General features: G+C 42.3%; 6 protein-coding genes across 11 annotated transcripts; 1 reads left to right on the forward strand and 5 right to left on the reverse strand.

The window, feature by feature from the left end:
- Positions 1-2,388: 2,388 nt before the first annotated feature.
- On the forward strand, positions 2,389-6,461 carry LOC133892539 (zinc finger CCCH domain-containing protein 53-like). 3 transcript variants are annotated; one of them, XM_062333386.1, is made up of 9 exons: positions 2,393-3,748; positions 3,823-4,008; positions 4,104-4,289; positions 4,420-4,499; positions 4,585-4,833; positions 4,933-5,044; positions 5,208-5,405; positions 5,487-5,573; positions 5,717-6,461. In XM_062333386.1, the coding sequence occupies exons 1-8, from the start codon at positions 2,772-2,774 to the stop codon at positions 5,524-5,526; spliced, it is 2,028 nt and encodes a 675-aa protein (XP_062189370.1). In that variant the 5' UTR covers positions 2,393-2,771; the 3' UTR covers positions 5,527-5,573; positions 5,717-6,461. The 3 variants fall into 3 exon arrangements, with proteins under 3 accessions (XP_062189371.1, XP_062189370.1, XP_062189368.1); XM_062333384.1 differs by having other exon boundaries at positions 2,400-3,748; positions 5,184-5,405; XM_062333387.1 differs by lacking the exons at positions 5,487-5,573; positions 5,717-6,461 and having other exon boundaries at positions 2,389-3,748; positions 4,933-5,015; positions 5,184-5,339.
- Positions 6,462-13,932: 7,471 nt separating this feature from the next.
- On the reverse strand, positions 13,933-15,365 carry LOC133893273 (uncharacterized). Its single transcript, XM_062334261.1, has 3 exons — positions 15,271-15,365; positions 15,070-15,151; positions 13,933-14,960 (listed from the first exon to the last, which is right to left on the reverse strand). Exons 1-3 carry the CDS (start codon positions 15,280-15,282, stop codon positions 14,167-14,169), a joined length of 888 nt encoding a protein of 295 aa, XP_062190245.1. The 5' UTR covers positions 15,283-15,365; the 3' UTR covers positions 13,933-14,166.
- Positions 15,366-26,384: 11,019 nt separating this feature from the next.
- Positions 26,385-31,049, reverse strand: LOC133891929 (probable galacturonosyltransferase 7). Of its 4 annotated transcripts, XM_062332643.1 has the most exons (10): positions 30,859-31,049; positions 30,619-30,650; positions 30,420-30,491; positions 29,976-30,072; positions 29,576-29,637; positions 28,801-29,099; positions 28,309-28,512; positions 28,158-28,230; positions 27,528-28,070; positions 26,385-27,179 (listed from the first exon to the last, which is right to left on the reverse strand). In XM_062332643.1, the coding sequence occupies exons 1-10, from the start codon at positions 30,968-30,970 to the stop codon at positions 26,898-26,900; spliced, it is 1,776 nt and encodes a 591-aa protein (XP_062188627.1). In that variant the 5' UTR covers positions 30,971-31,049; the 3' UTR covers positions 26,385-26,897. The 4 variants fall into 4 exon arrangements, with proteins under 4 accessions (XP_062188627.1, XP_062188626.1, XP_062188629.1 ...); XM_062332642.1 differs by having other exon boundaries at positions 28,158-28,512; XM_062332645.1 differs by lacking the exons at positions 29,576-29,637; positions 30,859-31,049 and adding an exon at positions 30,736-30,765 and having other exon boundaries at positions 28,158-28,512.
- Positions 31,050-31,456: 407 nt separating this feature from the next.
- On the reverse strand, positions 31,457-40,743 carry LOC133892804 (uncharacterized). The gene is made up of 20 exons (XM_062333758.1): positions 40,585-40,743; positions 40,364-40,476; positions 39,558-39,633; positions 39,313-39,455; positions 38,519-38,605; positions 38,103-38,186; positions 37,342-37,549; positions 36,809-36,894; positions 36,109-36,340; positions 35,877-35,997; positions 34,962-35,098; positions 34,523-34,631; positions 33,801-33,843; positions 33,487-33,658; positions 33,292-33,362; positions 33,095-33,188; positions 32,727-32,942; positions 32,438-32,644; positions 31,885-32,232; positions 31,457-31,800 (listed from the first exon to the last, which is right to left on the reverse strand). Exons 1-20 carry the CDS (start codon positions 40,600-40,602, stop codon positions 31,675-31,677), a joined length of 2,691 nt encoding a protein of 896 aa, XP_062189742.1. The 5' UTR covers positions 40,603-40,743; the 3' UTR covers positions 31,457-31,674.
- A 2,918-nt stretch (positions 40,744-43,661) lies between these two features.
- LOC133893248 (mediator of RNA polymerase II transcription subunit 33A-like) lies at positions 43,662-51,900 on the reverse strand. Its single transcript, XM_062334226.1, has 12 exons — positions 51,503-51,900; positions 51,304-51,417; positions 50,291-50,644; positions 49,321-49,637; positions 48,987-49,078; positions 48,577-48,904; positions 48,122-48,329; positions 47,804-47,918; positions 46,968-47,141; positions 45,477-46,152; positions 45,166-45,372; positions 43,662-45,020 (listed from the first exon to the last, which is right to left on the reverse strand). Exons 1-12 carry the CDS (start codon positions 51,796-51,798, stop codon positions 43,930-43,932), a joined length of 3,972 nt encoding a protein of 1,323 aa, XP_062190210.1. The 5' UTR covers positions 51,799-51,900; the 3' UTR covers positions 43,662-43,929.
- Positions 51,901-55,545: 3,645 nt separating this feature from the next.
- LOC133892897 (probable calcium-binding protein CML32) lies at positions 55,546-56,666 on the reverse strand. Its single transcript, XM_062333887.1, has one exon. It carries the CDS (start codon positions 56,447-56,449, stop codon positions 55,856-55,858), a length of 594 nt encoding a protein of 197 aa, XP_062189871.1. The 5' UTR covers positions 56,450-56,666; the 3' UTR covers positions 55,546-55,855.
- Positions 56,667-64,373: the final 7,707 nt, after the last annotated feature.

Below are 64,373 nucleotides of genomic sequence, written 5' to 3' on the forward strand. Positions count from 1 at the left end.
TTAATGTTATCTCGTTCGTTCATTCTTTTCATTTAATATTTATATATTGTTAATTATATATAAATTATAATATTTTTGTTTATTTCATAATTTTTTATATTTTAATATGAATTTTAACATAAATAAACTGTAGGAAGCTAGCGGACTTTTTTTTTCTTGCGACGGAGGGAGGCCAGAAAGGACAAGCGGAGCGGGAAGGAGTAGGTGCGCCCGTGTGGGTCCTGGTCAGCACCCGAGATTGCGGCCGTTTCCCAAAATCATCGCATCTACCGGTCACCGCAGATTCTCACAGCATCCATTTCATTTCCAAGAAACTCAGATTGGAACACATGAATTTCATGATAATAATCTGTGAATAATTTGATGAAAAAAGTATCGAGCAAGTTTAAAGAGGATGTATGTGTCCATAGAACAAAGTAAGGGTCGCCATCTTGCCGGTACTTTGGAGGAGATGCGCCTGACACAAATTTCACCAAGCATTTCAAGTGCTAGAGACAGATTTTTTGTCCCCAATGTCGTTGTTCTTCTGAGATTATGAGCGAGCCTCCACTTGATAGTTCCTTGTTTATCTGGCACAGATCCTTATTAGCCTTTGTCTATAAAAGAAAAACATGTACCGGGAAAGTTCAAATATCTGGTCGAGTACGGTGAAAGATAGCATAAAAGTGTGGTAAGGAGGCACCGTTAATTTTCTGGTCATGTGCAATTCAAGACTAAGGATTTGTATTTGGTTGCATTCTATTTCAAGCATTTTGTATATATGATTATGAATACCTGGTCCTCCTAGACGACCATAATTCAAAATAGATGCAATTAGGGACACTGTTTTATGTTTTTTGTTAAGTATACTATATTTTACTGTAATCAGTGTTCACCTATATGCTAGATATAAATAGACGGTTATCACATGACTAACGTCTTAGGTTATCTAGATAATAACTAGACATCAAGACGATTTTGTACTATAATAGTAAAAATATAAATAAATATATTTTTAAATGAGATTTAAGTATGATTCCTAAAGACAGAAATATAACTTTAATCATCTATTGCTAAATATTTCATCCATCAATAATCGTAATACTAATTTGAATTATTTATATGACTAGAAAAGAATATGGCAAGTGTTAGTAAAAGTATAGCACACAAGGAGAGCAGGACACATAGAAGAAGTAGCAATAGTAGAGGCATCAGAGCAGAGCACATAAGCCGTACTAGGAAGAATGGAGGAGCAAGTACAGGGGCTGTTAAACAGGGGACCATAGACGACAGAGAGGAGTTGCGGAGCGAAGGGGTGAGGGTGACGGTGTGGGGGTGAGGTGGCTACAACCGGTGCCGCGAGCAACGACGATTGTGAACAGATAACAAGAGGAGAGACAAATACAAAAGATAGGGAATATTTTCGGTCATTTGTGCGGGGAATAGTTTGGTGGGGCCGAACTTTCCGCCCACGTGGCCAAAACCTTTCCTCTAACATGGCCAAAACATTTCCTCCTGTGACACCGCCAGACGCCAATACACTGCATTGTCAACACGACTAACTAGTCACTCGTGTTACCGCCTAGTCGCATCCTAAAATCGTCTAGCACTACTAATTAGATTATTTTTTTACCTAAGTTGATTGTCTAAGACGATCTAGAGATACATCTATCCCTAAACTAGACGTCGAAACTTTGACTTAGGTTATAGTAACTGTCTAGACGTGCTGGACAACCATAATGATCGTGGACACTATTTTCCGTCCCTGCCTACAACTTACCGAATGTCGAACTATTACAAACTGGCCAACGATATCTTTTACAATGCCCTGACCTATAGGAGGTTCATTAAAAATACCAAAATACATTTGAGCGCTTTATGAAATGCCGATGGGCTGTTTAGGTCTCGTGCTTGAGATGTGGAGTATCATCTGCTCCGCTCGCTGCGTCGCGTAGCCTTTTGCCTATGAGTTCTTTTCAACTCACGATAAGCGGTCCTAAATCACTTAGATGATACTTTATACGAATCAAAGAAATATGGATGTAAGAAAGTTATATCAAAATATATACTATTCAAAGTATATATTTTATTATTTCTCAAGTATGTATCATGCGCTCGTAATGGAAGTGGAAATCAGGGATGAACCATTTAGTAGTATTGACTGAGGAAGAATCCAACATAAAACACACGATTTTGTTTTCGCAAGGAACAGTGAGAAAGAGAGGGGAAATGATCGAGCTTTCTGAAAAGAAAGGGACTACACGGTGACAGAGGCCTGAATTGAGTTTTATAAGATGGGGGCCACGGAGATCTAGATGCATCCCGGGTCCTCCTCAGCCAAGAAAAACAAAACGAAATGCACTCGAAATGCTCAAAGAGCAGACCAAATTCCGACGAATTTGCCCAAAACGCCCCGAGAAAACGAAATTCGCATCACCGGTGGCTCCTCCCCGGGGCCCCAGCCCGAGAAAGCAGAAGGCAACACAGTAAAGAAGCTTATCGATAGATAGCGATGCAGCGCGAGGTGCGCGCACTACGCTCCGCTCCTCGTAGCATAGACAGTACAGCTTGCCCGCCGCCGCGACCTCTGGGCTTTGGGAAATGGAGCAACCGCTCACTGCCTCAGTGGCGCCACACCAAGTGAAGTCTTGTGCTTGAGCACTTACTTGAGCTTACTCTGTCTGCAGTACAGCGGAGAGGTTGGTGCAAGAACGCAGCGGGGGAGAGAAGAGGAGGAAGGACGGGAAGAAGAAGGAGATCGTGTGCTTGTTTGCTGTAGAGTAGAGTTGGCCATGGACGCCTACGAGGCCACCAAGGTGGTCTTCTCGCGGATCCAGGCGCTGGACCCGGACCATGCCGCAAAGATCATGGGGTTCTTGCTCATCCAGGACCACGGCGATAAGGAGATGATACGCCTCGCCTTTGGCCCCGTGGCACTGCTCCACACCGTCATGGCCAAGGCGCGCAAGGAGCTCGGCCTGCTCCCGGCGTCCCGCCCGGGGACGCCGACCTCCGTGGCCGCGGCCGCGCACTCGCCGTTCCTGCTGTCGCGGCAGAACTCTGGCCGCTTCGGCACCGCGCCGTCGCCGCTCTCGGTGTCATCGCCCTCGTCGTGGGCGCCGCCGCCGGTGTTTTTGAGGAGCAACAGCGTGAGCAATGGCGCGGCGGAGGATATGGTCGGCGTCGGGGAGGAGCTGTTGAGCCCGGCGAACGGAAACGGGCCCCTGTCGCCGTTCTTTGGCGCGCCCGGAGGGGACCCACTCCTCGACGAGCTCCAGCTGCAGGAGCAGCTCGCGTTCCTCAACGACGGCGGCGCGGGTGCCGGCCACCAGCTGCCCCTGTTCGACGGCAGCGAGTGCCGAAGCCCCGGCGCCGGCGACGGTGGGTTCTTCCCGTACGGTCTCGGGTGGGCCAACGGCGGCCACGGACACCGTCGAAGCTCGTCGGTGAGCGACCTCTGCCTCGGCGCTGCCGACGGCCTCGGCTGGAAGCCGTGCCTGTACTACGCCCGCGGGTACTGCAAGAACGGCAGCGCTTGCCGGTTCGTGCACGGCGGGCTCCCCGACGACGCCGCTGCTCTCACCGGCGCCAAGATGGACCCCTCCTCCATGGAGCACCAGTGCCAAGACATCCTTCTCCGCTCCAAGTCCCAGCGCCTTGCCGCCGCCGCCTTCCCCTACTCCCCCACCGGCTCGCTCCCTTGCTCCCCATCCGCGACCAGCAAGTGCCTCAGCTTGCTCTTGCAGCAGCAGCAGAACGAGAGCCAGAGGTGCCACCCTTTGTTACCATCGCCGAGCTCCCAATCACTCTCGCGCGTACTTACGATCTTCGCGATTCTTGCAGGACGGCGGCCGCCGCCGCCGCCGCAGCTCTGATGCTGGGCGGGGACGAAGCGCACAAGTTCATGGGCCGACCGCGGCTGGACCGCGCCGACTTGGTGAGCATGATGAACCCTGGCTCGCGGCAGATTTACCTCACCTTCCCGGCTGATAGCACGTTCCGCGAGGAGGACGTCTCCAACTACTTCAGGTATTCTTCTACCAGTGCGCTGCTCCAGTTGCAAATCATGCCGGAATCATAGGCATGGTCTCTGACGCGTGTGCCGACTCTCTGATGAACTGAAGCATCTACGGCCCCGTCCACGACGTGCGCATCCCGTACCAGCAGAAGCGCATGTTCGGGTTCGTCACCTTCGTCTACCCGGACACGGTGAAGCTGATCCTGGCCAAGGGCAACCCCCACTTCATCTGTGACGCGCGCGTGCTCGTCAAGCCCTACAAGGAGAAGGGCAAGGTCCCCGACAAGTACAGGCAAGCGCAGCTGCTCGTCCACGCCATTTTCCTTGTGCTTCCGGCAACTACAGCAGCCACCGCGTTGCTCTAGGCTTGTCGCTCTGCACTCTGCAGCATCATGACCAATTACTCTGCTGTTACTCTGCAGGAAGCAGCAGCTGCAAAGCGAGAGGGTTGATTTCTCCAACGGGTTAGATGCCAGAGACCCCTTCGATCTGCACCAGCTCGGTAAGGCATTGCAGCTTCAGTTGCAATTTCAATGCTTGGTTCATGATTAGTGCTCAGATTGAGTGCGTTATATGGATGGTGTCAGGTGCGAGGATGCTGCAGCACTCGAACAGCGTGAACGAGATGCTGCTGAGGAGGAAGTTGGAGGAGCAGCAGCAGCAGCAGCAGGCGGCCGAGCTGCAGCAGGCGATGGAGCTCCAGAGCCGACGCCTTATGAATTTGCAGTTGCTAGACCAGAAGTCGCGTTCTGGTGCCCAGCAGAGCCCCATCGGCATGCCCTTCAGCCCCACTCAGGCTGTCGCCTCCCCTACCGTTGAGTCGCCGCCTGATTCCGGTAGGAGACTAGTTGGGCAGACGGTGCCATTTTACCTGTTTGCACGGGTGAATTGTTGGTTATGTTTCCCGTGCTGATTTGCTTGATTGATTTTAATAGGGGAGCAAGGCAAGGGCACCAGCTTCCTTCTTCCTCAGAGGAGGGTGGTCAATGGAGCCGATAAGGAGGAATCTGCCGGAGAGGCGAGCCCAAACGCAGACAGTGACCAAAGGTGGAACTTAAATGCTAAACAAGTCATTATCCCCAGCATTGGTTGCGTCCATCACAGTTAGCTTTCATCCAGCAATGCAGAGAAGCAAACATTTCACTAAACTGATCGTTTGGCTCTCTTAACACATTGTGATCTGCAGTGCGGAGCATAACCTACCTGACAGCCCGTTCGCATCGCCAACCAAGTCCGCAGCGTTTGCTCATGATCCTTTCACACCCACCGAGTCGGAGATATCAGCAGCATCGACTGGTTGCAACGCATCCTTTGTTGGCATCAACAATGGTGGCAGCATCACTAACCATCTCAGGCCCTCTGCACTTGATATACCGTCACCGAAGTCATACTTCTTCCCCATGTCCAGGTATGCAATATTGTATGGCAAATTGCACAGTTCTATCTGGATACCATGATTTGCTGAAATGCATCATACAATCTCATGCAGTCTATCCTCCGATCACGGCGCTGGCACGATCGGGATGTAAAGTTGTCCTAATGGGAGTGAGTTTGACACCACTGCCTAAAAATCATAGTAAGCACTTCATCCTCTTGCCTTTATAGAGCCCGTCGATCTCAAGCTCTCAGCACCGTGCTTCCAAAATGATATGCTTTTCGGCTGTGGAATAATGTTGTCTGACTTTGTTTTCCTCATTTTGGCACTTTTCGCTCTTGCAGGAATACTAGAAGCAAAGAAAGAAGATAGTGGAATATAGGAAAGGAATGGAGAAGTTGCAGCATAGTGTTAGTTCAGTTCCTTTTTTAAAAACTTTCGAGTTGATAGCTTTTATCAAACCATAGTAGGAGAAGATGCCATGGCCACAAGCTGAGCAGCAGCAACCTATTAATTGGTGCTCTCCTATTACTGCTATATGCATTACTACTAATTACTACCACTAGTTACTAGTACTTACAATTACCACCCACCAGCATTTGATGTAATAGTACATACCTAGCTGATGATATGCAACTCCTACAACAGCCACTAGTTCATACACTTGATAGCACTAGGTGTGATGTTTACCGATAGAGCAACACTAGTACCAACCACAAGATACATGCAACTCTACTGCTTGCTGGCTGTATCCATGCAAGACAGTACACAGATGTGACAGGCTTGGCTTGGAGGAGGCAGCTAGTGTGGTTACCTGTCAGTGTATGTAAAAATCTCACAAGATGAACAAACGAGTCTAGTGTAGGTGTCAAGGAAGGACCATTGCTGTGCTGCTGATGAACCATGTTTGCTGTGCCAATAGGGAGGAGAGGTGTCAGCGTTCATGGTCCCCTTTCAGCAAATGCAGCTCACTACAAATGATGTTATTTTACTATTTTCTGTGTCAAATGAATCTACTGTAGTGGACAGTGCTATACAAAGAAAGAAAGCGAAAGATATGGAAATAAATTGCCCTTTGTTTTCTCCCTTTTTTTTATGTCTCCGTCTCCCAAATCTGCTGAATTCTTTCTTGTTCATCCTTGAGATTTGGTTGCAGAGGAGTGATGTACCGGTACTGCTGTTTCAACTATTATCAGCTATTGCTTTGAGAAATGTGGCGAAAGAAATTGGGAGTAGTTTGTGCTTTTCTCCGTGGCTGGCAACGCATAGACCAACCAACCAACCCTGGGAGTAAAAGTGATGCTTTTGGGACATGCTTTTGGTGTGGCGATGCAGTAAATCAATCACAAATGTCCACATCTGAAAATCAATGTAATAGATCTGATTACGACAGGAAAACTAAAATAACGAAAGTTCTCATAAGAAGATATCTGCACAATTATTTCCTGAAAATCACTAATCATGATCTCAGCGGACGACCCCAGTGATCACTAATCAGAGGTGACAAGGAAAGGAGGCTCTCTGCCGGATAATGCTCCGGTCCGTGCATCGCTCTCCGGAGAGATGGACGCATCGCCGCCGGATTGATGGCTGGGAGGGCCTCCACCTGTTGAGCTTTGTATCTTAATGCCGGGAGGCGGAAAGTGCAGGACGCTTTCCTCCGCGATTTAGGCTACTAACCGCAGAAAATACAAGACTAGTTTTCTTTAAGATATGCCATGCTACCTTGCTTTGCAGCGGTGTCTACCCTATTTCTTTTCTTATCACACCGCATCTTTCCGCCGGTTCACAGCTCATGTGTCTTTATCACTCGAAAGATCATAATTTATAAAAAAATAAAAAAGATAAACACTGAGTAATGAAACTTTTCAAGTTGATTGTCTAAATGCAAGAGAATTTAAGATCTCATCACATAAACGTGTGAATGCGAATTTTATGCCTCTAGTAACAAGAAAAATAACCTCACAAGTTGCTAAAATTTCAGACAAAAATCAAAATGAAAATAAAATTCGAAAACTGAAAAACTTGTAAGGGAACCAATAAATGAAAATTATAAGTAGGTGAGCACAATAATATGAATAAAAATAAACTTCAATACAGCAGAGGTCAGTCTTATTTTAGGTAGATTAAAAAAATTTCTTCATAAAACTCTCACCTAATACATAGACTAAGCACTCATTTTCCTCTACTTTAAAATCTTAGCACAAGGCTCTTATATGGATGACACAGGAGACTCAAAATAGCTGGTTCATCTTCTTCCATAGTTATACCCCTCTATTTATAAGCCTGGAAAACTTGATCATAAGTATCTAGCTTTTTCTCAAAATACTTCTATCTTATAGTACACTTTTACCTATCATCGATGTTATTTTGGTCTATTTTCTTTTCTATTCATCGTGTACTTGTGGCACCTTCACGACTTAGGTTCACCTCGACGCAAGCTTTGTGATGATGTCACGCACTCCTCTAGTCCTCTCACGGTTTTGAGGCCAAATCGTGAAACTTGTGCCTTCACGACTTAGCTTCTCAAAGCGTGACTCTCTGTATTTACACTTTAAGCAAGTATTTTGATGTCAACTCATGTACTTCGTCTTGCGATCCTGACCATCGGTAAGTCTCTCTCGCTCCTGATCCCTCAGGCCGCATTGTTACTTGCACCGACATCTTATTCGTTTGACTTTGTTAGCACGCCGTCCATCTCATCCGTTTTACATATTTTGTTTGACCTCCACGTGTTCAGCTACGATTATCCTTGAGTCTAACCGACCTCCTTGATCGTTTTGCACTAAGCACTTAATTTGACCCCGATCATCCCACCGTCGAACGCCAAGTTACATACATCACCTATACATTATAAGATAAGCAAACACATATATCTAACTCTAACTACAGTTAGTTCATAATTAATATGATCAAATAAAATTTCAAATCAATTCAAATCACGTCAAAACTTATAAAAAAATTATCCAATCAAATAAATACTAATATCAATCATCTTAAATAAACAAATACATATTTGAATTTTGTTTATCAGAACCAGCTCCGAGGGAGAAACACGCTGGAATTTAATATCAGGCACGAGCGAGCACTGTGCTCGAACGCAGGCCGGCTGATAGTAACTTTTTCGCACCTCTTAAATTTCAAATACCTAATTTAAGAGGCGCGCTCCGACAATTCTTTCTCGTTGGCGGTTCCCAACAAGGTTGGTTAGGGGGGAGGGCTTCCTTCACACTGGACTTAGAAGAGGCCGACGGAGGGAAGCTGACCTCGCGGAGGAGATGGACACATAGGCGGAGTGACGAGGTGTGGATGCCACTGGCCACAGACGGCGAAGGATAGCTAGTGGGCTAATGTTGGAGTCAGAGAGGCAAGAATATCGGGTTAGCGCGGCGATAGGGTAGGAGCGCCGTCAGAGACGTTGCAGGTAGATGGGGCTAGGGTGAGTATCGGAGGAAGACGTCACCACGTGAGAGATGGCCAGATGTGAAAGATAACGCATCAGCTGTTGAATCAACATCGAGTGGTAGGAACAATTGATTGAAATGGATGCTATTTTCAGACGCATGAAATATAGCTTCCGCCTAACTTTTTGGTCTCTGACGCAACAACTACCGTAACTTTTCTCTCATTCCGGGGCAGTGGCATGCATACAATGCAGCTATTCTGATGTGAAATTTTCTGACCCGAATTGGACATGTTGCACGCGGACGGAGTAGCTGATCTGAATGTCAATTCTGCCAACGCTGCAGGTTCATGTTGCAGTGCAGGCCGGTAGTGTCAATGATGCTAGCCGTGTCGAGAACGTATGCAAAAAAGCATGGACTTCACCATCACCACAGGTTGCAGAGAGTATATATGGTTATCCGAGCATTTCAGTAGCTGCATGGTCGTGTCAATGGCGATGAACGGCCTTTTCCTTCCCCTGACCTGATGTTTTCAGCGCTGGCGGACGACGTACGTGGGTGACAGATCGCAACATGCATGATACGTACCTCCACCAATCGATCTATTCGTCATTAATCTGGTCGGTGAAATTGGTAGAGGAGGGATCGTATCATATCCGATCCTCTGGTTCGGTCACGTACGTACAGCTGCACAGGTACAACTACAGATGGAGGCTGAGAATCCAAATTAAAATGTGCTTTAATTTATTTACTATGAGTGATCATAAAACTATTATTTTGGTTTGATGATTTATTAAATTGTATGGACATGTTTATGTACCGGAAGTATGATTATGATTAATTAAAGTTGTAAAGAAAAATAGAGTTAATGTTTTATCTCTAAAGTCAGAAAAATTGTAAGCGTCGGCTGATCTGACGCTTAGGAAGACTTTATGCTAAAGCATTCAACTCAGAGGCAAAAATTGAAAGATATGCCTGATTGTTCGGCGCTAGGTAGCAGTACACATGAGTACTAATTTGTCCATAGAGCTTGTAAAAGTGTGTCTAATGCTGTTCTATACGCCGGATGGTCCGGCGATCAGCAACATATACGTCAGATGCTTCGTTGGACGTTTTGTTGCAAAAAGTTGCAAAAAGGTTGAGATGCACGCGTCGGATGACCCGGTGATGAATTGATGTGCACGCCGTACTAATATTTTTAGAGAAGATGCAAAATGCCTGGTCTGATGGGTTGAGCACGCCAGATGATCTGGTGCTCAAGAGGGTGAACACTGGATCATCCGATATTCGTGTTTTTCTGTGTGATGTCTCTTTGGACAGAGATTTTAATTTTGGCTAATCTATAATGGTGTTGGAGAAGCATGTTTGCTTGTACTATGTTATACAGGTGATGAATGTAACTTGGCAACCGATAGCGGGATGATTAGAGTTCAGCGGGTTGTTTGTTGTCGGACGATCGAGGAGGTCGGGCGGAGTTAAGGGTGATCCTAACTGTGCATGTGGAAGTCAAGGAATGCATGTGAAGTTGGATGAAGACAGCGTGTTGACAAAGTCAAGGAAAGAGGATGCTGGTGTAAGTGACAAGATGGCCCGAGGGATCGAGAGCGGTATAGACTTGCCGGTGGTCAACATCGCAAGATGGAGCACATGTGTCGACATCGGGATGCTTACTTAAGGCTTAAGCAAATGGCAGTGAGTCACATTTTGATAAGCATGTAATGTAGTTTCGTGGTTTGGTCTCAAAACCGTTGACAGATGGAGTGCATATGGCTTTATCGCGAAGCTTACATCAAGACGAAACTAAGTAATGAAGAAACCATAGCTGTTCGATAGACGAAGCTAAAAGTAGACCGAAATGCCTCAGTGGTAGGTACGAGGCTAAGTTATCTCACTATGCCTATAAATAGAAAGGTAAGGCTGTGTAGGAGGCTTGAGCCAGCCATTTGAACCTTGAGAGATATATTTTAGAGGGGAGAAAATGAGAGCTTAGCTTTTGTAATAGATGAGAGATTTTTGTGTAGAAAACATCTTGTAATGTGCCGAAAAGAGAGTTACCCTCTGAAAGAAATGAAGAGATTATTTCTTTCGATATTTGTGTTTATCTCCTACCGGTCTCTTTCTATTAACTCTCTAGTTTTATTATGAGTTTTTCTCATTTTGGTTGTGTTTTTGTTCCGGTTGTTGAGCTAAAATTTTCTCAGGTCTAAAAATAATCCTTCTTGTTATTAGAGGTATAAAATTCACATACATATGTATATACTTAGATCTTAAATTATCTCGCATTTAGATCATCAAATTAGAGAATTTCTTCTATCGATGGTCTTGTATTTGATTTGAAGGTTTTTTCCTCAAGTTATAATTTTTTATGACGATGACTTATGGGTTGAGTTTAATTAGAATCTAGCGTACATATATAATTATGAGAGCCATGATTTTCTTTGTGTTCTTTTGATTGCAATTTATTTATCTTCAGATTTAATTTGCTTTCGATTGAGGTTTTGAGTGCGTTGGTGAAACGAAAGAGCAGGTTATTCGATTCCAAAAAAATCAATAAGATATCTATTTACTCCCCTTTATTCGTTATTTTCGGTCTACATGGGAGGTACCGCAGCGACGAGAAAACGAGCCGAGGCGGCAGGAGAGGCCACCGCCGACTATGCACGTTGGCGATATTTATCCGGGACCAGGTTGTTGGATTAGCAAGTTGCAGCAACCATGCATGCACGCAGGCAGTAACGCAGGTTGCAGGCATAGATCCGTTCCCCCGCCCAAGTCAGCCGCCGGCCATTAAACAAGGAGGAGATTGAAGGTGCTCCAAGCCCAAGCCAGAAGGTCACCAACTCCATCTTCGTCCACGCACCCATGCATGTCCGTCCGTTGCTTGCCGGAGGACACTTCTGGGCTTCAAGTTTGTGGACCGGTCATCACGAATTGTCCTCTCCTGCTGGGCTTAGGGAATTTGAAAGGCAAGCCGGAAGATTTTGGAGTTTTTTATTTTTATATTTTCTAACATTAATATTTAAATAAATATACTTCCGATAAAAAGATTTATAAACTCCTACCACCCTCTTATAAATCAGTTAGGCTTTTACCGCCTCTTGAGAGAATATTAAGCATATATGCTACTGTGGCAGCATATTACCACTCCATTATATAGTGGTTAGACCTTTACCGCCTCATCAAAGACGTTACCATGTGAACAATATTGTGTCATAAGTAGTATCCACATCTATATTTTCGCTCTCATCTTCTCTGTATAAAACAGTGGTCTTCTGTTACTCTAAAAATACTATAAATTTTATACGTGTTTCATAATCTATGTGCAATACATTTTAATTAGATTCACTCAAAAAACCTGCGTAGAATTTAAACTAAAATTAACCAAAATGAGCTACTTTTATAAATTTTAATAATTTTTAGGATCTCAAATAATTTTTTAAAAATCTAGAAAAATTCACTAATATTCTTCTTATGTGATAGACTAATTTCTAAAATTATTTTCAGCCTTAGGTTATATGGTGAAAAGTGAGTTTCCTTGTAATGCTCTATTTATATGCATTTTTATTATTTCATGTGATATTATTATTTTTATTCAATTTGAATTCAAACATATATATTTCTTGATTGCGCCCAAAGTACTGTTCATAGCTCTATTTCCTCGTCTCATCTTCTCTATATAAAATAGTGATCTTTGACAGAAGGAGCTACATGAGGAGTTACAGAAGAAGTACAAGTTTTGAGTTTCTTTCAGCAAGGTTTTCAAGGGCAAAGAGAAGGCCCCTGACAAGATATATGGAAAGAGGAGGACTACAAGTTCCTCAGCTAGTACATATTGATTCAATCAAGTAAGTCACTTACATCTTACATAATGTTGTTCTTTAAACAATGAAACCTGAGATATTGAAGTATCAAGTAGTTTCGTTTATTTCTCATTGCATCAAGTCTTACATCCTAGCTATCATCTAAACCATACCAAGTATAAATACAAACACCATTATATTAAGGTAGTTTAGACTCCTTTACATTCCATACATCTTCATGTGCACTTCTTTCAGAGCAGTCAGTTGCAACCCTATGTCATGTAAAGCTTTTACTTTGTATGCTACATCTGCATTCTCGTTCATTACTTTCTTGCTCTGCTAGCAGTAGAGTGTTGTCATTTTATATTTAAAGCTGAGTCATGTGACCAACTACTCTATGACACACCTGGTCGGTGGAGAATGTAATAACCAAATTCACAAAATTAGAAATAATTTTAGAAATTAGTCCATCACATAAGAAAAATATTAGTGAATTTTACCAGATTTTTGGAGCAACAGAAATTCTCTGTTTTGTACAAAGAAGATGAGAGGAGAAAATAGAGCTATAAACTGTACTTCTGGCGAAGTCAAGAGGTGTATATGATTGAATTCAAATTGAATAAAAATAATAATATCACATAAATGATAAAAATACATATAAATAGAGTATTACAAAGAAACTCACTTTTTCACCATATAACCTAGGGCTAAAAATAATTTTAGAAATTAGTCTATCATATAAGAAGAATATTAGTGAGCTTTCCTAGATTTTTAGAAATTTATTTGAGGCCCTAAAAATTATGAAAAGTTATAAAAGTATTTCTTTTTAGATAATTTAAATTTAAATTCTACACAGACTTTTTAGATGAATCCAATTAAAATAAGTTCTATACAGAGTATAAAACACATATAAAAAGTTCTATCATTTTTAGAGTAACAAAAGACCATTTTTCGCAAAGAAAATATAACTGTGAATAGTAATTCTTGCATAGTACTGATCACATGGTGATGAGGTGGCAATGCCCTATTCATCCCATCAGGAGTAGTAAGGGGCGGTAAGGTGTTACCACAATAACATTGGTGCTTACCGTGTAGATGTTTATTTTTGTAATTTTTTTCATCATGAGTCTATTTATTTAAATGTTAATGTTGAAAAATATAAAAAAAAACTCGAAGATTTTGCTCCGACTTCTGGTAAGGTTTGTTCCGCGGCGAATTGGCAAAACAAATTTCAAGACGAATAGTCCATCTGTGTAGTTGGGCCTTCCGTGTTAAACATTGTACTGAATTCTCGAATGGGCCAGCAAGAAACTACATCAGTCTATTTGTCTGTTCATTTTAAAAAACTTGTCTTTGTCTCAAATAAATAAATAAATAAAAACTTGTCTGCTTATTTACGCAAAACTTTTTGATACCGAAAATCAGAAAATGCATACATTGTTCATGGACACAAACACATCCGATGAACAGAAGACTGTGAGACTGTGAATGTAAATTAAAAAAACTAATTACCACGACAAAAAAAACCCTTCTTATTTGCATGAAGAAATTTACTTTCAGAGGGCTAAGATTCAAGCACAGTTAAAATCTTCACATGATGGCACACGCGCTGGGAGGGTACTCTTCGTAGCTGAACTTGCTCTCACGGACCATCCGGCAGCCATTGCATCCTCTGCACGCCGACGGCCCGGGGCAGCACATGGGCTGCGGCGCCGGCGGTGCCCAACCGTACATGCCGCCGGCGCCGCCGTGGCACGACCTGCACCCTCCGCAGTACGACGGGCCCCCGCACGGCGCCCATTTCGGAGCTGCACCCCAGGGCGGTTGCGGGTGCTGGTGGTGGCCCGGGGCGGGCAGCTGCGGCGGCGCCATCCCTTCGCACGGCCACTGAGGTTGAGGCGGGTGCTGTGGGTGGACGCCCAAGTGCCCCGGGTCGCTGCACGGCCACGGGTAGCAGATGACGCACATGTTCGTGAACTGCAGGTTCACCGTTGTGGCCGACGACGACGGCACCGCGGCGGCGGCCGTGGCCTTCGCGTCATCCTTGGGCTTCTCCTTTTCGTCACTTTTCTTGTCTTCTGCAGGTTTCTTATCGCCGGACTTCTTGTCGTCCGCCGGTTTCTTGTCGTCAGTCTTCTTCTCGTCGGACTTCTTCTCGTCGGACTTCTTCTCTTCCGGCTTCTTCTCCTCCGGCTTCTTCTCCTCGTCCGGTTTCTTGGCCTCGGGCTTCTTCTCTTCATGAGGCTTGTAGACCTTGATGTCCTTGATCACCTCGCAGGCCTTGCACCTTAGCTTCCTGGACAGCTTCTCTGGGTCGAAAGGCCCCGTGATTGCGATTATGTTCTTCTTGTCGTAGTAATCAATCTTCCTGATGTTCTCCTTCGCTGATGTTGCATGCCAATCGGAAAATAGAAAGGAAAACATAATGAGACGACTTCCAACGGACTGAAATTAAATTGGTGGATTGGCACGATCAAGCTATTGACTACGTACGCTGGAGTTTGCAGAGGACTTTCTGAATCTTCTTGTAGCATTTCTCGCACTCAAGGTCCACTTCAATGATCAAAATGTATTCCTGATAATCAATTAATGCAGAAGAAAGCTGAAGTTTCAGAAACGTTGTATAATGTATATGCAATTTGTTTCATGGAAAAGCAATTCGCTAATTAGAAACCATGGAAAGCCACAACTCACCTTCGTTGTCATGGCGTGCTGGAGCAGTGGAGCGGATACACTTCGACTCGTCTGCAGAGAAGCTGGCAACGAACAGAAATATATGGGCGTCTCAGTCCGAACCTTCCAAGAGAGAACAAAAAATTAATTCATATAGCTAGTTGGTAAGGAAGAATCTCTCGTCACATTGACGAGCTCGTAACCCATCTCTTACTCGAGCATGATAAGATTCCAAACACCAACCTTGCGTGCCATGATTGGAGCAAAGAGTCCTCGAAGTCCAGAACATTTGGTCTGTCAGTGACACTAGTGGTATCCAAAACGTGGCGGTTGGTTCAGATACTGCTGCTATTGGAAAACCGGCGAACCTGCTCAACCACCGAGCGCACGCAGGCTCTGAATCTGCCCGCCCAAATTATAGATCCAAATTTCTCATTTTATTTATCCCTCTGGAAACTTTTAGGCTCTGAAATTATGCACATTGCTTCGGAGATTTATTACTTGTTTCCATGAATTGTTTGAGACTTTGTGGTGTTCCCCTGGTTGGTATTTCAAATACCGTCCACCCTCGGCACATCTTTAGTTTTGTCTTGTATCTTGATGTTTGTATTGTCAAAGAGGGAGAAAATATGTCCAAAGATATTATGCATAAATATTCAAGAAAGGGAAAGAATTGTATTTATCTGGAAATAAAAGGGGGAAAATAGAAAATGTACAATCATCAAGGAGGAGCATGTGTTTTTGGGGTTTTGAGTTTTTTTTTCTCTTTTGAGGTTTTTGACTCGTCTTTGTCTCTTTTAGTGTTTTTGCAACATTTATTATGTCAAGTGACATATTTTGCTCTTTCTTGTGTTTTTGTCACTTGGATAAGCTTATCTTATTTTAAGTTCTTTAAACCAAAATTTTTGTGACTTGAGGGTTATTAATGCACTTATCAAGAGAGAAATTGAGAAACTAAGTTGAAACGTGCCTTAGTTTACTTGTGATGAGTGATTAACATTGATATTTATTTGGTTTGATTATTTTTGGTTTTGCATAAACTTTGATGTGATTTGAATTGATTTGAGATTTTATTTGAGCATATTGATTATGAATTAACTGTAGTTGAAATTGGAGATATGCGTTTGCTTGTCCTATGGTGTGCAAATGATGGATGTAACTTAAAGGTCGATGACGGGATGATCGGGGCTAAGATGAGTGCTTAGTGCCGGATGATCAAGGAGACTGGGCAGAGTCAGGGGTGATTCTAGCTAAATACGTGGAGGTCAAGCAAAGCATGGAAAGCGGATGGAGACGTCGTGTTAACAAAGTCAAATGAAGGGGATGTCAGTGTAAGTGACAAGGCGGCCTGAGGGACCGGGAGCGAGAGAGACTTGCCGACAGTCAGGATCACAAGATAAAGTACATGCGTCGATATCAGAGTACTTGCTTAAAGTGTAAGAAAGTGAGGAGTCACACTTTGAGAAGCGTGCTAGGGTTTTATGGTTTGGTCTCAAAATCGTGGGAGGATTGAAGGAGTATGTGGCATCATCGTGAAGCTTGCATTGAGACAAAGCTAAGTCATGAAGGCATCGCGGCCATCCGATGAATCGAAAAGAAAATAAACCAAAATAATATCAATGGTAGGTAGGAGTGTACTACAAGGGAGGAATATTTTGAGAAAAAACTTAGAAACGTAGTGGTCAAGTTTTCTAGTCTTATAAATAGAGAGGTCGACTACGGGGGGAGATGAACCTGCCATTTGAGCCCCTTGTGTCATCCATATGAGAGTCTCGTGCTAAGATTTTCGAGGAGAGGAAAATGAGTGTTTAGTCTATGTATTAGGTGAAAGCTTTGTGAGAAAAAATCTTTATAATCTGTCTAAAATAGAGTTGACCTCTGCTACAATGAAATTTATTTTTCTTCATGTTATTATGCTCACCTCCTTCTAGTTTCCCTTCATTAGTTACCTTGCAAGTTTGCAAGTTTTTCGGTTTTTGGACTTAATTTTTGTTTTGATTTTTGGGTGAAATGTCAGCACCTTATGATGTCATTCTTCTTATTACTAGAGGTATAAAATTCACATACACATGCTTATGTGATGCGATTTTGAATTCTCTTGTCTCTAGGCAGTTAACTTGGATAATTTCGTTTCTCGGTGTTCATCTTTCCTTATTTTTTTGCAAGTTGTGATCTTTCGAGTGCTAAGATACATGGATTAATCTTAAATGGAACCTATGGCTCCCTCAACTCCGCAACCGCTCCTCCCGCAGCTACAAAACCCGGATCCGACCCCCGGCCAAGCTTCCTCTCGCTTCTTCGCGCCCAAGCCCCTAAATTCCGTCGGTTTTCCCACACACGAGAGCTCCCACGAAGTCATCATAGTTCCACTACACCCCTTCACCGTCATCGTGTTGTCTCGTGCCTCCCCGACGCTATTCAGGCTCAAGACACTGTTCGCTGACCGCAACTAGACGTTCGCGACCTCGCACCGTCGAGTTTCGCCATCGAAGCAGAGCCCTAGCCACCACCGAGCCTCCGTCGCCGCCCTTCATCGTCGTCGAGCTACTCCGTCGCACACCGATGCCAACACGTGCCTTAAACGGAATCCCCGACGCTCGGTGAAGCTTTTCCGCCGCTTGCTGGAGACCTTTGACACCGGCGGCGCCACCCGAGCCCGGTGCTGGAGCCCGTGCCGCCGTTCGCGCCGCTTGAAGGAAGAAGAAAGCCAATAAACCACCCGATTCTTGATCAAGCCCAAGATTAGAACGTTCGCGTACCTCTTCGCTAGCCAATAGGGTCGTGCCACGTGTCCACTTTGATGACTGGGTTTATATGATCCAAGTTAGCGTGTCATGTGGATGTTTTTGTCCTACGTGGCAATCCACGTCACCTACCCTAGCCCAGTCAGACTGCTTACGCATTAATTAGGTTTTTTAATTCAAAAATAAATCCTTTAATCTCCGAAATTAGGTGATCTTGCATTTAGCCCCTTAGACTTTACTGTTTTCACAATTATGCCCCTATTAGTACTGTTATTTTACTTTTAGCCCTCTGAACTTTTACTTATTTACAAATAGGTCTCTAAATTTTACAAATAAGTCTCTAGAACTTTTTGTTTTTACAGGTTAGCCTTTGTTCTTTTTCAAAAAAGCTATTGTAGCTTAAAACCCTCATAACTTTTTTATACGAGCTCTGTTTTAGGCGATTCTTGTGCTCACACGATCGTAGCAGCGAGTACTATCCGTTAGTAGGCTTTTCCTAGAGCGTTTCTTCTTTTTAGTGTAATATTCTTAGATATTTATACTTGTTTGTTTCTGGTGTGCGCGATTGTAATAGGAGACGAGCAGTTCGTGATTCTATAGGACCGAACTTTTGAAGAGTTTTAGCAACCCGCTACTGAAAAGCAAGTGTCCTTGATCACATAAATCCTATTATAGAAAATTGTGTCTTTTACTTTCTAATAAATGCTTTGTTCACATGAATTCCATGTTTAGGGTTTATTAGTATTTTCTACGATTATCCTTATCACCTGTGTTGTAGTTGGATATCAAGGGTAAAAATACTTAGTTGTGCTGTCAAGTCGAGTGGGATAAATATTAATTTGATTAATACTCTATGCAACATGAATCAGTTTAGGTAATCTTTTTTAGCATCATGAAATATAGGGATCTAGACATGTTGGTGTTGTTGGTATGACTGCTATGTGCACATTGAATGATGTGCGAGTACCTGCTTGAGGTCCTAAGGATCGGTTTATGGACATGTAATCCGGCATAACAACGTAACCACGAGGCCTATATAGGTACGATCTGGCCAATTAATTAGCCATCCCTCTGGTTTTGTGAGCACCACTGGATGGTTGAATGGCATAAGAGGGGGCTTCTGCAACGGTGGAACCGCTGTTAGCGGTGAAACCTTAGTGGGTGCTTGCAGTTCGGTGGGAGCTTTGTAATGGTCTTATAGTGATCTCTCGGTGCACACCTTGGAAGTATTTAAGGTATCGACAGGTAACAGTAAAAGAGTTTATCATGACTCGTGAGTAAAGTGTACAGACTCTACACGGTATAAAACTGATCGATCAGTCGTGCTCACGGTCAAGAGCGGGTTTGAACTTCTTCATGATTAGTGGGAATCTTGGATGGTTGATTTTGGGTAGTCGGGTAGGGGTACTTCGATGAGTTGATAGCTGGATATGGGATATCTGGTGAGTCTGATAGTCGATGGAATCTGATGAGCTATTCTCTTAATGATGGTGTCATTACACCTAGTAAATAGGATAGCTAAGTTCTTTTTGAGTCATAGAATATGATGATATAGATACGTTAAACCCGAGTTAAGCCTTTGTTGTCCTAAGTCTTCATATCATATTTTTTCCACATTTGTTGAGTACTCCATGTACTCACGCATACCTTTTCTCAACCTCTTAATACCGCTCAGAAGGTGTGAAATCCGAGGACATCCCGGTCGATGGAGCTGAGTTTTAGACAAAGGAAGATCTTGACTTGAAGACCATGTTCTAGGCTGGCGCTCCCTGTACAATACTTGTGGATGGATGGAGGGTCCGTTACCGTTGGAAGTTATCTTAGTGTTTTCTTTAAGACATGCTGGTACATTTGTATTAAATCTTATTGTTATGTAATGACACTGTTGTGTTATCACTTATAAATTTACCGTATATATAAAACTTGATTCTTGCATACATGCGGAATGCATCTGGTTTGTTCTTTTAAAACTAAGTGTGACAAAAGAAATTTCTCTTTTTGATTTCTCCCTCTAGAGAGTATTGGTGTCTGAAAATTTTCACCTGATTGTGTCCATCTATATCCCATATCCACGATTTTTGATGCGATTTTATCATGTCCCAGCCACCAGCAAACGGCGAGCTCTCGTGGTCGGGGGTGGTCGGTATTTGAATTTTTTTTTATGAAAATAACAAAAATAATACATAAAATGAAACAATTTCAAAAATATTACCTAGTCGTCAAACGGTTTAGCAAAAATAGGGTTTTTTGCCTTACGGTTGGGCGTATGGCGACAAAAGGTGACCGGATATTTTTAATATTTTGCTACAGTAGCAGGATATTTCGACAAATTGGCTGGCGACTACTCCTCGGATGAACAGTAACTTGCCTGTTTTCTGATTTTTTTTCGCACCTTCTCTATTTGAACAGTGGGTTGCCGTGCTTCAAAATTTATGAAACTTTTTCAGCAGGTCATATAATTCGAGATGAATCCATTTTAAAAGGATTCATCATAATACCCTTCGTAGGTTTCAAAATAAAAAAAAAACTCCAAAGATGGCTACTTTTAAAACTTCTAGTAATTTTTAAAGCCTAAATTTTTTTTCAAAAAATTTGAATTTTTTTACTAATATTCATTTATATGCATTTTTATCCTTTCATGTGATATGCTTTTTTAATTCAATTTGAATTCAAACATGAATAATTTCTAAAATTATTTCCAAAAAAATTGAATTCAAACAAATTAATCATGTTTGAATTTGTTTGAATTCAAATTGAATTAAAAAGAGCATATCACATGAAATGATAAAAATGCATATAAATAGAGCATTGCAAAGGAACTTACTTTTTCACCAAATAACCTAGTGTTGAAAATAATTTTAGAAATTATTATGCCACATGAGAGGAATATTAATGATTTTTTTCCAAATTTTTGGAAATTTTTTTTAGGCTTTAAAAATTACTAGAAGTTCTGAAAGTAGCCATATTTAGAGTTTTTTATTTTGAAACTTACATAGAGTATTTTGGTGAATCATTTTAAAATAGATCCATCATGAATTATAGGACCTACTGAAAAAATTTCATGAATTTTGGAGCATGACAACCCACTGTTCAAATAGAGAAAGTGTGAACCAGAAAAATTTGGAAAACAGACGAGTTACTGTTCATCCGAGGAGTAGTCACGGGTTTATCGAAATCTACTGTTAGCAAAGATACTAAAAATATCCGGTCACCTTTTTTCGCCATACAGCTTGGCGAAAATAGGGTTTCGCGCTAAGGGTGAAAACTTATTTTTGCCAAACCGTTTGACGACTAGGTAATTTTTTGGAATTTTTTTATTTTCTGTATTATTTTTATAATTTCCATAAAAAACTAATATCTGAAAAAACTCTTCGGTATTTCCCGTGCCGCAGCAATTTCTGATCGACTTAGAGTGTTAAATTAAATTTTTGTAGCGTGGTTCAGCACCTGAGCGCTCTGTTTCTCATCTCCAAGAGTTTTTGACCGGGATTTTTTTGCGTTTGTGCCACCGGAACACGGGGATTCTTCCGCGGTCAGAGTTTGGTCTCCGACCCCGACCACCTCTCCGTCTTCGTTTCTTCTTCTTGGTCACTGCTGAGAAGTTTAGTGCAGGATAAAGATAGCTTGGAGAAAGAGAAGCAGCAGCTTGCAGGTATAAGGACAAATAGCCTGGCTGAACTGAAATAAATCTAGCAGCAGTTTCTGAATTAACCAACTGCACCTTGGTCCTTACTGAAGCATTTGGAGGACGCATAGGCTCCGAACTCTTGTCACACTCTGAATGTCAGGACATGAAAACTATCTGTGGCATTTGGAGAGTTTGGAGTGGACAAACGAAAGTATACTGAATTCTTATCATACTGTAGCTTGGTGTCAGTGCATGGAACTTTACTGGCACGTTGTGTTGTCGATTGATCCGCGTCGCGGTAGTGACGAGCATGGACAATCAAGATGACATTATGTGATAAATTTAACCAAGCGGCACCACCAACAATTAAACTAGCTGGCCTGCACGCACGCACGCACCTAACGAATAAACTTATAAGCATGTTACAAGGCTCCAAAAACAGCTCAACAGCAGCCAGTCAAAGGAGCAGAGCAGAGCTGCTTACACAACCGGTGCAGCTTCATATATTGGTCACGAACAGCTTCCACGTCTGTCCATGTGTGCTTTCAGAGCCTGACCACATGTCGAAATGACAGCCAGTTGGACAGGCACGCGATTTCATAATGCAGACGATGCTGAACCATGCATGCAATCGAGCAGGCTGATCACCGACGCCGGCATGCACTGGTGTGCTCGTCTCTTTTTTATTAGTCAGTACAAGTTAACCATTCGGATGGAAGGATCGACGTGCTCCATGTAGAGCCATCACCAGCAACCACCACGACGCATCGAGTATGTATGCACATGATACTAGACCGCGAGGGAGGGAGTGGGGAAAACGAAGAAGAATAGTCGCCGAGCATCTTGTGAGCTGGTCGTTCTCTGCTTCCTTCAACCGGCAGCGCAGGATGGCGCCAACTCCACAGACGATCTCCGTCCCAGGCAAGCAGCGAGAAGCTGCGACGCATTCTCAAGTTACGGCCGACTACCGATCAAGTTCACAAATGCGTTTGGTGTTAAAAACCGGCCGCCAACGGTTACCGGAAAATCACGATTATCGTAAAAATTGGATAAAATTTAACGAGAATTCGAATAAATTTATTTGATCAAATTTACAAATTTGGTGAGAGTTCGGATCGAATCGACGAATTGGTAATGTTCTGTTTGCATCGGTTATCAACCGCATTTGACGATTTACCGATCGATTTTAACGATTACCAAACTAACAAAAATTCGAATCAATTGGTGGAAAATCGACCGCATTACAGCTATAACCGACCGCTTTGTTCGAATTTCGATGAAATTGAAGGAAAATAAAAAAACAGAAAAAATGGGGAAAAACCTGGCATGAGATTTGCTATGTTTGTTTAATTAGAAAAAAAAATTAGCATGACATTTGCTATATTTTGAAAATTTCTAAGGACATAAATAGATACTAATAGCAATACGAGCAATAATTATTTCATCGAATATATACATACATTACATAAGTAGTTCAAATGTTTTAGTTGATCATGTAGATTATCTAAAAATATAGGTTCAATATGATCAAGGAGATAGGACTTGCCTTCTCCGGAGTTTTCCTCGAAGTATTGAACGAAATCAGGATCCTCCTCGCTTCTGATGTTTCCTGCGCAGAACTCGCAGAAGTCGTGCTTTTCTGCAATTACGACTATGATCAACAACGAACTATACTAGAGAAGAATCAAATAACATCAAATGAAAAACCAAATGAGCCCAAATGGATGCCACAGTGTGACAGATGAGTAGATCTCGATTTTAGATGAATTTCGACGAAAGAATCGTCGAAATCGGAGCCAGAACGGAGAAGTTACGGCTCCCAGAAGATTTAATCTAAAATTTAATCAGAAAATTATGAAATGATACTATTCATATGTGGGACCCACGGGTGGGACCCACTGAACAGTGACCTAGTGGGAACTGTGTGAACAATAACTAGTGGGCCGATTTGGGCTTAACCCAGGCCTAGATGGGCTGGGCTTAGGCTTGGATGGGCCAGGCTGAATAGTGTTAGGCCCGCACAGTGCAGGCTCGCTCGGGCTTTAGGTTGGTTGGCTAACGGGCTGCGGAGCTGGGCTGGCCCATGGGGCGCGGCCTGTTGGCGGTTGGGCCGGCCACTGAGCGGTTTCACGATGGGAAGTCGACGCTGGGCTTGTACGCAGTACGGCGGATGCGGCGGGGAGCACGTCGACGGCGGCCGACTGCGAGAGCGCTACCAGATGGCAGCCGAAGAGGGGCAGCGACGCGGCCAAAATTGGGCAGCACCTCCCCTGTACTGGGAGGTGACAACCTGCACACAAAAAAGGGCCTAATGCCTCTAGGCATCACGGCACGATGGTCGGCCACACACATACAGCACCAGCATGCCGACGGTGATCCAAAACACGGCGGAGGAAGTCGAACACACAACGGCGCTCGGCAACCAGCCAAGAGAGAGCACGGGGGTGACTACGCGCTATCTAGAAGGGGTGCTAGGGGCTCGGGGTGCTCACTGTGCTCATGGACGATGAGAAGCGGGACGGCGGCCGGCGACGAGTTGATGTGTTGACGGCGGAGCGGCTAGGCTTCGGCTCGGATGGCCTCCCGTTGAGCTTCCGGTCGAATGGACAGTGGCACAAGGACGACAGTGTGACCCTGGAGCTCCTCGGCGGCTTGTGGATGGCTGATTGGCGACGGCGGAGGTGCGTTGGCGTGAATGGCGACGTCGGCGCGGTGGCGTGGATGGAGAAATAGGGAAAGGGAGAGAGAGACCGGGCACCCTATTTATAGAGGGAAGGGAGAGGCGGAGAGAGGTGGTGCGGGTTGCTGGCGTCACGGGACGTTAGCGGTGAGGTGGCGGCCGACGCCCACCTTGTTTCCCAGAGCATGGGCATGCTCTGCACTGGCCAAGCGCAAGTGGGGCGCAAAAGTCGCGCGTGGGAGGAGAGAGAGCACGCGCGAGAAAGAGAGAGATAGAGAGAGAGCGGAGAACGGGGGAGTCAGTCGAGAGATTTTCCCGAAGGGGAGCGGCGGCCGGCGTGGCGTGAGGTGGAGGAGGGAGAAAGGGGAGGACGGCGCGGGACGGACGTCGGATCAGTGACACGTGAACGGTCGAGGACGCGCGAGCCGTCCAGCACGAGCGCGCATGGGCTGGCCAGCGCGGTTGTGGGTTGGGCGCGGCGTGCGGGAGGGAGAAAAAGAAAGGAGCCAGGCTAAGAAAAAGAGAGGAGAAAAAGGAAACCGGCCTGGGAGAAAATAGAAGGAGAAAAAGAAAAAGAAAGAGATAAAGAAAAAGGTTTTGGAATAATTTAAAATGGAGGATTTGAATTTGGTTTTGACTTTGGATTAGGATCAACTCAAATAAACATATTTGATTTATGAATTGGACTTGGATCTCGAGACTTTTGAAGATGATTTGAATTCAAGAATTTGAATTTGAATTGGATTTGAGCTGAACAGAATCTAAGAGTAGATTTGAAATTGAGAGACATTCAATTTCAAACCACCACACAAAGAACCATAAGAATCTTAAACCAAAGCATATGAACCAACCTAATGCAGAGATTATTTTGAAATTGACTCTAGTGCTATTTTAACACTTATTCAACTTAGCATATCTAATGTACATGAACATATATATACTTGTATATATACATCCATATATATATATCCACATACTTATCTTCTTAACCTTAGTTAGCTTAATAAATTCTAAAAAGTTTTAATTTGGAGCTAAATTTGTAACTAATAAACATGTTTAAATTCAGGATGTTACACTACTCTTTTAGGTTTTACTGGTGATGAGGAGCTCGTGTTTGGTTACTTCACGCCTGCTAATATAGATGACGGAAATGAGTAGTGCAAACTACTCGTGTGCCGTGCTTTTGGGTGGAGCCTAAGGGCATATGACTTCATCTAATTTTTAGTGTTGATAGATGTTACTTTTTTGCTGCGCAGTTTCTCTAATATTTTGTTGTAAATAATTGAATACTTAAGAACTTGTAATATAATTTAATTACTCGCTCTTTTTTACGCTTTGTTGTGATGCTATGTGTTAGAAAGTCATGTGTTCCTATCTTGAACACAAAACACGGTTGGGACTACCGAGATGTTATTCCAGTTAATCATCGTGGTCGTGATTAAATAAATTATCGTCTTGATGGCGAATTAGAATACTATTTGAATGATTCCTCATACAAGCTTTTGTACATAAAGACATATAAAATGATTTTGAATGAAACTTATGAGTCATATAATATCTGTGGAGTCATATTATCTAGAAACTTTCCTTCTTAAATAGTCCCTTTAGTGTTTTTGTTTTTATTGAGATTTTGAGTTGTGTTGAGGGATCAAATAGAAGAAGATTATCAATTTTGAAAAAAATTATTGAGACGTCTATTTACCTTCTTTGGTTATCAATCCCGGTGCTACAATTGTGTTTCGGGTCTCAGAAGATGATGGCGCCTTCTTGTACTACGGAGGTGAACTTGCGATCACTAGAGGTTGCACGTTCTGAATTTGTACAATGAACAGCTACGAAAAGGTCTAACACAAGGGTGGAACCGGTACAAGGACATGGGTGTACACCATGTACAGATATGTACACCAATATTTTTTGCCAAAACAATCACAATTAGTTGGTTTTGACTGAAGAGAAGTTAGCATTACCCCAGATGTAAGACCAGGTGTCCATGTTTTCACTGAGATTGAGAGAAAACGAGGCCTTTTCAAGCTCCGTAAACTGGCAGAAATGTCAATAGGTTCGGACTTCGGAGAACAACCTTTTCAGGATTGTAATTTTTATAAATAATCAATACGCTACAACTAAGAACAAAAGTATGACTAACGAATACATACGTGTACCCTTATTGGCAGAGAGGAAAATGGAAACAAAAAAATCAACATCTACGAGCGTAATACACCGGTTCCAGTAAATGTGCTAAGACTCCCAAAATAAAATCCTATCTAATAATCTGGACAATATTGTTGACAGTTTACTTGAAGCATAATTCTCGTCCTCCTTGCTTGCTGCTGCATAGTCATCGGACTTGTGCAATCAAGAATGTTAATTCGTTGAACAGAGATGTGCTGCATGTACCCACTCCTTTCAACATTGGTAGCCACCAACTGCGCCACTTTTCCTGTTCGACAGAAGTGTTTGTTGTTCTAGTGCAATGTGCTTCTGTGCATAGCTTTTGGGGTTGACAGGCATCCAATCAGCCGATACTTAACTTTAGTGAGGCCGGTAAATGTAGCAATCTATTTGTCAATCTTTCTGATTTTCAGGTTCATCTGTGTCATGGATTTACGTTGCACTCGTCCATAAATCGATCTCCTTGAATGAAAAACCTCTTCCAGTACTTCTTGTAGTCCGGTATACCTAGTTCAAGCCAAGGTTTCATATTACCATTGTAATGCAATGATGCAGATCTCCGAGCAACATCTTCATCAATTCCATAATCATATCCAAGTCCGGCCAGAGTCAACTTTTCATCAAGGGGATAGATGAGATGCTGGAAAGATAGCAAGCTTAGAGGAAATGCTGCTGCTCGCAGAGATCCCTCACCCTTGAATTTGAACTGTAACAAAACAAGAATGATATAAATAATGCACGGCGCTAACCATATGAAGCAACATGTACTAAAAAAGGCTATCATTTTTACAGTTATACCAGAGAAAATTCAAACACTGCCAAAGAAAGCAATTTGAAGTCTAGAATAGACAAAGTAGTGAAAAAGAAAAGAATGCAGCATGCTAAATATTTCATGCAACCTGTAGCTCACACGACATGTGCACTGTGCAATAGTTCTTCCAAGCCTGTTAACTTGCAAAAAAAAGAAAGGCAGACCACCCAATGTGAACGTCCCCTTTTTATAATATGCTGTAGCATGAAATTAAGTAACTAGCTGGCCTAGAACAATACAAACCTTTTTCATGAGTAGCAGGTAATTCTCCATAACATTATGTTCCCTCCATTTATCCAAATTAATTAAATTCACCCCCGACATCCATGCACATGACTTAGGATCATATGCTGTTTTACCCAAGAGATTTCTCGCTTGACCCAGTTTCAGACCACAAAATTCAACTGCACCATTTACGTTGTCCCCCATATCAATATTCCACAAGAAAGACAGATCACGTTGAACAACTACATCATCATCCAACACAACCACCTTGTTTAGATATTTGAATATTTCTGGAATAAGGAAATGCGAGTGGCTGAACAGTGGCAGGTATGCCACTCTTGTGCTCTCAGTAGGCTGCTTAATGCTCCTAATGAGAACACGAAACTCCTCTGGCAAATACAGCTGCCGCATACTATACTTTGGCAGTTTCTCCAAAGTAACGGCTTCATAGTTTATGACATGTAGTGCTGCTTTTTTGTATGAATTCCTGGCAAACCAGTGTTTCATGGAGTAGAAGTTCTGAGCATCAGTTAGGATATGAAAAACAAGGTTGCCTGGCTCCTGCAAAAAGACCAATAAGAACACTAGAGGGGTGCACAGCCCAGAAGATAGTGCACGAATTAACATTGTAGATATCAGCCAAAATACCTTAGAACTGCTCACAGTTGAGTTTATCACGACAGAAGACGCAATGATGTTCTTAGACAATATAACATAATGCCTATATTTCAGATTATTAAACTTGGGAGGAGAATCATCTGAATCCAACGAAGGTGATTTGAAATATTCTAATGTCAACCTCATAGAAAGACAATGATGACTTTTCGGTAATGTCTGGGCACCAAGATTGTAGAGGAATCCACTCTGCTTCATATGAAAACGAGCTTCATCCTCAGTCATATCAAGTATCTGGCGAAGCTTCCTGTCAACATTGATACAATCCACGGTGCAAGATTTGGCTCTCGCTATTGTTTGCTCCATCAGCTCTATCCTCTTGTTGATACTGAAATCAGAAGACAACTATCATTCAAATTATCTAAGTGGTAACTCCTATATATGATTGCAAAAATTATGCATAGGTTGAATTTAAATCCCTCGACTCTTTAAGGCATATATATTCCCCTAAGAAGCATCCAGAAAAAGAACTTTTTAATTTATAGGACGTCCAAATTCAGTCTAATGCATAAAATACGGTATCAGTAACGCAATCATTATACAATGCTGCTTTATGACTGATCACAGCGAATTATGTAAGGAAAAGAAAGCTGAAGCATTAAAATTTAATTCTCACAAGGATGGCAGATCAGCATCAACTGTTGATACACTAAGAACCCTCTCATGGTCTTGTATGTTTTGCTTCATTTCCTGAGTAAGAGCATCCTGTCCTTGAAGTTTTGCAATGCTTGGATAGTATGAGCGCACCACAAAGAGTTGGTCTTTTAGCCTTTTTACTATAGAATCCTTCATTATCTCTTTATGTTCTATGGACCAGAGACAATAGCTCCCAAATTCAAGTTGACAAGCTTTCGTCTTTTCCAATTCATCAGCTTTTGCACCTTTTTGTTGCCCCTTTATATCTTTGCTAACCTCCTAAAAGGATATATGTGCAATATCGATTATTATATCACCATAGCTCTGTCTGATGCAAAGGACAGGAGGAACAGGAAAGAACACTGACAGAAAAATTAAGTTATGCATTGAAAAAATATTGCGATGCACTATATTCAAGATTGTCGTAACATTAGCTTAATTAGTTCAACTAGAATGACGTGAAATTATTCGAAATGTCGTATCATGTAACCTATGGTCTTCAAGGTGTTTGAGCTGGGAAAAAGAAAATCTGACATGTGGTATTTTTAGTGTTATAGTTGCTGCCAGCCTGCCACTATAAGTTTCTGTTGTGCTGGGGAAATAATTTTTTAAAGTACAGTTTCATATAGCCAAAGCAGGGAACTAGACTTCCATTTACACGCCAGAAAATGTCTTAAAGTAAGCAAATTTCGAAATCACATGAAGTAGCAGTTCCAGAATAACACAATACAACTTTCAATGCTAAAGATCCGTACTCTTGTGTCTCGAGTTGATTCTGCCACAACCTTCGATGGTTTATCTTTTGGTGCTGGAAGAACTGCATATGTCACCAACTGTTGCGTCAGATGTAAAGGAAAGAAAAATAAAATAACTACAGCATAGTGCCATTGTGCCTCATGTAACCCCGAAGACCAGTTAGAGCATGTTTGGATAGGGGGGACTGGGATCCAAATTACTAGGTTTTTGTTTAAACTTCACCTATATCCTAGAATTTCATAGAGCAATTCTCCCTATCCAAACACGCCCTTAAAGTTACAGCCCATGAATTATGTTCTAGCATTAGCAGCAATGGCATTTACGTCTAGAAAGCCTAACCAGACAACTTAGGTTGAATTCAACAGTGTTGCGATTTTGGCCTTTTAATGCTACACATACCTTTTGGTTTAGCACCACCAATGGAAGAGTTGCGATCGATTTGCTTATGCTGATGACCGATTCCAGCACTACCTTTGGGGATCTTGTTCGGAGCATCCTGAGGAAAATGCAACTGTTATGAACTACAGATGCAATCTTCACAATCCTTGAACCACTTTTTGGGATATATTATACTTCATGAACGTCAAAAGGAAAAATGGTGAATCAACCTTTTGAACAGATAAAGGACATTATCCCCACAGAGCTAACACACAAGGAATACCGCACAAAACATTGCCTCTTATTGCAAATACGTGAGCCTTGGACAAGTTTAAAAAATGCCGGCCACCCTTAAACAGGTGATAACGAATGAGCATTGTGGCACCCCCAATAAAGTTGCCATTCCGAACCAAACAAAATTACAAATCAATCACCATCACTGGATAGGAGTAACAGCCATCAGACCTGTCTCACTCCACTGACAGCACCACGACCATCCCTCTTCTCCACGTGATCGAACGAAGGCAGAACGACCTCCTGAATCCAACGCAGCAAAATACAATAAGAAAAGTTAGCGGAAATCACAGAGCCGTCTCCGCTTCCACATCCGAATCCATCAACATCAGCAATGGGTACAGAAATAGAGGGGCAAACAGTGCTCTACTTGTCGGTGGCGCTCCTCCGTCGTCACGTACCCTGCACCACGAACCAATCGGAAAGTAAGCCAACCGAAATCCCCAGGATGAAGCGGTTAATTTGCAAAGCCGCGTGGTAATCGAACAGCCGCTAGGCCTCCAGATCCAACCGAAGAGGCAGGTGATCCGAGCACAAAGGCCACAACGCGCGCTCCCGCTCCCGCATTTGAGAGGAAGCGTGGGAGCGGAGGGGGAGGGGTGCTACATACCGGAGGGGGAGCGGTCGAAGAGGAAGGCGAGGGGCACGAGGAGGGAGCAGAGGACGAGCGCCAGCACCGCCACGCGCGGGCCCCTCCGCCTCTGCGCCGCCACCGCCTTCATGGTATCCTCCTCCTCCGGTCCCCGGCGCCCGTCTGCTGATCATCGCACCGCGGCAAGACGTGTTGGAAGCAGTTGCGGGGCTCGGGTGACGGGTCACATTTATTTGATCGCTGGCGGAAGTGCGGGTCGGTGCCGGCTGATTGCTTGCCGGAAACCTGACAGGCAGATGCGTATAACTCGGAAGTAAACTTTCTTTCATCCTACGAATACAGACTCATACAGTCAAAGTTTACTTGTTAGTATTATAAAATTATCTTCATACAAATAATTAACGTATTAATTTCAATAAATATAACTCTACTTAGACTATATATATATACAAACAATCACACGCTAACTGTGCCTGAAAACTAGCCAAGCATTGGAGTGGGGCGTCGGGCATGCAATCTTTTTCTTCAGCGAAACACCCAATGAAAAAGAGCGGTGTGAAACAGTAACTAGAACCTTGGGTAAAAGTTCCAGGATTCCTGATACTCATATACGAGATGAGGCAGAAAGGTAATTCATAGCATAGGGTCCAAACAAAACAAGCGTTGCTACATCTTCCGGCGACTCCCCAAAACGTGCACATGCACACCAGCCAAGAAAACATAGTACAAAGTAACCACAAGCATATATATACATGCATCCACGTACGAGAGACCGGCATCCCCTCCCTAGGACGCCAAGCTCTTAGAAAAAGGACGTAGCAACCCCTCAGTTTGTTACATGATCATGTAATGCCCGTTTTTCTTATAAATTGAAAAGTCGGATTCGAGACTGTTCAATATCTCGAAAACAGATTCTCTCTTGGATCCCTTGAAGTGCTTGGCGACATCCTCTAATGATACCTGAAACAATTTGAATCGTCAACACAGGAACGACTTGGGTTTCCAGACAACTCAGCTTCAGAAAACAATGTCTTGGTGTCTTACCCCGTCGCGGCTGGCAACCAGCTCTAGTATAGATTCTTCGGTACCACAAGTTGTGTCCGTAGATTCTGCTCCATGCTCCTGTATCTTTTGTAATTTCATTGCCGATTCTTCAGCAGAAACCATGCCGTCAGTTTGGCCTCGCTTTGCTGAAGGGTTTATATCACAAGCATCTGCCACTAGGACACAATCCCCCGGATTACCATTTTCGCCAGCTTCACTTGCATGGGAGAAGGATATTGATGACTCTGGTTTTCTAGGAGCGCCATTAGTAGGAACGTTACCAAAAATTTGCTCCGACAATCCATGCCCCTCAATCATCAGGAATGTCTTGATCATGTCGTAACTTACCTGCAGTTATCATGTAGCATTCTTCCAAGTAAATTAGACCTTCATGACTGCTTTGGATGAACATACAATGAACTACCGAACAATGCTTAATAAGAGTGTTGCGTCAAAAAGATGCTTAATAAGAGTGGTTCATTTGCTTTTCTGAAGCAACAATATACTTAATCACAAACAGAAATGGGCTAATTATGCACTGAGGAAGAATTACATTTTCAGGGAGCTCATCTTTGATTGGCTTCAACTTGTCACGTGATCCAACCTTTGAGATTGCAAGACGGATCCCTGAGGCTATCTCAGGTGTCAGTCCAACCTCCCTGCAAAACCTACTCCAGTCCATCTCATATCCATCACGAGCAGCATCAAGTATGTATGTAATAACAGTTTGCTCTTTTATTGGAACAGCTCTGCGAAAATACTAGAATACACACTAGCATATAAAGCTGTGAACTTCAATATAAGGTCAGTGGCAAACTAAAACGAAAACAACAATAACTCACTGCAATTTTCTGGAATGAATACTCATGTTTCTGCCACAATTCCCATGCGCACAATTTTGCATCACCCAAGCTCCCAGGAAGATTGTTGTTGAGTACAGGTTTCGGCACGGCAGCTACATTTTCTACAGTTGACGAATTATCCAAGGCTAGATTCAACTCTTTTGACAATTGTGAGATATTTTGGATGAAAATGCCACTGAAACGCGAGATAAAATGCTGAAAACAAAAGGTCAGATGTATCATTATACGAGTATAAGAGGGGAAACAATGATCTCATTATCATGTCTCAAAATTGGAGGCACTGCAGAAATGCATAGTATTCGAACACAGGACAGTTTGCTGAGTATAATTAGTTTTCGAAGCAATACTTGGTTGACACCATCAATATTAGCAAGTCTAGCTCCAGTAGAAGGCCTCATCTTTGCAAAGTATCTTAATGTCTGATCACCACATATAGCATATCTGTGACAAAGGGATCACAAAATTTTAATTAGCAACATGTTCCAACTTCCAATAGCTAGCCTATATTCCTATACTTATTTTTGTCATTTGAATTTTAACTCACGGAGCGGTTCCAATATTTTGAGCGAGTTTCATCCTGACGTTCAAGAGCTTTTGATAGAGTTTCAATTCATCCTGGAAGAAATATAATGAGACAAAAACACTACAAAATTAGCTAAAATTTATACAGGTTAAATCAAGTCCACACGGCAGAGGGTGGGGGGGGGGGCTTCAAATTTTAGCTTCCTAAGGAACTTACCTCAGAAAAAATTTCAGACTCTAATGTAGCCACACGATTTAAACGACTTTCTTTGTGCTGCGAACTACCATGCTCCTCTAGATCAATCATCTCTGCAGTCAGTTGTAAAACCAGTGGCGTTCCATCCATTTTATCAGCAGTAGAGAGAAACTCTACCCCTTTTGGACTGACACTGAATACATAGATGCACAGAGTGAGTGGTTGATCTAAACATTTATGCAAAGTTTACATAAAGACTAAATTCGAAAGGTGTTAGAGAAAGAGAATAGATAGAATGACTAACAGAAAACAAAGGGAAAACCTCAACACAGCACCTGACAGATCTAAATGTATCGCGGACAGTCTCCTTCAAATAATCTGGACATTGATAAAACAAAGAAAGGATGAGTGGATGCCAGGATGACAGAAGTATCTCTGACACCTGATCCAAAGTCAGCAGTTCAAAAAAAAGGTGAAAAGTCAGTAGCTGAGATGTTTCTAAATAAGAACGATCGGTGGTAAATTAAATGTGGTCATTAATATGCACCATATATAATACTACAGAAATCAAACACTGAAAATGCAAGTAAATCAGAGGAAAATTCATTAATGTGCTATACATAGAAAGGTTGCTAGCCCGGTCACATACTTTCTTAACTTCACAGGTTACAATACAACATGAGAAATCAACAAGTTATACAGGCAGAGCTTGCTCTATCGACAAATGAAGATACCCATAAAAGGATAAATTCCTAAGAGTCAAATTAATGCACCTATTACGGCCATATATTCAGTGATTGAGGGCTATTCAGGACAAATAAAATCTACTGTGGATACGAAATATGCCATTTGCTTGTATGTCATAATAAGATTTGGGGGCTCAAAGCTAACCAAAACATTACTTTAACTCACAAGAATCTTTTCATAATGCAATCTTTTCCCCTAGAAAAATGACAGCAATAGAATTGGCTGTACGCATCCAGAATTGGTAATTTTGAAGAGGTGCTGCTTTCTACAGCTCACAAGAATGAATGAACAGAGAGGTCCGTAGTAGTACCGTGTGCTATAAGGAGACCACCAAGCGCTTTCCACCAGTTTGGTGAATAGTCTTTACCTCGTCCATGCATTTGAAGTTTATCATAACTGTTGTCGACAATCTTCTTGGCCTACAAAATGACAAAATATTTGCTATGCAACATCTTCCTTTCCAGAAAAGCAATTTAGTGACCAAGGTTAAGTTCTAAGAAAAATACTGTTCAATCTAGCACTTTGATCTTATAGTAAAAAAGATCGTGAAAGACTTGTACAATCTGTATGCCAAGACTGCAGTGAAGATAACAATACATTCCACTGAAATGAATAACTAGCAGTGATCCAGTCCCATGGTTGTTCCAGGTAATAAAATTATCAGTACATAAATGATCTCATCCAATCAAGTGTGAATAGCCAATATATAACTGTAGAAAATTGTGAAGTAAAAAGGATAGAAAACTTACCCTTGATCCACGGAGAACATCAACAGGCAAATTAAGGCCCCAGCGTCCTCCACAAGACTTGATGCAGGACAGCAACATGAAGGATTCTTTTGACAAATCCCTCTCATTTTTTACTGCTGTGCAGTTATCACAATTACCTGTAGATCAAGAGATCTGTCATAATCTTTGTGTCGCTGCATGGCAATTCCACCAGTTGGGATAATGTTGTTTTAAAGAAAGTTAAGATAATATTTCATGATACTTCCTAACCAAATGAAATAAACTACTAGAAGAATAGACAAACGAAACCTCAATTATGTCAGATGGACAATATTCACAGATTAGTCCAAACGACTCCCTCTGTTTACAAATATCTAACAACTTTGATTCCACCATTCACCAAAAAAAAAATCGACTAGGGGGAGAGACGTCCACCCTGGCATTAATATGTAGAGGTGAGAATCGAACCCTTGTTGGCTGGGTGACAACCACCCCCACTAGCCAATAAATGTCAGGGAGATTCTTTGATTCCACCATTCAAACTTTGACCGATTAATTTTTCACAAATGTATGTACAAATAGTGACAAGTATGTGATATTCTTAGAACATTTTTTATGGCAAAACTAACAATACCTTTTCATTTTACTTAATTAAAAAATTGAAACTTTTTGTTAGTCAAAGTTGTCAATTATTTGTAAACGGACAGAATAATTCTTTTTTTTTGCGAAAGGGGTAGTGGTTATATTAATAATTGCACATTAGTACATCCCCTTTTACATTCATGACCTTGAGAAAGAAGGAAATTGCAAAGAAATACATCAAGGTCCTATTCATCATCTTCATCGGAGTATGCACCCGCCGCCATGCAAAAGCAGAACCACGTAGAGCGACGGAGAGAGTAATTCTTAAACTTTTAAATAACCGAGAAACCATACCACAGTCACTGTTGCGCTCTTCACCAAAATACTGCAACAAGAGTCTCCTACGGCATGTACAAAGGAGGCAATATTTTTGTGCTGCCATGAAGGAATCCATGATTGCTTTTCTCTGAGTTCCCTGTTGATGAATTAAAACATTCATAAGAGGGGGAAAAGGAAGCAAAAGGCAGAAGCACCAAGCTACAGAGATATTGTGAACAAACATCCAACATGCACGTCATTTACATACATTTTTTGCTTCAGCACAATAGAAGTCAGCTTTTGTAAAATCACTTCTTTGGTAGTATAGCCAGCAGACTGAAGGCAGTCCATCTCTTCCACAACGCCCGCTTTCCTGGTAATAGGATTCTAGGCTTTTCGGGCACCCATAGTGTATTACGCATCTAACATCAGGCTTATCAATACCCATTCCAAAAGCAATAGTTGCTACCATCACAAGAACTTCGTCCCTAATGAATGATCTGCAAATGATAACCGTAACCAATGATCAATCATAATGCTGCCACCATCGTTTGTAAAAAGTTGGATGCAGAAATCACATAACTGACTAACCTTATGTCCCTAAACCTTTGTTATCTGTCTAAACGTTTCTTTCCTCCATTTAACTGCTTATATGATCAATGTGTATCTAACACAAAAACAACTTTTGGCAAATATTTTACATAGAATGTTGAGACTAGACCAAATCACAGCACTTAGGAGTGCAGTGATATGGTCAAGCCTATCTAACAGGCCAACAAAAATAATTCGACAAAATCATTCTTAAGAGAGAATGCCGATAATGGGTTCAAAACATCATTTTGAGCATTGGTTAAAACTCAAAATAATAAAGTCAGAGGATTTGGGTTGCTAAAGAAAAATGATAGTAAAAAGCAGAACATAATGAACAGCCACCCAAAAGACAAGTAGACATTGAATAGATGACAAACCTATGGGATTCCTCTCTAGCTCTGCTGCCCATTTGACCATGGTAAATGCCAGACTTGATTCCGGCAGTAACCAATGCCTCATGTACCTGGGGGGGAAATGATTACATATATCTAATACACTATCCCCAAATTAATACGGTGATACTGTAGTATGTACTAAAAGCAGGTTATATGAAATCAACACAGAAGCCCAAAAATATCAAATTATTCCAGAAACCTGCCAAAAAACTGTCAAAATCTTACTTCTAAATTATAGTTGACTTTAGCACATCTATCCATATAAAATGTGGATAGAATCTGAAATCTCTCACATTGACCATAAAAAAAGAAAGAAAATACATGTTACTCGAAAGATCAAAACAAAGCTATAACTAATTCACATTGCAAGTCTTATTTTCATCATGAATTTGACGTGCACCCATCTAATTTGAAAAATGCTCAACTCCTATTTGTATGGGGAAACAATCATTCTCTGCATATTAAGGCATCAGGATATGCAAGTTCAAAATGTATAATTCTGAAAATTCACAAACCTGTTCTGTGTCCCGGATGGTCGTACAGTATATTATTGTTGACTCACCCTCAGTACTCCTCTTTGAAACATCTTTCACAAGTTCACTGATAAATGATGTAGATCGGTTGCATGATTTCACACCGTAGAAAAGGTTAGGACGATCAAACGATCCAACCACAATGTGAGGATTGTGTAGAGTCAAGGAATTAGAAATATCTCCGCGTACCCTACAAAATTAGAAAGTGGTATCCGAACTTTGGTACAGAGAGGAAAAGGATGAATACATAGTAGAAAACCAATAAAAAAAAGGAGCAACAATGTGGTGGGAGGTCATTACAATGACAAGGTTATTTATAGGTAATAATACACAAATACCTACAATGTTTTCCCTGTTTGTAAACTCTACGACACCCATAAAAGTCATATTTCAGTGACAATGTGACAATGAAACATCACAGCTCCTGAAAGTAGTGATCTTTGCACACCCAGACACGATGAAACCAACTAACACCTGTCAACCCCCGACTTTAAATCCCTTGAACTCACTCAATATGTTTCATCAATGCCTTGATGATATCTGAACAACCAAACAACTAATAACCTCTAAGGGCATCGTCTAATACTGATTATTATTTTTCTTTAGGAAATTTTGTTGTTCCAAAGCTGATATTTTTCACCCGTCCCTTTAAGCAAAGAAAATATATACTAGCATTAGATATCACCAAAAGAAGGACAAAGAACGAACAAGCAAGGAAAGAAGTGATAGTGCAACATCCATACCTTTCTGTAGCTGTTGCAGTTAATGCAACAAAGGGGACACCCACAAGAAGGTCACGCAATGAATGCAACTGCTTGTACTCCATCCTGCATACAAGATGGATTGAATTGTGGGAATCGATTGGAGAGGGGGCGAAAATGCTGATCAGTTCCCACAAACTTGGTAGCAAAGAATGGGGGAGGGGGGCTATTTTGACAACCACGCCCATAAAGGTGCAATTGTATCAGCTCAAAATATGGATATTTAAGCAAATATAGCACATCCCTCTGTTACATAGTAACTACCACGAATACTTTTTTCATCAGTACATACAGGATTTTCAAATTGAATACATAGATTACTTATGAAACTCAAATGACCAAGTGCCAAAACTTTTTTATGAGGCAGTGCTTCATGCAACAGAAGAAAAAAAAACAACCTGAAATCATGGCCCCATTCTGATATGCAATGTGCTTCATCAACGGCCAACAAGCAGATCCCAGCAGCCTGCAAGTTGCTCCAAAATCTGGACAGAAACATGAAAAAGGTACATCAACAGAATAAAAAGGTACATGTCTTTTTTTGGAACAGTAGGGGAGGACGTTACTGAATATTATACATAATATACAGTCTACAACACCAACAGATACTAAGATTATACAAGGCCACGACACTATTATATTAATATCTATCTACCCGGAAAGGAGTTCATCTTCTAATTGTATTGCAGCCAATCCAGAAGGCGAGGCAAGAAATTTCTTTGAAGCCCTTTCCTTGAGCAAATCTATATCTGCTGTTAGCATTCCTTTTCATCGATGTTTATTTGGAGGCACTTTATCAAAGATACACCTACTCCTCTGGAGCCAGATATGCCAGCAGCCCAGCAGCCCAAAGTAACGAGCTCTTTAAAATAAATCTTCGTTACACCCCATACATCTCTATTGGTAGCTACATCTCTGTTACTTTGAGGAAATAAGGTTGACAAGAGGAATAATTTGGAGCATCCATATAATGACATAATATGTACAGGCCTTCAATTTTCAGACCAACTATGCGGAATCTTCTCGATTAGCCCTGCATACTTAAAAAGGCATATGCTGCTCAAGTTTTGCAAAAGCTTATTGTGGCCTCACCCTCACAAGAACATGTCAAGCACTACAAACTTTGACAGTAAAAACCCACCATGTGCTTACATATCATCTAAATTATTTTTAAAATATCATAGAATTTCACCTTGAAGGAAGTGAGATAGCTTTCTCTGGTGTCATGTACAGCACATCAAACATGCCCTTTTCAGCCTCCCTGCTGGCAGAGCTATTCGTTTGGGTGCTGCCAAGGTACTCAGATTTCACACCTTTTTGTTTTAAACTCATGACCTGTTTTAAGCAAATGAAATCCGTAGCAAGATTTTCAGTCAAAAAGGAAAATCCACAATGAGCAAAGCACTGAGGATAGTATAGTTAACATTTTAAACTTACCTGGTCTTGCATCAGGGACAGAAGAGGACTTACAACAACAGCTGTCTTCTTTGTAACCAGTGGAGGGATTTGATAGCTGCCAGAAAAGGGATGCCATGCTCAAATTGTAATTTTACTATAAAAGAGGAAATAATCAAGTTGTGGTTGATTGACAAATGAATAGGGCAAAATAGGAACCCATTTCGTTCCTTTGAGGGAAGGGAACTGGGGTCGGCTGCAAACCTTTAACAGGAACAAAATTTCTATGTTCATAAATAACAAATTAGCAAACTATAAGTGTTTTGCTTTGACGCCCTACAGCTAACCCACTGCTCATAGAAATAACTCGATAGGATGGTCAGCTGTAAAAGCCTTACAAACGCCAACAAATATGAAACAGAGAAAAGGTGCTCTATAGTGCTTGCTGAGATATTATATCTGCTGGTATCAATGGAATGCTCAAATTCTCACGATTTCCTGAGCGGTATTAGCCCCTAACTGACCTGATGATACGTTGGCAGAGAAATCAATGTTACACTTAATAAATCTAAAAGACCACAATTCTACCGCCAAATACCTACATTTTTTCATGCATTCATTGCTACCCGTCAATCACACAATCCCGGAAAATATCCCAGGCAACCAAAAAAACCCAACCGCAAATCGGTATTCCTCATTACCCACCAAATGCAACACCCCAACTTAGACTTTACCACAGAAGCGCTGTCACTCGCACACCTCCACATAGCAAACCTCCACACGTCACGCGCAAGGCAACCCAATTCCTCACCAACAACACAGAAACCAAGCTATGACGGCCGCGTTACCAGATGGACTTGCCGCTGCCGGTGGCCATGACGACCAGGCAATCCCGTCCATCCAGGACCTTCTGTATGATCTCCCTCTGGTACGGCCGGAACGCCGAGTACCCGAAATAGCCCTGCACAGGAACAAACGCCCGAGTTTAGACCAGCGCCGGGGGTTAGGGTTTTCGCGAAACCCGTGGCGGTGCTAGGGTTTGGGGGCGGGTGGTAGGAGCAATGCTCGCCTTCAGAGCCGGCTCCATTCTGGCAGGGGGCTCCGCCGGGATGGTTGCACGGGAGCGGAATGGTTGAGGCTTCGAAAGGAAGGAGGCGAGGGGAGTTGGTGACGATCGGATGGGTGGTGGCGGTGGCGGCCGGTGAAGGTGGGGGGGTTTCGGGGGATGGGGAGGGGAAAGGGCGGTTTTTTGTCGATGTTCCCGCCAAATCTTTTCGGATAAATATAGGATAAGTCATCGCCAGCAAATAACTGTATAATCCACTATATACTTCCTCCATTTTTCTATGGGAGCTATGTGAAAATAAAATATTGTTTCATCTCCTAGCAACCGTCCTGGATCTCACCGATTTCTTCTATGTGTCATGTTAGCTGGCAAACAAATAAATTTTTAATCAATTGGAATCGACGCGTCTAGTTACGCCCCTCCAGCTTTTTAAGTGTGGACATCATGGGCTGCAATATGGTTCAGTGCACCATTCTTAAACCCTTTCTCTCTGCTCAGAGTATGTTTGGTTAAGAGTAAAGTAGAATGGGATAGTACTGTTTCTGTTTTTAAAAGGGATAATCTTTTTTTAATAGATAGGATGAGCCTATTTTTTATTTTGTTGGAGGGATGAGGACAAAAATCATTAACTAATTATATCTTTTAATTTTAAATAATAATTATTAATAATATACTAATCAATATGCACTAACGTGTATTTGCCATAGTCATTACTAATTAATTCTAATCATACTCTAATTAGCTCATTAATTATTACTAATTAGCACATTAACCGCTATAAATTCTAATCCCATAGTAATATATGCTAATAAGTAATATAAATATATTAATATCACTAATCATTTTAGTAATAAACATGATTAGTAAAGTTGGATGGTTTCGTCCCACTGATTTGAAGAGATACCTTTATACAGTATATTAAGAGAATATTATTTAGAAAGAATGATCTCATTCCTACTGGCTATTAAAAAAATAAAGATCTTCCCTTCCATTTTACTCCGTCCTTTTAAGCAAACACCCACTTAAAACTCACTCCAAGCACCCGCTCTAAAAGTCCTAATGGGACCTTTAGAACTTCAGCCTCGACAGGATAGCTTCCGTCAAATGCCACTACCAATCCTTAAACATTGAGCATTTTGCTTCTTTCGTTGTTTTTTTCCCTGGTAAAGCCTCCTTTGGATGTAGGATTTTTATAGGAATTTTGAAGAAATTTTTTAGGATTTTTTTTTTCTATAGGAGTCATTTGGAACAAATGAATGGGCTTGTCAAATTACTATAAAAATCCTTTGGAATAGCTTCTTTCATAAGAATTTTAGAGGAATTGTAACATAAAATCTAACCTCATGAAAAATTTTCGTTGTGTCTACCTTTCTCGTCTGATACCTATATTTTTCCTGTGCTCCATCAAAACGGTCATTCTTGTCCTTTTACTGTGTTTTTCCATTCCATATGATTCAAGGTGCTACGGCATTCCAATTCTACGTTTTTACTATTCCTTTATTTTGAGAATCCTGTGTTCTAAAGATACCTAAATTGAGCACTTTCTTAATATCCAAGAGCTAGGTAGGAGTTTTTCTTCAATTTTATTTTGTTATAGCATCTCTAAAACCTCTCTATTCAACTATCTATAGCTAAATTTAAGAACTTATAGACCAAAATCATTAACCTCCTGTCTCACTCCTAATCTTTACCAACCCCTATTCCACCCCTTTCACTCTCTATTTCTCATGAGCGCCCACCACTCCATATCAATCTAACAGCCGTGGACCCACCCACCCTCTCGTGCCCACACCCGGCCGCTTTGCCATCCCGTGTCCGACCCAGCAACAGCTCTCCTTCAACTTTTCCCCACCTAGCCACAACCTCCTCCATCATCCCTCACCGAGCTTCCTTTTGACCACTCCATGCTGCAGCTCATCGATCACCCTCGCCGGATTTGAAGCTACGCCACTGCTGCCTCCATTGCCGCCTCCTCCCATCTCCACATCGAACCACCACCAGCGTTGCTCCACCGACCAGAGCTCCACCATAATGAGCTTCTACATGGTCATAGGGTGCTTTGGCGCGCGTCAATTTCGTCCCGTCCCGACGCTAGCCCGTCGTGCAACGGGAGCCCCTCTGTTAGTTAGCTCTGTGTGTGGTTAGCTCCGCCCTAATCTCCGTGGGTGTATGACGGGTTGGATCCATTCGTCAGCGACACATAAGAGAAAATATAGAAAATAGGATATCCATAGTCTGTTGGAGATGAAGGAGATTTAAGGAGAAAATGTTATTAAAAGATCTTCTTATATAAGAATGTAGGAGTGAGTTTTAGATAGTATTTTAGAGATACTCTTATGTACCAAACAAGCAAATCTCATGAATAAACTTTGTACTTGGTCGAGCAACGTCCCAAACTTCTTAATGGATGTAATCACGAAAGATTGTAATCCTGTCAATGGTTAATATATCTCTTTGTGAATTGCACTAAGAAATTGAGCACTTCGCTTAGGACGAACATAGCTTAGGATCGCGAAACAGCTGCAGCTTCGAAATAAGCGATTGTCATCAGCTCCTTGTTAGAGTTTCTTGGGCATAATAACTAGTGAGGTTCAAAAGTCAAAATTACAAAATACTTTTCTCCTAGCGTGCTTACGATCGATAGTGGAGGTTGCTATGGATCAGCGCCGATTTCCTTAAATTTAGGTGGTACATGGTTGTAGACTTGTAGTAGTACACATTATGTAGTCCCATGTTAGGGACTCACGTAAATTTTTTCGATTTTTTTTTTTATCAAAACTTCAAAATCAAAATTTTCTCGTTAACTTTTTCTCAACTTTTTGAGCAAAACTTTCTTGTGCAATTTTTTTTCAAAACTTTGTTGAACCAAAATTTTCTCATGCAAACTATATTTTAAAAAAAAGACGGAGAGAAAAAATTCCACAAAAGGAAAGAGCAAGAGGCTGTCGGAAAATTGACAAGGTTTGCTCGCACGCCCCTTAAATAGCAGGGCTCCATGTTAACACAGGTTGACAACAACACGAATGCCTTGCAACAACTTCACGTCTTCACCGCAGCCAATGATGCTAAAGTCTTCGAGGGGCCGAGAAAAATACAGATTATCAGTACAACTTCTCATATGTTACACGTTAGTGCTCAAGTTATTCTACACATTGTAGGTCGCAGACTCTTTGAGTATTTGGATTCCTGAAAACCCTGATGGGTTCAGGCTACTACATAATACAATTGTCCTGATGGCTCACAACTTCATTTCTGGAACCAGAGCTCACATCACTAACCTCAAACCATCAAAACTCCGACGACGACGACTACCATATCAGGTGGGAGCAAAATGTCCAGAAGGCAAAATCACAGCAAGGTCTCGACTACAACAGAGATTGCTTGCGGTCCTCCTCGCTCAAGAAGAGATAGAGCAAGGTCATGTTCATGCCAACTCCGAAGTCCAGCAGCTATCTTCTTTAGCGTGTCTAGTTTAATGTCCCGCAACCATGATGGAACAAACTTCACCACCAGGAACACAAAGCACGACACATATGCCTTCCAGGTACCTGGGTCGCAGCCCAGAAGAATGTGCCCATCCAACACACCAGCAATGAAATCCATGTGCGTTCTCACCACTCTCGGTCTCCTAGATAGGAAAGACAATTTCATGACAGGAGAAGTCCTATCCGCTCCCCAGAGCAGGCTGCCACAGAAGAAGAGCATGTTGGCCAGGGCATAACCTTGGAGTGTGCTAGAAACTGGCCCAGGGTCTTTCAAACTCTGTTCCCTGGCTGATAGCAGTAGTGTTGGCAAGGTCTCCTCATACAACACCTGGACCACAAGAGGTCCACCTGCAATGCATAGGAGCCCTCCACCAAGCATCGCAACCTGATGTGCCATAGATGCTGCACAAGATAGTGGTGTCCGGCCTGATTTCAATTGCGGAGGCCCCTTAAAAGACCATCCGTTTGCAAGTTTGTGGGCCCACTCGATCACTTGCTTGAGGATCACCTCACTGACAAAGTAAGTGTCGTGGAATGTTCGACATGTTCTCAGGTAGATGAAACCAGGGGCCATCGGAAGCCTAAGACCTTGGTTCGTGATTGAGTCCCCCAGTAAAGCCCCGACTCCACGGTTTGCAGTTATGTCAGAACCACTGGATGATGACTGCAGAAAGGATGAGAAGCAACTTTGGATGAGCTGCACAACTGCATCTTTGTCTCCGCCGAATGGAGAACGCATACAAGAGAGGGTGATGAAGTCATGCCATCTTCGCACTTTCTGTGTCCACAAGGCCCCAATGATGGGCATGCTCGGCCAGGAACTTCCCCCTGCACAGTTTTCTAGTGCCTGGCCAATGACCCCTTGAATGTACTCCAAACTCCTATCTAACTTAAATGTAATTGTCAAGCTGACAAGTGCAGCCATTGGTAAAGGAAGCATTGGCGGGACACCACCTGCAAGAATACAATTTAAGCTTTATACGACAACATAAGTGGAATAAAGGTATTAAAACATGAAATGTTGGTGTTGGAGCATATCAACAATACATTTGAACTAAGGCAACTAAGTTGATGCGCAAAAACAGGATGCAGATCATACGTGGATAGCAGCTGTGAATCTGAACACCAGCAGATGCAAGAATTTCTTTTATTTCAGCTTCAATGGAATGAAGAGCAGCACCGGGGCTAGGCCATTCAGTTCCATTCATTGGGACAGGTTTCCAGATTCCTCGTGTAATTTCTGCTGAGAAGTAGCTAACAATTGCAGCAAGAGAAGCAGGCAAAAAGTCCACGAGATCCCTTAAACCTGCAGTACAACAGCACATTAACAAATATAAATGAGATTAACTACCCCCGTAATATTTGGGGAGTCAATGTAACGCATTCAAATGAAAAACAAAGATTCCTCACTTGTAGTCAAGTCTCGGCTTGAAAGCCGCCCATGAGCACATGCCGTAAGAACAGCTTCAAGAACAAAAGGAACAGCTTCTAAAAATTCCCATGCAGGAACTGTGGGCCTTTGGTAAGAATCATCTGGTGCACTTACAGAGGAACCACTGACACTACTGCTAGAAGTGGATGAAACATTACCAGATAATATCCCACCTTTATTCATTTTTCGGCAAATCATACTCAAAATTTTGTTTGCAACTTGATGGACAGGGTTTTTGTTGCAAAGACCAGAAAGGGTAGAGGCTATGCAAGCTTGATTCTGGAAATGCCAAGACCTTAACTTAGGGAAAGAATCAATATAAACAGGTTGAGTATGAACCTCGTTAACTGAGCCCTTATTGTTGCAAGAATCCCTATTAGCGGCAGACGAATTTGACAACTCAACACGGTTATTGCGCATCAACAACAGATAGTCCAGAGTAAGTTCCAGCCTTACCGAGCCTCCGCGACCAGCAAGACAGTACTCTTGAGGAGGTTTATAAAACTTCCACAAGCGAAGAAGACAAAGAAATGCACAAGAGAATACTGTATAAACAGACGTTTCACCAAGTATGGTAGACTTGTGGTTAGGTGGAGGTGCTATTGACCCAAAAGCTTCACAGAGTGGCATTAAAGCTGCTGCAACATCTGGAACCTGCATCACATAAGGATTTTCTTAAATCCAGGAATAACAAACAGCGCAAGTGCATTTATAAATACATAAAGCTGGTAACATTGTTAATAAATTATTACAACAACAAAGCCTTTGTCTCAAGCAAGTTGGGGTAGGCATTGTTATAAATTATTAAAGAAATAAGAATGGCAATAGTTTGTGTCCATTTGATGAAATGCTTTCATCATTGTCGTGTTAGTTGTAACATTGTAATAGTAGAACCTAGATGGCATTAGTGCATAATGTAGGATGGCTCTCACGAAAAACCTGAATGGACCAAAAGCACACAAATTTACATGGTGCACATATTGATCAATAAGGCCAGGGCAGTCATCAAATGTTTTTTTGAAGGGAAACAGTAGGGGAAGCCCTACAGTGGTAGGGCAGTCATCAAATATTAGCTTTGCAGGTGACAGTTGTTACAACCAAATACAACACCAGCAAATAATAAAGAACATAAGAAGTTAACAAGGGGGCTGCAAAACTATAGTAGAAGTTCTTTAAACTGTTATTATAAAAGAAAAGACATCATGTCACCATCTCTAAAAGACACTGAAAAGTGAACACAGTAAATTGAGAACAAAAAAAAGGACTAAGAACAATCGTATAGGGACACTAAACCTGTTGATGTTTTGATTAATGATGTGATGACACTTTTTTCCATGATGACAATGAAACAAATAAGGAGCCTTTTTTTCAGAGAGCGGTGAGAATCTGTTGTGAATAGAAAATATGCCAAGAACAGATTGTGCGGATAAAGAGTCAACACAACCAAGTTGCAATGCATTTTTCCTTACCATTCCATACAAAGAAAGAATGTGGATGGCATCACCATACGACACACCAAGTAAGATTACATTTAACGTGGACATCTGAGCAAGGTAGTGGCTCACGCTCCCATGTGTTGAGGTTGAGGAATTTGAGGGCAAAGGAGGTGACAATAGCTTGACCACCATGTCAACCACATGTTCCTGAGAAATATGTAAAATTTAAAGAATACTTAAAGAAAAAAGTTCCCGGGCAAGGATACTCTGAGCATCAACGCTTATCCACACATTTTGGTTTGCCCATGAGCATAACCCCAAAAATAATTAAAGAAAGGCATAGAACGTGTTAGCAAATGTGCAAATGAAGATTTTGTTCATAAAAATGACCAAAAGGGCCTGTGCAAGAAAGGGGGAAAAGGGCAAGCTTGTGTGCAGATATTTTGTACTATAAGTGCACTTTCTTTTTCTACAGTGTTTATACTTCATATAACTGTGTCCACAAATTTTTGCAAGTGAGCATATGCTAGCATGTCCTGCACCCATTTTCTTTTCTTTTTTTCAAGGTTTTTGGGACTAATTTCATGTGCATTTGCTCAATGGATGACGACGAACAATCATCTATGCTAAGAACCAAATATTTGACATTTCCAAAGTTCCAACTAAAAAGAGCAGAAAGTAAATAGTGAAAGCGTCCCTTTGGGAGTATGGACAAGTCAAATGCAATACTGTATTGTCAGATTGATTCACCTAAAATCACTGAACTCTATTACAGGAGGGAACGAAAATTTCAGTCAGTTATAAAATATATTTGTGAACTGTATGGGAGCCCCTCACATAATATGGTGCAAAAATGTAAATCAAGGTACCTGAATGTTCCAGCCACGAAGAAGTGATGCACCGCACAGAATCTTAGCAGCAGCTGTTTTTTCTTCTTCTGAACCATTTACTGCTATATTGTATAATCTGTCCAATTCCGCAACACTGAACAAGCAAAACAGAAATCCAAATCAATAGAGGAACATGATAACCATAGTTAGAGCAAAACAAAATTTAGGTTAAAAAAGAAGGAGCAAAACAAAACAAAAAAGAAACAAGTACAAACTAAGGAATACAAGGTGCCAGGCAGAGTCAACTTAAAAAAAATGACGATAAGGGTGTCTATTAGTGAATATAACTTTACACACCTTGAAGCAGGAGTAGCGACCAGAGCATCATTCAGTGGACCTGAAAGTGGAACCCCTTGCATAAAGTTTAACCAGGGGGATTCTTGGGGTAAACTTGTATCTTTCAAAGGCCCAGATGATACAACATAACCAGGCCATAAGTAAGCAGATGTATCGATCAAATTCCTCGAAATACAGGCTTCTATAATAAGATGAAGCATGTTCCCAACTGAAAAATGATAGATGGTAAGAAAAAGAAAGAAAGAGGCTAAAACAATCAGGGATAATAAATGTTTGAGAATAGCTAGCAAGTGAATATGGTAACAAAAAATAGTTATCATGGGGACTCAACTGGCGGAGAGACTACTAATGATAAAACCAAGCGCTTATGTTAAGTACCTCACCAACGTAATATCTGCTTTCTTTCCAATGTGACAACCCTAACTACTAAGAAGAATATGAAGAGGTATAAGTACCAGCTTTCGTCGAAGAGTCAGTCTGACCCATCATGTTAGAGTTCCCTACCCCAGCCTTATAATTAGCCTTAAATATTGCTGCTTTTGAGGCTGCAGCATTGGCCGCATTCATCACTGATGAAGGTGGTACAAGAAGTCCTGAATACTGGATCAGATCCTGGAGAGAAGATATAAGCCCTTGTCTTCGTGGAAGAATTTTATTTACTTCAGCTCCGAACACATCACTTTCTTCTTTAAGAATTGCAGCAATTGATAATGGAATAAGAGCTAACAACATGCATAACCTTGCATCTAGATGAGGAATTGGCCCTTCAAGAGGTTCTCTAGCCTAGTTACAACATTAACAAGTGAGGAAGTCGCATGGAAGTTAAAATATATAATTCACAATTATCATGAAAAGATCTATTCACCCGCTGTACGAGACGAAGGGCAGAAATCCAAAGAGCTTTAAATGTTTCCTGCCAGCTTGCCTCATTAAGTACTTGCAATGTCTTGGTCATTTCTGATTTAAGAGACACACAATATTAGTCACAAAAAAGTACATGCCATTGTTGCAAGAAAGCTGGTACCAAGACCTGAATATTTTGATTGCAAACTCATAGATCAATTTCATCTACATAGTTAAACCAACATGTAAATTTGTCTTATTCTCGCAGAACAGATAGGAAAATATTTTGCATGCACCAACAGTAATACAACACGAGCAAACAATCGAGTTGACTTAAAACAATAGTGAGAGGGTACCTTTTAAAACTTCAATAGCCGATATACCACTTAGATGCTTCCCGTCAATTGCATTCTCCACATAAATATCAAATATTATCCAACAGGCAGCTCTCCCAGCTCCAGTAAGTTGGCCCAGCAGGGAGCCACTGGATCTCGTATTACCAAGAACACCCAAAATACGTTTGTTATTTGGTTGATATTCTGAACTGCAAACTCCCCGGATATTTATTAACAAGCCATTAATTTTTTGCCCAGCAGGCAATAGATTCTCCAATGCCATTTTATGAGCTTCAATAGAACTCAACCTCTGGCTTAGAGAACTGAATTTTTCAGGCCTAACCTAGAAAAAATTCCTCGTTAGCACATTTGTAATGTTGATTATTAGCTACAGAGAAAGTATAAAACGAGCAGAAATGTATGTTTTGAAAGTTTCCATGCATGGTCAAGGCAATATGGACCCAATAGAAGGCTAGGGTAATAAATCCTACATTCTCAATGGTTAACTGAGAAGTTAATTGCTATTTAAGCAACTGTGTGGAAAGCAAAAGGAGTTATTATTAAAATTTCAGAAGTAACTGAGAAATGTAGCTTTTCTTCAAACATCATTATTATTATCAATTATACAGATTATGTCTAATCATATCCTTATATTTGACCTTAAAGAAAATAATTTCTCATATATGATAATCCAAGTACCCAACAAGTTGCCAAAGTATATTGCTTGACCACAGGACAAAATATAAAGCCATGGATATAAGCATCTTCATGGTCAGTATGTTAACAAGGTGAGCTAAACTAGAAAAACAGCTTGTACATCTATTGCATTTGAAATGACTGGGCTTATGTTCTGCAATGAATTTCATCCTTAGTTGCAACCACTCTGAAGTTAAAGTTATCGATAGGGTAATACATAGACAAAACTTACTCCCTTGACTTTTATATCATACATTCCACAGAACCTGTGAGAAATATTTATGAGGAAACATACATGTTCAGGAATATCAAGCGCAGAAATGATTGAATCTTTCTATCAGCAACCATCATATGCAACACATCTAAAGCCATGACAGTGTTCTTCCGGCGCAACTGTTCATGATGTTCACTTTGCTTCTCAGTAGAGGCTCTTTTGACATCTAGGTCCATAGGCTGTGGCCCTTCAATGGCATATACACCCTCTTGCACCTCAGCCAAACCAGACGGGAAGCCACAATCCTCAATTATGCTGTCGATCAGTTTGGTGACAACAACCAACACAAACATAATGACAGCATGTCCAAAGTCTATTCCACAAAATCCATAAATCTTTGATAGTTGCAAAGCATCATCAATGGACTTTGTTATCCTGGGAAGTACAGTAACGCATATGAGCAACAGCCAGTAGTGTACAAGTCACTGTATAGTATTAGAAGTTTAACTTAATTAATAGATTCTATGGTCATTCTGAAAAGAATGAATGTCTCGATCAACACCTACTATCATATCATATACCATAGATTCATGATACTACAAAATGTGTCGGATTGTTTTCCACGTATGAGCACAAAATTTGATACAAGTGGAAAACAAAAACAAAAGGTTTAATACTAAGCATTAACCACTGCAGCGCCATCTTAAAGATGAAAGCAAACTTCATGAGATTGTATATTTTAAGTTTTTAACTCAGTTGTACATTTTTTTTCAATTTTATAGATGCATTTCAACACAAATAGAAAGTATATCTGAAAAATCCAAAAGAATTGTAGAGTTTGTGTTTTTGAAATGCTGATGCTGAGTAGAGCAACTCAAAGTTCAAAAATTCAGCTCGCCTAGAAATAAGATAAGAACCATTGTTTTTTTTATGTGGAGCACAAGATCTATATAGTTTTGTGCATAGTAAAGATATAATGGAGGAAACATATTTTACACTGAAAAAAAAAACTCACGTCAGATATCGAATACACTAGCATGGTACTATGGCCAAACCATGTCAACTGCTCGCACATTATATAGCTTTAGTCTTACTTGTCACGGTTAGGGCCAGCTTCCATTGACAGCGAGGAGGACGTGACGTTGCACTTCATCAGCTCCATGTAGAGCCGATACGCCTCGGGCTGCGCTCGCCGCTGCGGCAGCACCCTACAAAACCACCGCGAAGTCAGTCACAGTCAGAGAGAACTCAAAAGGACAGCAATCCAATTCGCGCACGAACAGAAACACGCACCTGGGGGTGAGGAGCGCGAGGACGTGGAGCGGGCAGAGGAGGCGGGAGGCCATGGCCTGGCCCAGGAGCTTCCACAGCGAGGGCGAGTTGTGCGCGAAGCAGAGGTTGGAGACGAGGATCCCGGCGAGGTCCGCGCTGGGGATCCCCGCCCCCTCCCCGGCGACGACGCGGGCCAGCTCCACCGCCCGCAGCAGCGGCGGGTCCCCGCGCGCCTCCGATGCCTTCACCGACGCCATCACCCTCCTCTCCAGGTCGCCGGGCCCGGCGGGTACCAGCCCCGCCGCATCCGCCGCCATCGCCACCGCCACGGTGGTGTCCTCGCCGAGGGTTTGGGTTTGGCTTTTGTGTTGCGGGCGTCTCAAAAAAAAAAAAAAATCCCCTTTTCCTTCACGAGTGGCTCGCGGCATTGGATCCCTTTAAGAGGCGGAGGGAACAGCGCGGAGAGATCTGGGCCGTTGGATCTCGGCCCGTCGCCTTCGGTCGCGATCGTGGGAGACCAGTTGAATTGCGCGTCGAATTTCGTGTACACGGCGGCGCCTGTCAGGTGGGCCCAGAAATCGTTCAAGACATTGCACATGTTCCGTTTGGGAGCACGCAACATTATACCCAAGTGGAGTGGTGTGATGATGCTTCTGCTGCTGCTCGGCTTTGGCTGTGTGTGGTTGGCTATCACTGTTTGCTAAAATTTATTATATTTTCTGTGTCAACTATTTAGTTTATATTATAGTTCTGACATGTTATATTTTTTCACCTCTAAATTTCACCTGTCATAGACTTATGATTTAGTCAAATCTTACCTAAGTTATAGCTAACAAATTGTTAGTCACGTCTTAGACAAAGTTTAGCAAATAGTGTGACATCGTATGGTAAAGAATCAAACATACCTTTAGTCTAGCCTTGAGAGCATAAGAGTATTGGTTCATCTGTAGTTCCTATGGTTAGAGATATCTTCGCCAAGCATTGGTATATGTCTTTTTATATGTTTTGTGCTTGAGTTCGATTTGCATCATATTTACTTTTAAAAGTTTGAGCTATTTGTTGGCTCCTCATTTACAGCTATGATTGGACTTTTTTAGTATGGATGGTTAAGTGCATACCTTATGCAGAGGTCAAAATTAAAACATTTGTTTTTGTAAAAAATGATAAGGACGTCAGCAACGACGTATACAACCCATCGTATGCGTAATAGGCTACAGTCTGCACGCCATGTTTTTTTAGTGGAAACGAATTCTATTAAATCAAAGGCTCTAAATCGTTGGTCACATAACTGGTTACAAAGCCCGGATAATGGTCTAGCCATAGCCTAGGACCATTCCTAACAAGACCATGACCTAATTTTGCTAGAGCATTTGCTACCGAATTACATTCTCATGGACAAAAACCAACTTCGACTACATTGAAGTATAGCGGTAATAGGCTTCCATAGCAAGAACACCCAACAGAGAAAAATCGAAGAAAGTCATTTTCAAAGCAGCAACTAAGTTTGTAGCATCAGTTTCCACGAATTATTCTTGTCATTCCCCAATCATTAGTTTGTCAAAGCGCTGTTAGGACAACTACCAGTTCAATGTGCAATGCACTAGTTGTTTTGTCAATTCGGCCTAGACCTCTTGTCTGAAACACACCAACTTCATCCCTCACAACAAAGCCCCAACCTCCAGATTTGTTTCTTTCATTGAAAGAGCCATCAATATTCACCTTTAGGACTTGACTTGGGGGAGCATTACATCTTGACTTCTGATGGATGTTCGATTCGTGTGGCTTCTTCTTTAACTGATTAAAATCCAACAAAAGCCAGGCTATATGTCGATTAATTTTTTCGTTGTTTATGCTATTCTCCCTTGCATTGATTTTGTTCCATCTGAATCCAAAGCCCATACAGTGCTAAACATCTCATGCGCTGATGTTCAGTTCAATAATCTCACTCAGATTTCCTCCATATTTTCATTTCTCCATGCTTACTTAACCTATTTACATTTTAGAGAAAGGCGACCTCCGTCCTCATCTAATTTGCTACACACATAGTGTATCAATGTCAACTCCCAGGCGAGCTAAGCTAGTATGCAACGGAATACTATTGTGACCCAATCTCTAAAGGAATAATTTCATCTTGTTCGACACCCGCAGCTGCCAGATCTTCCTCCAGATCGACCTTTTAGCTATGTCATTGTTTAATGCCTCTAAATCACGCATTAGTTTTTGATCTCTTAAACTGATTCCCAACTTATATGATGATCTCACTGAAAATTGTCCCTTTGGTTTGGATCAAAGTGTCATGCAGGCATATCATCAAAATTCTCTTCTAATGGGATTGACAAAATGGTATCGACATCACTCGAAGAAAATATAGATTCCAACAGCACTGAATCCCACTTCATTGTGATAGGATCAATTAAATCTGATACACGGGTTAGTATGCATTGGCCTTTATGTGTAGCTGCCTTGCGGATTGTACCTCTACGGATCCATGGGTTGTTCCATATGTCGATAGAAACGCCATTACCGACACGCCATATCATTCCTTGCTTGACCAGTTGTACACCTTTCAGGATACTTAATCACATGTAGGATATGCCTGCCTTTGATGTCGTCCTGAGAAGATTGTCATTTGGGAAGTAGCAAGCTCTAAGGACTCGAGCATAGAGAGATTCTGAATCTGTTAGGAATCTCCATGCTTGCTGTGCCAACATGGCCCTGTTGAAAACATGCAAGTCTCTGAATCCTAGCCCCCTTTTTCTTTGGATCAGGTCATCTTTTCCCAGTTAATCCAATGTATTTTCCCATCTTCTTCCTGTTGACTCCACCAAAAATGCCCAATTTGTGTGAGGTCAAAACAAGACATGGCATATGTCAGTATTGCTTGGGCTATTGCCTTTATCAGAATTTCTTTTCCTGCTTGTGATAGCAATTTCTTCTTCCAGCCCTGAATGCGCCCCCAAATATTTTGTTTAATGTACTCAAAAGATTTGGTTTTTGATTGGCCAATGAAGATCGACAACCCTAAGTATCAATCGTTTTGCAGTTCACTAGACGATCTCAACTGATTCATGAACCACTGCTTTTAGGTAGTTGGTGTGTTTTTACTAAACATGATTGTTGTTTTTTTCCATGTTGATCATTTGTCCTGATGCATCATCATATAACTGCAAAACTTCTTGCAATATCATTGGTGCATCACCATTTATCTTCAAGAGAATCAAAGAATCGTCCGTGAAGAACAAATGGTTGATTCCTGAAGCACCTTGACAAATCTCAATCCCACAAAGGTTATTCTCCTCAAGCAAAGCAGACAGACCCTCCGCACGTATAATAAAAATATACATGGATAATGGGTCTCCTTGTCTTATTCCTCATGGTGGAGTGATCGATTTGTGAGTTCAGCATTTACCTTAATTTGATATGATATTGTAGTAACACAGTAACACAACACATCACCAATTAGCTTATGTAATGTTATCTACAAATTAATCTCAAAGGTTTTGTCCAATCGGCTAAAGGTGATACTCCCAAAAATTATTTCTCCGTATCAAAGTGCTTTTGTTCTGAAAAGATTAATTATAGACAATGTGTTGCTAGTATATAAAATGGCCCACTATATGAGGAACAAGTGGTTCGAAGGATTTGGCAGCTGTTAAGCTAGATATGAGTAAAGTCTATGATAAAATAGAGTGGAGCTTTCTGGAGGACATGATGAGAAAACTGGGTTTCATTTGAGTTGAAGAGGAGCATTGACTTAAGTTCACCGCTGAAAGGAACAAAATAATACTAAACAGTATGATCCTTGCTTAGCCATAATCTCGTTCTTATCCCATAAGTTTGACTTATCCACATATAAACTCGGCCCGATCAAAAGCTTGGGCTCTTCCGTCGTGGAATTCAGACTACAAAGAAGAAGAAGCCCAACCCATGGACTCTCCAGGAAAAGAGATGGCCAGACGGTCTCCCTTTGCTCTCCCTCCGAGCTTCAAAATGTTCTTGATCTAAACAAGGTGCGATACATCTCAAAAATAACAAGTTGCGATAAAAACCGTATCTGTGCAATATTTTGGTATCAATTAGGTTAAACTTCTATGAACTTGGCCGGCAGAAAATATTCGAAAGCCGATTGGCCCATGAGTAGCTAAGCTTGATAAAATTTTGGAACTGACAGAAGCCGTTTTTTTAGCATCACCACTAGATTAAGGCCACAAGATGAGGCCCTGCGTTCTGACACACACAGCCAACTAGGTAAGAATCTTAAGATCGTACGTACACGCTGACAAAATACGGAGCCTTTGGAATAGTTAAGAACCTACTGAGCTTGCGATATCTTCTCTTCTTCCCCGTGTTTATGGGCCTGGAGTTGATCATCGATCAGGCGCCCCAGACGGTGATCCCCTGCATCATGCACTTGAACTCGCCGAAATCGACGCGGCCGTCGCTGTCGCGGTCGACGTTGCAGATCATCTCCCGCACGTTGGCCATGCTGCTGGCCTCGGGGAGTCCCAGCTTCTTGAGCACCTCCTGCAGCTCGGCGGCCGAGATGAAGCCGTCGCCGTCCACGTCGAACACCTTGAACGCCTCCTTCATCTCCTCCTCGTCGTCCTCCCCCTTGCCGCCCTTCTCGTCCGCCGCGTCGTCCTGGTCCGCCAGCGAGCCGAAGAAGGCGTCGCCGAGCGCGCGGTGGAGGGCGTCGAAGTCCTCGAAGCGGAGCCCCGCGGCGCCCTCGGGGACGTAGGCGCCGACGGTGTCGACCAGGCTGGCGCGGTCAGCGTCGAGGCCGAGCGCGTCCAGCGCCTGCGACAGCTCGTCGACGGTGATCTCGCCGTCGCCGTTGCGGTCGAAGAGGTCGAAGACGCGGCGCAGGCGCACCGCGTTGAGGCTGCCGTTGCGGAGCCGGAACGACGCCGAGGGCGCCGCCTTGGCCAGCATCGGCTTCACCGCCGCCACGCTCTGCTCCGTGTCCATTCGATCCTAGTTAGCCTGCCTGCCTGCCTGCCCTTGAGCGATCGATCGGTCGAGTTGCTCTCCTTCTCTCGTGCCGTTGCCGAGAGCTTTGGCTGTTTATAGCGGGGAGGAACCCAGCGCGCGCGTCGCCACCTATGGCGATGGGACGAGCGCGTCCGGGGGACGCGGAGCGAATCGGTGAGCACTTCCTTTTCGTTCCACTCCGCCGGCAAATTGATGGCCTACCAAACCAAACCATACCATACCGTTTCCATGCATGGAGATTGGATGACGACGCGCGAATCCAATCAAATCATTGCCTAATCTGTACTACATTTCACGTCGAGCCATTGCAGAAGCATCGATAGCTAAGTTCGGTGAGCATCTTGTCTAATGTTTGTGACCCCATGGCCCTCGTTGTTCATCACAAACTGGTACCTGTTTGGCGCAGCAAAATGCCAGTTTTTCACGTACACGACGCTATGCACCGATGGAGCTGAAGCAATTTCAGTGCATTTCCTCCCGTGCTTGGGCTCGTGAGGAAACGAGTGAAGCGATAGAACATGCGAGCGCTCCGGAAAACGTGTGCCCATAACTCGGCAATCCTATTGCCTCATCCCGGTGATCACCGGTGGCGGCTCTCAAATTTAGGTAAGACGAATTTTACCTCGGTCTTGGCTGATGCCGACGCTGGCAGCTGAACAGTGCTTGCCCATCACTGAGTTACTGATCGGTAGGTGGGGCGGCCATCGCAGCTTGTCTTGCTGGAAGGTCCGTCGCTGGTGATCACGACAACTACACGCGCCGGGATGTCTCAATTATTAGTTTCTTCACGTCCAATTGCTCGCAAAAGTGTCATTTTTTTTCTCAACGAATCTCTGTCGGACACCAAGCAACTTGAGTTTATAATTTTTGACTGCCTTTTTTCTGAAGTTCATCCGGTCTTTGTTCAGTTGGGTCTCCCTTCTTTAAGCTTCCAACTGGGAGACCTTTTTCTCCTCTGAAAGTGCTTTGAAATGGAGGCATCGCAATCTCAGACGTTATTCCTCCTACCAAACTTAGTTTGGCAACCTATAACCAAAAACCTTAATTGTTGGAAAAAATAACCAAAAACCTTCGGCGTCAAGCTTAGCTGTGGCTATATTAGAGCATCTACAAGAGACACTAAAATTGGTTCCTTATATCCCTATTATCTCTATATAGAGAGACATCTAAAAATATTTTCTCTCTAAAATCTTCTCCTCCAACAGATATCCAATTTATGACTCCCTATATTCTAAAATTGGTCCACGTAGACATCTTCCAAGCCAGTTCATTAATCTCCTCATACATTATAATATCTATTTTCACCCATAGTCTCTATTAAATTCACAGTCTTGTTAGAATCATCCTCAACTTTAGTATTGCATAGTATGCATGTGAGATAGAACAATGCAGGTACTGTCCATGCCATCTACGCAACTCAAGGTGAAAGATTACTGAAAAAATGATTGATTGCATGTTAAGGTAAAAGATGAGAAAGCTGCCACTCACAATTTAGCATTTCATCACTACCATTTTTATTATTGCAGTGCCATCCATTCATCGATTCACCTCTTGGCACACATATCATTCATCCATTCATCCATATAGGAAGGGAGAAGGAGAAAGAGGATGAGGAGGGAAGTACCACCTGCTGGAACGATGACACAGCATTGTCGAGTGGTGAAGCCGATGGTTATGTTGTCGAGAGGAGAAGCCATCGGTCCTATGCTTCTCTCCCTTGTGTCGTCACCTTTGTTGCGGCCTTGCGCGTCGGTGGCAGAGTCGGTCGAGCGGGGGAGAAGCCAGAGGAGGACTGTTGCTCGGGCGTGCGGTGGCGCCGTAGATGAGGCGGAGGCGACCGAGGGAGGCGTGGGATGGCCGGCGACCGGGCATGGCAGGACGGGTGGTCTAGCGCATGAGGGCGGGTGGGTGGTCTGGCCCATGAGGGTGGGCGGGTGGTCTAGCACGGGACGACAGGCGGGTGGGCTGGCACGAGAAGACGGGCGTGGGAGGGAGGCCGAGCGTGGGATGATCGAAAAAGGAGGATAGGCAGTTGACTCCCCCTCCGTAGAAGTAGTGTGCAGAAGGGAATTGATAGGGAGTCAGATACAATATTTGTTGGAGAATGATTTAGACCCATAAATTTTTAAATTTAGCTATAGATAGTTAAATAGAGAGGCTCTTAGGGTGTGTTTAGTTGGAGGATAAAGTTGGATGGGATATGTTCATTCATGTTTTTCTGAATGGTATGATCTAATTTTTTATTTGATTGAGATGGATGGGATAAATCAGTTTTCTGTTTGGTTGGTGGAATTAGTGGATAGAATGAGCCAGTTTTCTATTTATTTGGTGGGATTAGGTGGATAAGATGATCTAATTATATTTATAGTACATCACATGAGAAAAATATTAGTGTTTTTTTAGGTTTTTTGAAATTTATTTGAGGTATTAAAAATTGTTAAAAGTTACAGAAAATATACTTTTCAATATAATTTTAATTAAATATTGGTTCATATTTTTTTATCAAACCAATTAAACAAGTTGTTAGCTCTAGTTTACTCATAAAAACGTTTAGAATTTTTAAACCATTCTTATACTTCAAAATAAAATCATAAGTTAAATAAAAAAATCTTAACACGCATGTACACGGACGACCACGCTTGAGCCTGATGGCTCCATCCGGCCGATTTAACCAGACTGAGCCATCCAGTATTTATAAAAATATTCCTCCATACCCAACCATTCCATCCGCTCTCTCATACAACTATACAGCAGGTGAACGTGGATGGGCACGTCCTGGACTGCTCATCCAGCCATCCAAACGGACATACTCTGAGTCCAATTTTCAGGTCAGCTTTTTGGGATGGAGCTTTTTTCGTCGGAGGTTGCTCAGGAAAGAACGTGTAGTCCTTCGTGCTCATCGAGCAAAAAGAGGTTGGTTTCTTGTTCTCTACGCCAACTCTAGGCATTAAGCGAAAGGCAGAGCTGTCCATCTCGTTGTATAGATGACAACGAATCTCGGATCTTTTGCGAAGTCCGTGTTCCGACTTCGAATAATGCGGGAAGCCGTTCTAGATCGGCAAGCAATCGATTCCAAACATCTCGTGGGAGTCTGTACAGAATGAACTTGTGCATCCTTCTTCGCTCGAATAAAAAGATACCAAGAACTTGCTTCTGCAACACCTCTGGTAGAGGCGATGCTGTGGTGCACTAGTGCTGTGGAAAGCTTGATATATTTCAGCTGTCTGTAGACTTGACTACAACTTCGTTTGTTGGAGGAACAGAAAGTCCATCTCTCATCGCTTCCTCTTGAGCTATTATTATATTAGCACCAACTGATCCTAGCTAGCTTCAAAATATGTTTACGATAATGTCAAACCTGAGCTGAAGACTAGGCGCAACAATGTCTGCAGAACCCGTCAGGATACACTACAACAGAAATAGTTATTCAAACCGGATCATCAATGCGGACTAAAATAAAACCGATATTGATAAAGTATTAGTTATAGTTCATAACTTCACGCGCTCGATTAATGATCGAGTCAAGTTAAACTGACACTGATACTCAATATTGACTCCAGACACAAATCGATAATGATATTATCAGTGCCAGTTATAAGTTGAACCAGCATTGATATGATCTGGACCAAAATTTCACTTCATTAGGTCTTTAGCTCGCAAGTCCTCGCTTCCGGTTCTCTCATATCTCCTATGCGCCCAGCGCCGACGAGAGCCAACATAGACTCCGCTGACGGTACTAACCTTGTCGGGTGCCCTTGATTTCCAGGTTCTTGTGTGTGATTAATGGTTCGGTTTCTTTGCAGCTGCAACGCTGGGGAATCTCTACACCTCGTGGAACAACCCTTCACAGATGGCCGACTGGTCGGCCTGCGGTGACCCCTATGGCGTGGCATGGCAGGTGAAGCATCTAGGCTTCTAATTCGTGTTTTGGTAATCAACAATAATATGAAATTTGTGGACTAATATATTTGAGTTAAGTTATAAAAAGGTTAGTCTCAAAGCTGTCGCAAAGCTAGAAGAAGCATGTGTGAAAGATATGCAAATGGCTAGCTCAAAACAAAGGTATAAATGCAGAGCTTTTTCTTTTATCGGTCAAAGGTATTTAGAGAAGAGAAAAGACCGGTTTATAGGATAAGTGTTGTACTATTAAGAGATATTGATGTGTGTTTATTTGAGATATCAAAAGTATCATATTGCTCAAACTTGTATTTCATTTAGAATGAGGTTTTAATTTGAGAAGAACAAAGAAAACAAATCCTTTTGAAATTCTGTGTTGTGGTGGTCTGGGCGGTCAGACCGCTGTATAGAAAATGTTTTTTTTGTTGAGTTTCATATGTAGCGGTCAGACCGTCGGGCATGGTCGGTCTGACTGTTGTATAATATTGGTCGATATTGAGTAGAATTTTAGCCCTGGTCTGACCAAGAGTTTGGCCCGGTTTGACTGTCAAGGAACAAAAAGGTTTGGACCCTTTGCTCCGGTGGCGGTCTGACCGCAGAGGTCAATCGGTCTGACCACCAAGGTTGTCCTTAGGTATGGTCAGGTCCCGCTCCTTCTGTTGGCTGTCCTTTTCATTGAGCTGGTCTTATTGTGGCGCCATGGCTATTCTGGTGTTATGGTAGGCCTGTGTTTGAGGCCTGGGCCTTGTGATAATATCATGACACTAGTCCCTAGCTGGTTTGGTGCTTAATATTGTTTTGTGGGTGAGGCAAGAGCATGTCATTGCCCCTTTGGCTGGTCAGGTCATGATCCTTAGGGCTGTTGGCTTATGTTTTGCTATCTTGATATAGTCATTTGTGAGGCGCCACACCTCTATGTGGTCGACATTGATGCGTATGCTTGCAACTATTGTTTTAGGGGCATGGATCTGATATGTATATGCCTTCCCTCTTTGACTTGGCTATCCTGTGCAAGTTATACTTATGTGTCTTGTGTTTACTTGCCCTTGGGTGACAGCTTGATGCTGTGGTAATGGCCTTGTGGCCTAGGCGCCCCTTTTGCTTGTGTGGTCTTTTACCCATGATTCTGATGGCATGTTGCCTCTGATGGCGTCTTGTCATCATCCTCTTTACTGGATGAGTACTTCATGTTCGCCTATCTCAGTTAGTGGTCTGATAATGTGGTGCTATTACTGTGGCTTGCTACTGACTGCCCTGCGATGGCCCTAGTGTTCGATGTCCCTGTGGGTGGTGATGGTTATCTGATATCTATGATGTGAAGCCTGTTGTTACTGCTTCTTCTAGTAGTGGTGTCCTTTTGCTAGCTAAGGCCTTTTTGGTTACTGTTCCTTTTTTGGTATGATAATCATGTCAGTAAAGGACCGATGATGATCAATAAATTGAATTTTATGTCGTGGACGATGACTTCGTGGAGGCCCGACAGTGTGTTTGCCTTTTCAGTGGACGCTGTTGTTACCCTTTCGCCTTTGTGGTGTTTGCCTTCGTTGCTGAGTTAGCTGGGGGATTGAGTTCAGAGGTTGTAGATAGGGGTTTAGAAACGCTGCAATTCACCGGGCTCCCGAAAGGTTGTAGCTGGTAAATTATTATTTAGCTAAGCTCTCTCCCCCTCTGTCATCGTGTAGTACCTGAGGCTACGACCGATGATGAGAGCTTACATGTCTGAGGCCTACGTGGCCGATGATGACCCGGGATATATAAACAGTTCATAAGGCTCATGCTTGACTGTTTGTCTCATTTCTTCTACTGTTTTGATTTCTAACGTTTACTCTGCTTTGTCTGTGATGTATGTGACTGCAGCCTTGTAGACTCGGAGACGACTTGACGACGATCAGCAGCAACGCAGCTTAATCGGAGGTTGTCCGGGCGAGAAGCCGGACGTAATTAACCAGCGGCCTCCCGAGGCCCCAGGAACCAGGACAGCAGTCGTCGAGGAAGTTTAGTCAGATAGCGTGTGCGTATGTGTGTGGAGTAAATGTTGTAATCGGATAAAACTGTACTTCATGATTTTGATAATGAATGAATAAAGTTACGTGTTCAATTACAATTATCTTTGTTTCTTTCGTCTACTTTATATATATTGGCACGCCCGCGACATATACAGTTACAATACAGCATTTCAAAAGTGTGTGTTTTGAATCCGCGAAACAAACGTATTCTAGATTTATCTAGTGTGTGTACTCTACCGCTCAAAAGGATTGCAACCTACTCTAGCAAGGTAAATTACAAGTATGTAAATGCAGAAACGTAAATAAGATAGAGAAAGCAAACTCGACACAAGTGATTTTTATCATGTGGTATTGATGATATAAATGTCACCCCTAGTCCATGTTGGAGCTTCACTAAGGATATGCTCTCGAATGGTACCCGGTCACGGCTCTTGAGCCTCCAAGCCACCAAGACAAGGCCTCAAGCCAGATGAGCCACCAAACCACCAAGGCAATATCTCATCACTAGCCTCTCTTCTAGTCGCTTGCCGCTGTGATCAGTTCGGAGCTTGAGCCACCAAGGCAAGAGTCTCCACGTCCCCGTACAAGCGTCTTACCACCACCCCACACCAAGTCAGAGGATCAACAAACTTGAGCCACCAAGGTCCAATGGGTCGGTGAGTCACCAAGGTCCAATAGGTCGGTGAGCCACCAAGGTCCAATAGGTCGGTGAGTCACCAAGACTCTAAGGTACCAGTGTACCTCTCGGTACAAGCTTGGATCACTCTATGATCCACTCTCTAGCCAGCAATCACCTAGCAACACTCTCTCACTAATGTATATGCTAATTACTTTGGATGATCACTTTTAGCACTTTGGTAGATTAGATGTCTTCTCAAGTGTCTACATATTTCTCTAGACTTCAGCACACTCCAACTACCTCAAATGACTGAGTTGAAGGGGTATTTATAGCCTCAACCCCGTGGATTAGCCGTTGCCCAGCGGTCAGAATTTTTTCTTAACACCGGGTAGTCTGGTATGTTGCTTCCTCTGGACACCGGATAATCCGGTGTGGTCCCCACTCACAGCTAGCCGTTAGAAATACTTCGATATAAGCATCCGGTGTGCATACTCTTTACACTGGAACATTCGGTGAGTTAAGCTTCAATCTTCAACAGTTGACACCTTCTTTGGTAGAAATGTTCCAATGATGATACTCCGGTGTACACAATAAAAGCACCGAACAATCCGATCAACTGATCTTCATTCTTCAGCACTTGGAATTGTCTCTTCAAGAAATGTTCCAATACATTATACCCTTCATCATCGGACTATCTGGTGCCTTCAAATCTTCCTGCGCTGAGGTAACTCTGCTACATAAATGCTTTAGTGAGTTTAACACACAGAGCACCAGACTATCCGGTAAAAGTCATCAGCCTTCACTTTGTCTTTGGACAAAATACTCCGGTGAGTTCAACCCCTGAACACCGGACCATCTGGTGCAGTCATTTTGTCTAGAACTCATCCAATTCAATCAATCTTGAGTTCAGCTACGGTGGATTCTTCATGCATTGCATCCATGAGATATACTAAAACATATATTTGACAAACATGTTAATCCCACTGACTATATTGTTATTAATCACCAAAATCACATACATAACCTAATAGGGCTATTTTCGCTACATCGGGCCAAGACATCCCAGCACGAGGCGTTGTACCGTGCTTGGGCCGAGCGTGCAACACGCCATGCTATCACGGCATGGCTCGGCTTAGACGGGCCGGCACGGGCACAACCTAGGTGAAAGTACCTGATGTCGCCTAGATGGGGGTGAATAGACATTTCTTAAAATTTAAAAACTTTGCAGCGGATTAAACAGTACCCGGATACTCCGATTCAATCCGGACACTCTGGGGTCTGAAGTCTCAGAGTTTACCTGGATTATCCGACCTATACAAGAACTTCGAAATCAAAGAGAACTTGAGCAAGTCTAGATATATCTATGTGTTACCACAAG

This window comes from Phragmites australis, chromosome 15 (assembly GCF_958298935.1).
Source record: "Phragmites australis chromosome 15, lpPhrAust1.1, whole genome shotgun sequence".
NCBI classification, from domain to species: domain Eukaryota; kingdom Viridiplantae; phylum Streptophyta; class Magnoliopsida; order Poales; family Poaceae; genus Phragmites; species Phragmites australis.

Excerpts from the sequence above, each read along its gene's own strand:
- LOC133892539 (XM_062333384.1), top strand. The coding sequence starts at position 2,772 with ATGGACGCCTACGAGGCCACCAAGGTGGTCTTCTCGCGGATCCAGGCG. Across the intron at positions 5,045-5,183 it reads AACGCAGACAGTGACCAAAG|TGCGGAGCATAACCTACCTG; the intron begins GTGGAACTTAAA and ends TGTGATCTGCAG. Across the intron at positions 5,406-5,486 it reads TACTTCTTCCCCATGTCCAG|TCTATCCTCCGATCACGGCG; the intron begins GTATGCAATATT and ends AATCTCATGCAG.
- LOC133893273 (XM_062334261.1), bottom strand. Across the intron at positions 14,961-15,069 it reads AGTCCTCTGCAAACTCCAGC|CGAAGGAGAACATCAGGAAG; the intron begins GTACGTAGTCAA and ends ATGCAACATCAG.
- LOC133891929 (XM_062332642.1), bottom strand. The coding sequence starts at position 30,970 with ATGAAGGCGGTGGCGGCGCAGAGGCGGAGGGGCCCGCGCGTGGCGGTG. Across the intron at positions 30,073-30,419 it reads CTGTCAGTGGAGTGAGACAG|GATGCTCCGAACAAGATCCC; the intron begins GTCTGATGGCTG and ends CATTTTCCTCAG. Across the intron at positions 28,513-28,800 it reads GATGCTGATCTGCCATCCTT|TATCAACAAGAGGATAGAGC; the intron begins GTGAGAATTAAA and ends TTCTGATTTCAG.
- LOC133892804 (XM_062333758.1), bottom strand. Across the intron at positions 33,844-34,522 it reads TGGTCTCCTTATAGCACACG|ATTATTTGAAGGAGACTGTC; the intron begins GTACTACTACGG and ends ATCAATGTCCAG. Across the intron at positions 33,189-33,291 it reads CAAAATATTGGAACCGCTCC|ATATGCTATATGTGGTGATC; the intron begins GTGAGTTAAAAT and ends CCTTTGTCACAG.
- LOC133893248 (XM_062334226.1), bottom strand. The coding sequence starts at position 51,798 with ATGGCGGCGGATGCGGCGGGGCTGGTACCCGCCGGGCCCGGCGACCTG. Across the intron at positions 48,905-48,986 it reads CCCTTCGTCTCGTACAGCGG|GCTAGAGAACCTCTTGAAGG; the intron begins GTGAATAGATCT and ends TGTTGTAACTAG. Across the intron at positions 48,330-48,576 it reads TGACTCTTCGACGAAAGCTG|TTGGGAACATGCTTCATCTT; the intron begins GTACTTATACCT and ends ATCATTTTTCAG.
- LOC133892897 (XM_062333887.1), bottom strand. The coding sequence starts at position 56,449 with ATGGACACGGAGCAGAGCGTGGCGGCGGTGAAGCCGATGCTGGCCAAG.